Genomic DNA, 72,089 nt, shown 5'->3' on the forward strand with positions numbered 1-72,089 from the left:
TAATTTGTTAATGCAGTTTCAAGCAACAATTTCAAAGTTACCCAATAACCATAATACACCACCTCCAACAAATTTAGATGAACAACTTAATACTACAACCACCTTACTCAATAACACCATTCCGCAACAAACTACTAACCATTCCACAAATTTCACAATGCACGAACATGACTTGGATTCCGGTTCAGATAATACTTCACGTGGAAATTAAGACAGTGACATGGATAATGCTGATGATTCTATAGTCTAAGACCACCTTCAAGGTTAGTCATATAAATCTATATATAATATATTAACATTTAACGAGAAATTGTTGCCTTCATATCTTTAACATTGGTTTGTTATGTCTTGCCTTTGCATCTTTAACATTTAATGTGACACCAAAACTCTTTGACGTTGGTGATCCGGTTTGGGAATGCCAACATTGTCTTGCTTGCATGTGGTATGGTGAAAGAATGGAAAAATCAAGGAATACAACATCCCCTAAATTTCAACATTGTTGTCATGGAGGAAAGTATAAACTACACATGATTGATGACCCCCCACTCTTACTTCAAAAACTCCTTTCAACCCTACAACAGTTGATGAAAAGAATTATCAAGCAAACACAAGGACTTATAATGCGATGTTCTCTTTCACTTCACCTGGTATGAAATTTTACACCAAGCTTACAAATGGAGGTGGTCCCCTAACTCTGCGACTTCACGGACATACCGACTATAGAATAGGGACGATGTTGCCATCGACATGTCAACCACCAAAGTATGCATAGTTGTATATATTCGACACAAACAATGATTTTGATAACCTATGAAATGTTTCATGTATTTATTCTTAATACAAACATTGTACAACATGAAATATAGTATTCCTATGTAGTTGACTGCTTATTCTTTTTGGTTATTATATAGGGACAACATACATATTGACAGAATAATTGTATCAAATTTGAGGTTAATGTTGGATCAAAATAATGTTCATGCAAAAGCTTTTAGGATGACACGTGATCATTTCTCATTTGTATCGACTCATTAGAGGCATACCCAAATTAACTTAAAATCCATAAAGAATGTATCGACCCATACTTAACATGTATCGACCCATGCATGTCTTGTTGTGAAAAATTCATATGTTGGCATGTGATGGCTTATATAATCTAGTCTTACATGTTCTATGATGATGATGATTCATATTTAAGATTGTAAGATCCAAATATACAAAGATCCAAGCTACCTAATTTTGACATCATTCAAAATACATTAAGAGCATATTGCACTCAAAATTATATCAATATTTCACATGTTGTTTTGTTGCATCCAATGCTATCCCATCTCGGTTCTTTTCTTCATGCATGTTTCTCTCTTTTTGTAATGCCCAGACTATTTTTTAGGATTACCGAATGACCCCATAAACCAACACGGGTCTTTTCAGCATGCTTTGTCCTCACTCATACACTTTCCAAGAAACCTCCCATAAGGCCACCCATCCAAACCCACGAGCATTGTTAACGGACAACCAGGGAATAACACTGTGTGAAAATTATTACAACACATAGACTACCGTTAACTACCCAAGGCCCCAATACACCTGCACCTTCTATGTTGGTAGGAAACTCTTCAACCATTGACATAATATCTCAACACAATATGCATAAATGCCCATTTGTTAATCCGCTAGAAATAACTCATCCTTTTCCATGATAAAAGAAATGTCATGAGGACACACTTCATAATTTTTATAGAAGAGTGTCACCTTTCATGGCTAGGGAGACATTGCTAGCATTTGACTCAGTGTTTTTCTTTGACGCTGCCTCATAAGGAAATTTGTACTTTATATGTACAATCTTTCCACATTTCTAACATCTCAAATTCGTTTCATTGTTTTTCTTCATATAAGGCCTTCGTCTAACAACTAATATTGAGTTTGATGAAGTATTACCCTCATCATTCAATCTTCTTTCTTGAGAAATAGTTTTACCAACAACTTTTTCAAAACTCAAAATTTTCTTCCCATATATCAAAGCTTATTTAATATGCTCATAGGAAGATGTAAGAAACTATATGAGTCTCCAACCTTTATCTTCATCATCAATTTTGACTCCAATAGTTTCTAATTCAGAAACAATTCCATTTAGAACACTTAGATAATCACATACTTTCGCATGTTCATCCATATGCAAGCTATGAATATGCTTTTTTAACAACAACCGATTTGATATACCCTTTCCTTGATGTAACCATTCAAGTTTCTCCCAAAGCTCTTTGGCTGATGACGTACCAAGAACATTACAAGAATATTCTTAGCCAAAGACAAGCGGATTGTACTCGAAGCTATCAAATCTAGTTCCTCCCACTTCTCTTTGTCCATTTTGGAAATGTTTTCTTTCAACGCTTTGTGTAATCCTAATTGTATCGAAACATTTTTGACTTGAATTTTACACAAGCCAAAATTGATTCTTCCATCAAATTTCTCTAAGTCAATCTTCATTGCACTTGAAAAAATTGACATTCAGCCAAAATCTTTCATGCAATAAAATAAAATTTTCCCAACTAACACAAAGTATAAAATTTCTTTTTTGATGTGGAAGATCAAACAAAACTGCAACCATAAAGCATACTAAGAAAATTATACCCCATCAAATCAAGGCTCTTGATACCAATTATTGGGAAAAAACAAAGCATAGAGAAAAAAAGGAACACAATAACAACACAAAAGTTTAATTTGAAAATTTTAAAACCAGAGAAAAAACTACGACCGTTGTCAAATGGCAACCAGAGAATAACAATATGTGAAAAATGTTACAATAAAGAGATTTTGACTAATACATCTAGTAACTAAGAACTTGAATATGAAGGTGAGAAAAACACAAGAAAGGAGGGTTGAATTATGTTGGCCTTTTTTTTTATAACTTTTAAGCCTTTTCAGCTTTTGCTTCGGATAACTTTCAAACAGATTCTGAACACTTAGTTTAGAGTCTGACTCATAAAAACTTGGATAGCTTCTGAAGGTCCTTATCAGATTCTGGACCAGAATGTGACTTCGAGTATCAAAGTTGACAGCAGGGGAATATTAATGAGCAAAAGCAAGGAAAGTAATAGCAGAGACAAACAATTATCATGGTTCCTCTCACAACTTTAGATTTGTTTAATCTCATTGTAATTCTAAGGGATTTCCACTATAACCAATCTGATTATAAATGCTCAAGCACCAAGAAGGAAACTTCAAATGCTCAAGCACACAAGCAAAAACTTCCTTTTCTCAAACACACGAGTAAGAGACTTCTTTGCTCAAGCACACAAGCAAGAGACTTTCTTTGCTCAAACACACAAGTGAGAGACTTCAAATGCTCAAGTACTAAAGCAAGAGACTTCTAATCCTATAACAGATTATTAAGAGGTTTAAGTAACAACCATACTTGATATATAATCAGAGGTGTGGACATAATACAACTTAGAAAGACTCCAAGACTTAAGAACTTCTAAAAATACACAATGTTAAGATGTTCTAAGTCTAGCAATTTTGAAAGAGTAACTTCTCTTTGAATGTCAATATTTAGAGTCTTGTGATGTAGTGTATTAGTCTTCAACATCTGGTCCTTCAGCTCCTTATTAAGACAGTAGAAAAAGAAACGTTGGAGACTTTCACCAAAAGGTTGGATAACATTTGTACTTGATTAGACACATCAAGAAAATAACTTTCTGCAAGAGGAATTATCTGTTGAAGCTCAGACATCAAAGTAGAGATTTTTCCTTAAGTCTTCACGTGATCAAAAGGCCTCTAAATTTGTCAGAGTTGCCTTGATTGAAGAGACTTTGCTTGAGAGGTTGACTTTCTTCAAACTTTACTCTTCAGAGGTTGATCACTTCAGAGTCCATTTCTTGGCTTCTGAAGCTTCAAAGTCTAGATCACCAGAGGCTGACATTTTTCAGAGTCTAGATCTTCCATCAGAACCAGAGTCTTCAGAGATATGGTATCCAATTGTTCTTTAAATATTTTGTTATCATCAAAATTCAAGAGATATGATATCAACCAATTTTGTTCCAGCAGAATCATATATATAGCATTTGACTCTCTTTTCCTTCAAAATTAAGCGTTGTGAAACTTCGAAAAACTTGAATTCTATATATAGTCTTGACCTCCCTCGTCCTTCATAAAACTAACCCGTGTGAGACTTTTTCTAACATATATATATTTTCAAACAACCATAACTTACATGAGATAAATTATATTTAGATAATTTAATATTATATATAAAAAAAATTTGTTGGCAAAACTCAAAAACAAAAAACAATGAAATTAATCTCAAATTTTATAATTATATTGAAACCTCTATCGCTTGAAAACCTAACACAATTTTTTCTATTCATAAATTCTTTATACATCTATTATTTAGCGAGTGAAAATAGAAAAAGATTAAAAATTGTATGGTAAAATTAATTATGCTTGAAGAAATATAGTCCCAGATGTGACGTGGAGGATCACAAAAGACATGATTTCCATAAGTTTCATCTCTCTTAAATAAGAGAAGGGAGAAATTATCACTTCATTTTTATAAATTACAACAATAATATTTGCATAAAGACATAATTTAAAATAAACATTTACAACATATATGAAATTAAGAATGTGTGTAAAAATAAAATTGATCATCTACGTTATTTAAAAAAATGAAAGGTGATGAAATCATATCAAGAGTGTGAAAATATAAATTTAAAGAAGAAAAAAGGGCATAATCTTGAAAAAAAAATAGAGGGCATAATATTGAAGGTTGAAAACAAAACTAATTTAATATGACATATTGAGAGTAAAATTCTTCTACGAAAATTCAATTATCCACTATTAAGTTGAATGTGAATGAGCATTTCTTTCTTTTGTATTGATTTTTTTTTATTTTTTAATTGATTGAATGCATAATGTTGATTACAAATTAATATAATGTCAAATTAAAATTTATAGATATAAAATAAAATAGAGTTTATTATGGTTATGTGAGAAGACATTTTTATTTGCAAGAAAATATTCTATTTAAAAAAAGATTTAATAGAATTTCTTAAAATAATATTTTATGTTTATAAATGTGAGATTTTGAATTGAACTTTAGTCTCGACAATGATAGTTTGATATTTCGTCAGGAAGTGTGCATGTTGTAGTCGAAGTCTATTCAAGCTTGTTGTCGAAATATGTTAACTTGTATTCTAAGTTAGTATGTCGAATTGAACATTTGTTTAAGCGTACATTGTTTAAATTATCTTGTTGCTTAAGTTAGCTTAGTAGTCTATAAGTAGACTAGTTCTCTCAGGCTGTTAGGAGATGTTAACTGTTGTTATTCACTTGTAATCTTTAAACCCTTATTGAGGAAGTGAATAGTAAAACAATTTTAACCGATTATGATTCTTCTTCTTCCTTCTTCTTTCTCTTTCGTAAAACATAATAGAGTTTCTTGTGTTTGTTCAAGAAACTCAATCTTTATCTCATATTTTAATTTGTTCTTGACTACATCAATTCACAAAAACTGGTGTGGTGAGCGTGGAGGAGAAGATGCCTTCAACACAATATGATATTGAAAAATTCACTAGTGTGAATGATTTCGGTTTGTGGCGCTTGAAGATGCAAGCACTTCTTGTTCAAAAGGGTTTGTTAGAAGCGTTGAAAGGATCAGAGAAGATGGATGCTGCCCTATCGGAGAAGGAGAAGACGATGATAATCGAAAAATCCCACAATGCAGTTGTATTGGACCTTGGTGATAAGGTTCTCCGACAGGTGTCGAAGGAGAAGACGATAGCGGGTAAATGGGGCAAACTCGAGAGTTTGTATATGACCAAATCATTGGTCAATCGTCTCTACCAGAGGCAAGCTTTATATTCATTCAAGAAGAGTGAAGACAAATTCTTGGCTGAGCAGCTGGGTACGTTCAACAAGTTGATTCTTTATCTTGAGAATATTGAGGTCAAGATTGATGATAAAGATCAAGCGTTATTGTTGTTGTTGTGTGCTTTACCAAAGTCTTATGCTCACTTCAAAGAAACTCTCTTGTATGGAAGAGATTCATTGACCTTTGAAAATGTTCAATCTACCTTATACTCTAAGGACTTGAACGAACGAAAGGAGCATAAACCATCTTCAGTTGGCGAAAGATTGTATGTTAAAGGAAAATTATTGAAGAAATGTGTCAGGTTCGAGAAGAAGAAGGGTAAAGTTCTACAAAATTCTTATGGTGGTAATGCTCATGCTATTAAGTGTTATCATTGTAAGAATTAGGGTCATACAAGAAAAGTATGCCCTAATCGTCTAAATAATCATGGTAGAAAGGATAATGGTAATGCAACCATTGTGCAAAATGGTTATGAATCATCTGATGTCCTAATGGTTTCAAGAAGCAACTCTAACGAGGAGTGAATTATGAATTCAGGTTGTACTTGGCACATGACTCCAAATTTGTGAGCAAATTCTTTACTTTGAATAAATTTTGAATGATAGCAAATTGTGTGATCATCATCCAAATGTTGGCTGTGCATTATTTTACATGATTCATTTGTGTTTTTATCCCATACTATTGTTGCATGACTCTATATAAAGACCCACATTGATACATCTCTTAAAAGAACTCATAAAATCTATTTTGTGTCAGTATGTATCAACACATAATCCTATGCATCGATCCATAAAGTATGTTTTAAACCACAAAACTCTTTTGTTCAGTATGTATCGATCCATTTGAGTCATGTATCGATACATGGACATGCAAAATGCTCTATGGATCGATCCATACGAGCCTTGCATCGATCCATGTTAGTTGAAATGTCCTATGTATCAATACATACGAATTTTGCATCGATCCATGCTTACTTAAATTCTCCAAAAATTCATTAACCTTACAGTATGTATCGATGCATAACTTCATGTATCAATACATAAGTCTGTTTTATGTTCTAACAGCTTCTGTTTTACATATATAAGAAGTATTGTGACAGCAGTGTTGACAAACAAATTCTGAGAGGGAAAAACAGTTGAACACAAGATCAAAGGAGTGTGTAGCAACAATTGTTTTGAGCAGCTAGAAACCTGAAAGAGACTTCATCTTCTTCATCTTCTCAATCACTTTTCTTCAATAACGTCAACACATAATCATTCTTGTTCTTTGGATTAAAGGATCAACGAGATAACGTTCAGTGGTACGATCAAGGATCTAGCTGAGGTTTTCAGTGGAACGATCGAGGATCTAGCTGAGTTGAAGATTGAAGGGGGTTTCAAGGAAAAACCTACAGGTTTGTCCTTCAAGAACTGGAGTGTTCTTGCGGGTTTGTTAGTCACGTTTGTAGAACAGATTCAGCCGCAGCGTTGCGTTTGGAAATCATGGGATTTCGCAAACAGGTCGTGGAACCGGTGAATTGTTTGCAATTTCTTGCAGGAAATCTTGATCGAGCTCAGATCAAGTGGAGGTTTCATACAAGAATAAGTTCTTGGGATTTAGAATTCTGTCTGTGTATTGAAATCTTGTATCAACGAATTCGGCATTATTGATAATTACAGTTCTCAATTTCATTTGAAATTGAGAGGGAGACGTATCCACACGCGAGGACGACGTGGGGAACTTCGTTACCAAATCTCTGCGTATCGTATTCTTTCCTTATCTCCTTTTACGTTTTACAACAGTTTTGCAAATTCAGTTGGTGTTGTGTGGCTGCAATTTTAGTGATACAACAGTGGCAAGAAAACGTCCTTATCTTAACGCTACCACTGTTCATCATTGATCACATACACACCAAGTATTTGTCAAAACTGTCAGCTGAATTTTATTCATTGAAATCAGAATTTAATGATAAGTGCATTCAATTAGATAAGATTCTAGTGTTAATAATTTCTATCATTCTAATTCAAATCCAGCAATAAATTCGCGTGTCCGGCTTTCTAGTAGCGGTTCAGAATAGACGGAAGTCGATTCGGGACTGAAATTTTCCGCCAAGTTTAAAAACTCTGATAAAATTTTAAATCTGTTTATTTTCAAAGAGGTGATCTATTCACCCCTCCTCTCGATCACTAGCCACACCGTCTAACAAGTGGTATCAGAGCGCCGGTTCGCTGGTGCTCTGTGGCTGCCTGTAACAGTATGGATTCTGAACCAAATGGGGCGTATAATAGAGCGCCTATTTTCAACGGTGAAAATTACGGCTACTGGAAAGACTGCATGCGAGTTCATATAAATTTTGTGGATAGGTTAGTATGGGCTGCCATTGAAAATGGTCCTTTTCAAATTACTATGACAAATGCGGCTGGCGCCATAGTTCCTAAACCAGAAGCTGATTGGAATGAGAAAGATGAGAAAAAGTGGTCGTGTGATTGGAGAGCTCGAAACATGCTAATTTCAACACTTGGTGTTGATGAGTATTATCGGGTATCCCATTGCACGACAGCTAAAGAAATGTGGGATGCTTTAGAAGTTGCCCATGAGGGTACTACTGAAGTAAAACAGTCCCGCATTAACACTCTCAATCAAGAGTTTGAGCTCTTTCGCATGAAACAAGGAGAATCTATCTCCGACATGCAAAAGAGATTCACTCATCTCACTAATAGGTTGAATGCACTTGGAAAACCTGTTTCCAATGAAATTGCTACTAATAAAATTCTGCGGTGTCTTAGCAGGGAGTGGCAACCTAAAGTAACAGCAATTAAGGAAGCCAACGATCTAACGAGACTTACAATTATAACTCTGTTTGGAAAGCTGGAAGAACATCAACAAGCATTAGAAAGTCTTGAAAAGTTTGAGAACAAAAGTAAGAAGGAAAAGGAGAAGAAAAGAGACAAAGAGGGAGAGAAGAAGCCAATAGCTCTTGTGGCCTCTAGCTCTAAGTCCTCACGTAAAGAGCAAAATGACAATGATTCAAGTAGTGACAAAGATTCGGATGATGAGGAAATGGGACTGTTTATAAGGAGATATAATAGATTCATTCGAAAGAATGGAGTCAAGCATTCCGACAAAAACCTCATGAAGTTTCGAAGACAATCTACAAATTCGAAACAGGAAGAGAATAAGAAGAGTAGAGGAAGAGGATCTTGTTTTAATTGTGAAAATCTGGACATTATAAAACGGACTGTCCTATGAAGTATAAGGATCAAAGAAAAGCTTCACCAAAAGGGTACAACAAACAAAGAAGAGCTTACATTGCATGGGAAAGTGATAGTGATTCATCAAGCACACAAAGCTCCAGTGATAGTGATGAAATCGCAAATCTGTGCCTTATGGCTCACACCAAAAATCTGTCCTACCACAAGAAGAAAATCAATGACAAAAAGGTAAAACAAGCCTATTATAATAATTTCTCTTCTATGTCTTTTTCTGAACTGAAAATAACTTTTGAAAAACTGCATAACGAAGCTGTAGATGCTTTTAAAAGATTATCTTCCGATAAACAAATTTTTTCATTTTTGGAAGGTAAAGTATACAAAGCTGAAACAGATTTAGAAAGGTTAAAAGCTAGTATTGCAGAAAATTCAAAAGTTATTGACATTGAGGGATGTAGTAAAGTTAGGTATTGTGAAGCTTGTCACATTTGGCAAAAAGAGGTAAACACTCTCAAGGTCAAATTGGAAAAAGCTTTACAACCTAAAGTTACGTATGCCGTTGACTCTAGGTTGTTTAAGAAGTCATTAAATCCACCATATGCAAAATACTCTTTTATTCCAAAGGATTTAATGAACAAGAATAAACAAACACATCATCATGGTTCATGTCATTATTGTTGTCATGCTGGCCATACCATTGAGAAATGCAAGTTTAGGAGATTTCTTGTTCCTAAAGGTATTTATCAATGGGAGCCAAAAGGCAACCATGTTAGCACTTACCCACTTGGACCCAATGAAAATTGGGTACCAACTTCTCTCGTTTGATATTGTAGGATGAGTGCCTTTCTTCCGTGGATAGAAGATGGTTTCTTGACAGCGGTTGCTCAAGGCACATGACCGGTGACATATCGCTTTTCATAGACTTCAAAGCAAAGAAGAAGGGATATGTTACTTATGGAGACAATAACAAAGGAGCTATACTCGGCAAAGGTAGTGTAGGTAATCCCTCTACCACTACTATTTCTAATGTCCATCTAGTAGAGGGACTTAAGCACAATTTGTTAAGCATAAGTCAATTGTGTGACATGGGCTATAAAGTTTCTTTCACAAAAACTTGTTGCATAATTGAACATGTTGAACAGAACGTTGTGTTTAAGGGTGTAAGAGTAAACAATATCTATATGCTTGACCTTTTTGATGTATCTTTAACAAGTACTAAATGTCTAGTTACCTTGAATGATGATTCTTGGCTTTGGCATAGACGTTTAGCGCATGTTAATTTCGATTTGCTTAATAAGGTTGTATCTAAGGATCTAGTAGTCGGTCTTCCAAAAATAAAATTTTCAAAAGACCACCTATGTGACGCGTGCCAAATGGGAAAGCAAACGAGGGTCTCTTTTAAATCAAAAAATATAATTTCAACTTCACGACCCCTTGAGCTTCTCCATATGGATCTCTTTGGACCTTCTAGGACAAAGAGCTTAGGTGGAAATTACTATGGTTTTGTAATTGTTGACGACTATTCTAGATTTACTTGGACTATATTCCTTCATAGCAAAGATGAAACTTTTTCTGCTTTTAAGAATTTTACAAATCTGTCCCAAAACAAAATGAATTCCAAAATAGTTACAATTCGTAGCGATCATGGTGGTGAATTTCAAAACTATCACTTTGATAAGTACTGTGACAAGTATGGTATTGAGCATAACTTTTCAGCTCCTCTAACTCCACAACAAAATGGCATTGTGGAGCGTAAAAATTGTGTTTTAGAGGAGTTGGCAAGAACAATGCTAAATGAGGGTGGATTACCAAAATACTTTTGGGCTGATGCAGTTAGCACAGCTTGTTATGTTTTAAACAGGATCTTAATCCGTCCTATTTTAAATAAAACCCCTTATGAGCTTTTAAAAGGAAGAAAGCCAAACTTGTCACATCTTCACGTGTTCGGTTGTAAATGTTTTGTTTTGAATAATGGTAAGGAAAATATTGGGAAGTTTGATGCAAAAGCGGATGAAGGTATCTTTCTTGGATACTCACTATCAAGTAAAGCATATAGAGTGTATAATAAGCGTTTACTTACTGTTGAAGAATCTGTCCATGTTTCTTTTGATGAGTCTTATCCGAAAAATGTCGGAAAAGGTATTTCTTTTGATGACGCAGGTGTATCTACAGAAGACATACTCAAGGAAGCTGTTAAGGAAACTGATCAGTCCAAAACAGCTGCCCATGAGAAGGAGGAAGATACTAGTCATGAAGAAGATGAGGAAGAAAAGATAACTGAAGTGAATGATCTTCCAACAGCTTGGAAATCCTCAAAAGACCATCCTATTGACAACATCTTGGGAGACATTTCAAAGGGAGTAATGACTCGTTCTAAGATAAGTAATTTTTGTTCTCACTTCGCTTTTGTTTCACAAGTAGAACCTAAAAATGCCAAAGAGGCCTTGATTGATGAATTTTGGCTAATGGCCATGCAAGAAGAGCTTAATCAATTTAAAAGAAATGACGTTTGGGAACTTGTCCCTCGTCCGCGAGATCATCATATCATAGGTACTAAATGGGTTTTTAGAAATAAGCTTGATGAAAACGGAGTGATAACTAGGAATAAGGCACATTTAGTAGCACAAGGATACAACCAAGAGGAGGGCATAGACTATGAGGAAACTTATGCTCCAGTTGCTCGCCTTGAAGCTATACGTCTCTTGCTTGCCTATGCGTGTTCTAATGATTTTAAGCTTTACCAAATGGACGTAAAGAGTGCGTTTCTAAATGGTGTCATAAATGAAGAGGTGTATGTCTCACAACCTCCTGGTTTTGAGAATGCTGAAAATCCAGATTATGTTTACAAATTAAAACGAGCTTTGTATGGTCTTAAACCAGCCCCTCGGGTTTGGTATGAAAGGCTTAGCAAATTTCTAATTGATCATGGATATTCAAGAGGTAAAGTGGATAATACTCTCTTTATTAAACACAAGGGAAAGCACATTCTTTTAGTTCAAGTTTATGTAGACGATATAATTTTTGGTTCAACTAACATACACTTGGTCGAAGAATTTTCTAAGGTTATGCAGGGTGAGTTTGAGATGAGTCTCATGGGGGAGCTGAATTACTTCCTAGGACTGCAAATAAAGCAACTTGATAAGGGTACAGCAGTATGTCAAACAAAATACTGCAGAGAACTACTCAAGCGCTTTGGAATGAATGACTCAAAATCAATTGACACCCTTATGCCTACCAACAGAAATCTAGATAAGGATGAGCATGGTAAGTGTGTAGATGTCAAAAAGTTCAGAGGTATGATTGGATCTCTCTTGTATCTTTCTGCTTCTAGACCCGACATCATGTTTAGTGTTTGTATGTGTGCACGATATCAATCAAATCCTAAGGAATCACACCTAAAAGCTGTTAAGCGCATATTTAGATATCTTCATGGAACACCTAAATATGGGCTTTGGTATTCCAAAGGAAGTGATTGTAGTTTAGTAGGTTACTCCGATTCTGATTTTGCTGGCTGCAAATCAGATAGGAAAAGCACGAGTGGTACATGCCACCTGTTTTCAAACTCCTTGGTAAGTTGGCATAACAAAAAGCAGGTATCTGTGGCTTTGTCAACTGCAGAGGCTGAATACGTTGCAGTCGGTAGTTGTTGCGCTCAGATTTTGTGGCTAAAGCAACAACTACAAGACTTTAACATTCAACTCAAACGTATTCCAATAAAATGTGACAACACTAGTGCCATAAACCTTACTAAAAACCCTGTTTTACACTCACGCACTAAACACATAGAGATTAGACATCACTTTCTTCGCGACCATGTTGAAAAAGAAGACGTTGTATTTGAGCATGTTGATTCTAAAAATCAGCTTGCTGATATATTCACTAAACCTTTGGCAACGGAACCGTTCTTCAACATTCGTCGCGAATTAGGAATCTTAGATCTCTCTCAATTGATGTCTTAAGCATGTTTCTTCTTATTTATATTATGCCTCACCGTGGTTGATGAGATTTGTTTTAGATTACACTTATTCCTCACAAGGTTACACCAACAGAGGTAATATCACTCCTTTCTATATCTCATTTAGAATTATACGATTGTGTATGTTAGAACAAAAGCTTTTGTTTATGTGAATGTCTTTGCTTATATTGTTTGAACATTAAAAATCTGATTTGTGAATCATGCTTGGGCATAATTATCATGACATACTTCATAATGCATATCCATACTGCACCAAAATTCATTAAAATCTGGTTTGGCATCAGTATGTATCGATCCAAACATGTATGCATATGCATCGACACATACTGACTGTTATTTGAATTAAATGCATTTTTTTCTCTCTCTCATGGATCGACACATCAGCCACTCTTATCACATCCTATCTCAAGACTTCATATCAGCAGTACCCATACCTCCCAAAACCAGTGGCTAACCCTAATTTTCCTCATAATCACTCACTCTAAAACCCTAAATTCATTCCACTTTCCCTCAACCTTTCATCACCATGCCTCCATGAACCATTCCAGCTAGAGCAAAGGGAAAAGGCAAAGGAAAGGAACCAGTTGGTACTTCTCAGCAGCCACCAAACATTCCTCCAAATGCCTTAGACTTGCTTCATCCTGCAATTGCTACTGAGTTTGAGGATTCCTTCAAGACAAGGTTAGTTATGAAACCCCATGTCTTTGATAAAACTGATGATATTCATCTGCATCTCAATGACGTGGTTGAACTCCTACATGCACAAACACTTGGGTCATTTTTGTCTACAAAGGATGATTACCATGAGGATTTTATCCGGGCCTTTTATGCTGGCTTACAATCTGGTAGATGTTATATGTTTAGGTGTTCTATTGGTGTCAGAACATATACTTTTGAAGCTACTGATTGGGAAACAGTGTTTCAAATTCCGCCTCCGTCGCTTAATTTCAAGTCATGGCATGACCTGCATTTTGATACTGAATTTAACATGAAGGAGTTTACTCCGTCTATCTTAAAACTAGACAGACCGCTGAGTGAGGATGAACACGTCACGTCTGGTATGATTAAGAAAACTCCGCGTATTCTTCATTGGATTATCTCACACATTCTGCGTCCAGCAAATAGTGGACATTCTCGGTTGGACAGGGCAAGCATACATCTTCTATATATTCTGCAAAATAAGGTTCCCTTGAATTGGGCAAATTACTTTGTGAAGCGTCTATTTTTCGTGCGCAACAGCTCCAAGAATGTTGCTCTTGGTTATGCTTCTCAAATAATGAAAATTCTTAAGTTTTGGAATGTTGCAATCCCTCTAGTTCCTCTCATATCTCCATCTGCTGCTCAAGAGTTTGACTCTTCCACTTTATCTCATATGGGATATCGGTGGGACAAGGACCGTAAATGTTTCTACTTCTTTGAAAGAAAATCCAAAACAAGGATCTATAATTTTGATGTGCCTTCTGAACGAATCCATGTTGTTAAAGACCAACCTGATGAAGAAATGCATGATGCGCATGAAGCAGATGTGCCTCCAGCTGAGGACAATGCTGGTTGGGGTGATTGGGTGCCACGAAGGTGGTCTCCAACCAACTATGTACCTGAACCTACGGCTCCTCCATTCTCCGGTGGTACTTCATCTTCAACACCTACTGCGGACCTCACTCATATGATTCAACAAATGGAACTTGCCAACAAAGAACGTCACGAAGAGGCACGATATTGGCATGTACAACAAAATGAGTGGCATAAGGAGCATCGTGAGTGGCATGATGAGCATACACAGATGTATCATAACCAACACTCTTGGCACCTAGACTTGGTTAAGTGGCACCAAGTTTTCTACAATGAAATATCTGGCTTTATGGACGACTGCCGTGCAAATCCTGGTATTATGGACAGATTTAGATGTATTGAAGTTCAGGACCGGTTTAGGCACTACTCCTTCATGGGCCAAAATCCAGACACAATGCCTCCTCCTCCGCCTCCGCCAAGCTTTAGAGATCCTGATAGAGATGATGAGGAGTCCTGTGGTGGCCACGATCCACATTAACCCATCATCATTTCATTTCACTGCATTTCATCTCATGCTGCTTAAGTTTTTTTTAATTGTTGCACAATATATGGTTTAGCTTATGTAATTCTTAAACTCGTTCTGCTACTTAAATGCTTATCACTTTCTGTTTACTTCTGTTGTTATTGCCCTTATTTGTCATTCTTTGTGAGTGATTCTTTACTTTTAAGCTTCCTTCTTTGTGATTGTTAGCTTTTTTATCAATTTTTTTGCCATGTCTTGCTACCACATGTTGCCTTGATAAACCTGTTTCTTCCTCTTTTTGATGGCGACAAAGGGGGAGAAATGCAGATATGTTGACAGATATGCACAAACTCAGGTGGAGTATCACACATCTTGCCAAAAATTTGCCATCATCAAAAAGGGGGAGTTTGTGAGCAAATTCTTTACTTTGAATAAATTTTGAATGATAGCAAATTGTGTGATCATCATCCAAATGTTGGTTGTGCATTATTTTACATGATTCATTTGTGTTTTTATCCCATACTATTGTTGCATGACTGTACATAAAGACCCACATTGATACATCTCTTAAAAGAACTCATAAAATCTATTTGTGTCAGTATGTATCAACACATAATCCTATGCATCGATCCATAAAGTATGTTGTAAACCACAAAACACTTTTGTTCAGTATGTATCGATCCATACGAGTCATGTATCGATACATGGACAGGCAAAATGCTCTATGGATAGATCCATACGAGCCTTGCATCGATCCATGTTAGTTGAAATGTCCTATGTATAAATACATACGAATTTTGCATCGATCCATGCTTACTTAAATTCTCCAAAAATTCATTAACCTTACAGTATGTATCGATGCATAACTTCATGTATCAATACATAAGTCTGTTTTATGTTCTAACAGCTTCTGTTTTACATATATAAGAAGTATTGTGACAGCAGTGTTGACAAACAAATTCTGAGAGGGAAAAACAGTTGAACACAAGATCAAAGGAGCGTGTAGCAACAATTGTTTTGAGCAGCTAGAAACCTGAAAGAGACTTCATCTTCTTCATCTTCTCAATCACTTTTCTTCAAGAACATCAACACATAATCATTCTTGTTCTTTGGATTAAAGGATCAATGAGATAACGTTCAGTGGTACGATCAAGGATCTAGCTGAGGTTTTCAGTGGAACGATCGAGGATCTAGCTGAGTTGAAGATTGAAGGGGGTTTCGAGGAAAAACCTACTGGTTTGTCCTTCAAGAACTGGAGTGTTCTTGCGGGTTTGTTAGTCACGTTTGCAGAACAGATTCAGCCGCAGCGTTGCGTTTGGAAATCGGGGGATTTCGCAAACAGGTCGTGGAACCGGTGAATTGTTTGCAATTTCTTGCAGGAAATCTTGATCGAGCTCAGATCAAGTGGAGGTTTCATACATGAAGAAGTTCTTGGGATTTAGAATTCTGTCTGTGTATTGAAATCTTGTATCAACGAATTCGGCATTATTGATAATTACAGTTCTCAATTTCATTTGAAATTGAGAGGGAGACGTACCCACACGCGAGGACGACGTGGGGAACTTCCTTACCAAATCTCTGTGTATCGTATTCTTTCCTTATCTCTTTTTACGTTTTACAACAGTTTTGCAAATTCAGTTGGTGTTGTGTGGCTGCAATTTTAGTGATACAACAGTGGCAAGAAAACGTCCTTATCTTAACGCTACCACTGTTCATCATTGATCACATACACACCAAGTGTTTGTCAAAACTGTCAGCTGAATTTTATTCATTGAAATCAGAATTTAATGATAAGTGCATTCAATTAGATAAGATTCTAGTGTTAATAATTTCTGTCATTCTAATTCAAATCCAGCAATAAATTCGCGTGTCCGGCTTTCTAGTAGCGGTTCAGAATAGACGGAAGTCGATTCGGGACTGAAATTTTCCACCAAGTTTAAAAACTCTGATAAAATTTTAAATCCGTTTATTTTCAAAGAGGTGATCTATTCACCCCCCCTCTCGATCACTAGCCACACAGTCTAACAACAAGGACATGTTTGAGGAATTATGTGATCAAGACGATGTATCAATGCTGCTGGGAAACAACAAAGCCTACAAGATTGCAGGAATTGGATATGTGAGATTCAAGCTCCATGATGAGTCAATAAGGCTATTGACTGGTGTCAGGTATGTACCTGGTCTTAAGAGGAATTTGATTTCTCTTGGTGAATTTGACAAGAAAATATACATTTTCAAAGGAGAGCAAAGTATCCTAAGGGTAATAAAGGGGTCGAAGGAAGTCTTGAGAGGCGTGAAGAAACAAGGCTTGTATACCCTTGAGGTCGAGGTTGTAAGTGGTTCAATATATGTGAAATTCTGGTATTAGATATGAGATGTCGAAGGTAATGTCACGACACTAATATCTGAACAATACAATGAGGATAAAAGATAAAGAACAATAATGCAAGAGACACAAGCAATTGTTAACCCAGTCCGGTGCAAACTCACCTACGTCTGGGGGCTACCAAGCCAGGAAGGGAATCCACTAAACAAAATCAGTTCAAAGACTCTCAGTAAACAACTTCAAGTTACAGTCTTTTCACCTAATATCTACCCGTGTGACTTCTACCTAAAAACTCTTAGATATGAGATCCTACTCACTCCCCCTCAATCACAACAGTGATATAAAACAAGAATTACAATGAAAAGAAGACACTCTTCAAAGACACATACTTGATCTTGCTTAAAAGCTTCAATAAAGTAAACACACACTCGTGCTTCAAAGCTTAGAGTGGACAAATTATAACTAAAAAATCAGTCCAATTCAATCATCTATGGATGAATGAATGGCTTACAATACACACCACCACACAAGACTCAAACCCTTATTCTCTCTCAATATTTCGTTCGTTATTTCTTGTGTATAAAACCAGGTTTTCCATGTCCTTTATATAGAAGTGTTTGGCTGGGCTTGGACATTATAAAACCCTAAAACTATTTTCCATTCATATCTTCTCATGACCGCTGATTATATCTCGTTGGAAAATAAGTCAATCTGGTTGTAATTACTGATTGAAGGCGCGTTCAATCAACTCTTCAATCATACATTGATTAGCATTAAAAACGCAATCACACAATACATAACATTCAGACTGAATGTTTTGTATACAGATGTCATGACATCGGGTCTGACATCTCAGTAAAATCCTACATATTCACATTTTAAACATCCTACAGGTACAAGTTATCTTATGTCAAGATAACACTTGTGACAACTTGTGAACACTATAGGTTTTACCAAAATTGCTGCCAACACCTAGAACCAACAAACTCCCCCTTTGGCAAATTTTGGCTAAAACATACATCAGTCCTTTTGTTCACAAGAGTACAAAAAAACATATCAGTAGTTTAGCAGCAGAAGTAATAAACCACATATTTACTAGCTATAATAGCAACTAGTAAACACACATTAAACACATATATGTGCTTCTTCTCCCCCTAAGTCTGTTCAACACAGACATCTCCTTCAACAACACCTGTAACATCCATCACCCCATCTGACATCACCTTCAACATCACCTGTACTACACAAAACATCCTTTTCAACATCATTTGCCATATGTTTATAGCCTAGCTACTTCATAGCACATATTAACTACAGCTCTCCTTTAGCTACTACTTCTCCCCCTTTTTAGTCAAAATAGACCAAAGAGACCAATGAGACAAAATAAATGTCTATTAGTCCAACAGAGAATGTCATATAGAATGTTAAAACATATTGTCATATGTTACACAACCACAAATATACACAGCTACATAAGCTGAGATAAAAAGAATCCAGAGAAATCACAAAGAACCCAAGAAATTACATCAAGGCATCAAAATAAGACTGCCAAAAAAAATCAAACATCAAGGCATCCAGAACAACACATCATCATAACAGGGGGAACAATCTTCGCCAAAACTCAGTCAGAGGAGCTAGCATCTTCATCAGCTTCAGACCCAGAACTGCCACTTGATTTATCTTGAGATTCAGACCTCTCACTTGAGGTGTGGGCATCTGTTTCCTTGGCTTGACCAACATCTTCTCTATCACTTTTCTCTAAGCTATTAATCAGAACCTCTAAAGCTTCTTTCCTAGCTTTAGCCACCCATATCCCAGTCTCCAATTCCTTACAGGTCTCTTTCAGTTCAGCAATCAGACCACCTTGAGAGGCTGGCTTCTTCACAACAAATGTCATGACGATGTCATTGACATTACTGCCTTCAAATAATTTGTAATGAACTGACAGGGGAGGTTTTCTTCTACTAGGGATATCACTTGTGCTCAGAATTCCAGGTTGCTGGCTCAGGATTATCCCACAAATTATTGAGGAAAAAGCTATGGGCAGCTTCACTGCATTTGTAGAGGCATGTTTGACAATTTTGTCAAACATGAATATACCATAATCAAAATTAAGCTTGGTTCCAATAGCAAATATGAGCCTTCCAAGAGCATTTGAGATTGTAGAGATGTGATTTGTTGGTACCCAGTTTGCTGACCCTATCTTGTGCAAGATAGCATATTTCACAGTTAGTTTTCCAGCAGAGATATGCTTCTTGCTTGGCCTCTCCTTGACCTGTCCAGCAGTTATTTCCCTACAGGCCTCATTGTCTGTGGCCTCTAGTTCACCAGCATCTTTTATTCCTCTTCCTAGGAACTTATTAATCACAGTTGGAGAAAACTTCACACACTTTCCTCTAACAAACACCTTACAAAACTCTTTGTTGTTCTTGTCAGCAATGTCCTCAGGGATGTTCACCACAAATTCTTTAACAAGACCTTCAAAACACTGAGATAACCCACTAACCATTTTCATTAATCCAACAGACTTAATCAGGTCCATGACCTCCTTAACCTCCACATCATCCTTTCCCAGTTCTCTTTCCACTTTGCTGCACCATCTTCAAGATGGAAGGAAATGTTATCCAAGTGTACAACAACAACCTTTGCAGGGGATTTTCTAGTAGTTGACTTTTTGACAGGAGAGATGTCAGGGACATCGTCTTCAACATCTTCCTCTGAATCAGAACTTTCTCTTACCTTTCTCTTCTTTACCTCCACTTTACTCCAAGACTTTGAGGGGCCTACAGTAGTACTCTTCTTACCAGTTTTGGCTGTCATCATCTCAGCCACAGACCTACCCTTTCTAGTATTCATCCTCTTTGCAACACTTGGCTTCAAGTGATGAAGCAAGTTGTCATCTTCATCATCTGAGCTTTCTTATTCCAAGTCAATCACCTTCTTAGCAGAGTCATGCTTCTTAGACTGAGAAGCATCTACAGATTTCTTACAAGGCAAGGTTTGCCCTAAAGAGCATAGTCCCTCAGCAACTATATATTTTTCAGACCTAGATGACTCATTATCCTTCTCATTGTGAGGTTCAACCTCAGGAGAGGGGTCCCTTCTCGATAGAGGAGTAGAAACTCCTTTTACTGAGTGTCCTTCATTAAGGATCCTTGTGACAAGATTTCTAATGACACGATCAGTATGATGCATGTGATCCTTAGAGGTAGGGTTATCAGAACTGTTACCTTGAGTATGTCCTACAGTGGAGGATGGACCAGGAGCGTCGCCTGGGATGATTGATAGGGGGAATCACTTCCAAAATGTCTTCATTAAGAAAATCCATGGAGGGTGTTCTAGCTTTGTGCGCATGTTTAGTGTTTTTAGAACCAGAAGATGAAGGATGTTGTGACATCTTGTTGAGCTTGTGGAAGGGTTTATTATGCCCTAGCAGAGAAGGTTGATGAAGTTTGAGGAAGGTGGAAATGTTTGAGCTGAGGTTGCGTGTGAAAATCCTATAGATGGAAGTTCCAATACTAGGTAATGATTTACCATAAATGGGGCACTTTCTTTTAAGTGGGCACACAATATTTTTATTACCTTTTCCACTCCAAATTAATTGCTATAAATTCTCATGGATACAAATCCCTAATTTCCCTCTTAAGCATTCAAATTGATTAGCATCCAAAGCCTTTGTAAATATGTCAGCTAATTGCATTTCAGTAGTAACATGCTCTAGGGCTATGATTTTCTCTTCCACTAGTTCTCTAATAAAGTGATGACGAATATCAATGTGTTTTGTCCTGCTGTGCTGAATAGGATTCTTAGAAATATTTATAGTACTCAGGTTGTCACAGTACAATGTCATGACATCTTGTGTGATATTGTATTCAGTCAGCATCTATTTCATCCAAACCAGTTGAGAACAACTACTTCCAGCTGCTATGTATTCAGCTTCAGCAGTGAAAAGGGACACACAATTTTGTTTCTAACTAAACCATGATATTAAGTTGTTCCCCAAGAAGAAACATCCTCCTGATGTGCTTTTCCTATCATCGACACTTCCAGCCCAATCAACATCACAGTATCCAGTCAGCATAGATCCAAATCCATGAGTATACAGCATTCCATAGTCACTGGTGCCATTGACATATTTCAATATCCTTTTCACTTGGTTTATGTGACTGACTTTTGGTTCAACTTGATATTTAGCACAAACACCTACAACAAAAGAAATGTCAGGTCTGCTTGCTGTGAGATATAGCAGACTTCCTATCATGCTTCTGTAGAGACTTTGATCCACACTAACACCATTTTCATCTTTGGAGACTTTCAGATGTGTAGGAGCAGGTGTCCTTTTATGACTTGCATTATCTATGCCAAACTTCTTAACAATGTTTTTGGCATATTTGCTTTGAGATAGAAAGATAGAATCTTCCATCTGCTTGACTTGTAGCCCAAGAAAATAGGCCAGCTCTCCAACAAGGCTCATTTCAAATTCAGACTGCATTTGTCTAACAAAATGTTCGACCATCTGATCTGACATCCCACAAAACACAATATCATCCACATATATTTGAGCCACCATGAGTTTCCTCCTTCATTCTTAACAAATAGGGTCTTGTCAATGCCTCCCTTCCTGTATCCATTGTTAGTGAGGAACATTGTGAGTCTATCATACCAAGCCCTAGGAGCTTATTTCAAACCATAGAGGGCTTTCCTCAACTTGTACACATGCTTTGGAAGATTTGGATCTGTGAATCCTTTAGGTTGTTCAACATATACTTCCTCATTTAAGTAGCCATTCAAGAAGGCACTTTTTACATCCATTTGGAACAGTTTAGACTTCAGAATACATGCCACTCAAAGCAATAGTCTAATGGATTCAAGGCGAGCTACATGGGCAAATGTTTCATCAAAGTCAACTCCTTCAACTTGAGTATATCCTTGTGCTACTAATCTTGCTTTATTTTTAGTAACCACCCCTTATTCATCAGATTTATTCTTGTACACCTACTTTGTTCCAATGACATTTATTCCTTCAGGTCTTGGGACCAGTTCCCATACTTCATTTCTCTTGAATTGGCCTAACTCTTCCTGCATGGAATTGATCCAGAATTCATCAGTCAAGGCTTCCTTTACATTCCTAGGCTCAATCTTGGACACAAAATAACCATGTGAGATCACTTCCCTTGATCTAGTTGTGACCCCTTTATTTGGGTCTCCTATAATGAGATCTTTAGGATGATCCTTCTGAATTTTGATAGAGGGTCCCTTATTAATTTTGCCAACTTCAGGTTCAGCTTGATTGAGTTCATTCTCATTACTTTTGTCTGAGAAATCAGCTAGGGAATCATTTAGGGATGTCTCAACATCTTCTGTGACATCAGTCTGCTGATCATCAACCACAACATTGATAGATTTCATAATTACTTTTGTTCTGGAATTAAAGACTCTAAATGCTCCACTATTTGTTGAGTAGCCCAGAAATATTCCTTCATCACTCTTGGGATCCAACTTCCTTCTTTGTTCACGATTAGTAAGTATATAACATTTACTACCAAACACATGGAAGTATTTGACTATAGGTCTTCTCCCTTTCCAGACATCATATAAAGTAGTAAGAGTCCCTTTCTTCAAGGTTACTCTGTTGTGAACATAGCAGGCTGTGTTCATAGCTCATCCCAGAAGTGGTAGGGCAATTTCTTAGCATGAATCATAGCTCTGGCTGATTCTTGGAGAGTTTTATTTTTCCTTTCTACCACACCATTTTGCTGAGGAATAATGGGAGATGAGAACTCATGACTAATTCCTTCTGATGCACAGAATCCAACAAATTTTCTGTTCTTAAATTCCTTCCCATGATCACTTCTGATTTTGATAAACTGACTTTCTTTTTCTCTTTGAAGTCTTAGACAAAGATCTTTGAAGACTTCAAATACATCTGATTTTTCTCTTATAAAATTGACCCAGGTGTATCTGGAGAAGTCATCCACCACTACATAAGCATACTTCTTTCCACCAAGACTTCCCACCTGCATGGGTCCCATCAAGTCCATATGGAGAAGTTCCAACACTCTGGAAGTGGTGTCATGTCTGAGCTTCTGATGTGACATCTTTGTCAACTTTCCAATCTGAAACTCCCCACAAACTCTTCCTTCATCAATCTTCAAGTTGGGAATTCCTCTAACAGCTTCAACATATATAATCCTCTTCATTCCTTTAAGATGCAGATGGCCCAATCTTTGATGCCATATTTTCACTTCTTCTTATTTGGCTAGAGTACACATTGATGAATAACTAGTTTCTTGAGAAATCCACATATAGCAGTTGTCCTTAGACCTGACTCCTTTCATGATCACTTCATTTTCTTTATTAGTAATCAGATATTTAATTTTTGTGAAGTTTACAGTTAGACCTTGGTCACATAGTTGACTGATGCTTATTAGGTTTGCAGTCAGTCCCTTAACAAGTAGGACATTGTCAAGGTTATGGACTCCAGGGCAGTTAAGCTTACCAATCCCCTTGATTTAACCCTTTGCTCCATCACCAAAGGTTACATAGCTGGTGGCATGAGGATGAAGGCCAATTAGCAAGTTTTTGTTTCCAGTCATGTGTCTAGAGCACCCACTGTCAAAATACCAGTCTTCTTTGGCTGAAACACTGAAGGAAGTGTGAGCTATCAGGTTTGTAACACCAGTCCTATAAACCCATTGTTTTCTGTTGACAGGTATGTGATGTTTGGGTCTAGGTTGATGATGAGAAGGACTAGGATAGCCATACAACTTATAGCAGAATGGTTTTATATGGCCAACTTTTCCACAGTAATGACATCTCCATCTTTAATGTTTCCCTTTATGTTGTCTTCCTTTATGATATTGTGACATATGATATGACATTTTTGGCTTTCTACTAGTGTGACTACACTCAGGTTTGGATTTTGGTTTGCTACCAGTGTGACTGCACTCAGGTTTGGATTCATTGAACCCAATTCCAGACTTGTCTCCTGCCATTTGTCCAGTCTGGAGAATTTTGTCTAAGGTGTCAGATCCATTGTTTAGCATTCTGACATACTTTGTCATCTCATCCAATTTGGAATTCAAGAACACTGCTTCAGTCTTTAACTTAGAGATGGTTTCCAAGTGTTCTACCTTCTCATTATCCAGTTGTGTTATCACTTTCTTTTGACTTTCAACTTGTTGACACACTTCTTCACTTCTATGACACAACTTTCTGTAGGTAGTGGCTAACTCATCAAAGGTTACTTCATCGTCACTTAAGTCTTCATCAGAGCCCCATCTTCCAGTCAAGGCAGTCACAAGATTTGCAGACTCTTCTGTTTCACGTTCATCAGACCAAGTAGCAGCAAGAGTCTTCTTCTGTTTCTTGAGGTAGGTTCCACATTCAGCTCTAATGTGCCCATACCCATCACATTCATGGCACTGAACTCCTTTTCCTTCTTTGGACTTTTCATCAGATCTTGTTCTTCTTCCAGCATTATTGGACTTACTGATGTCAGATGAGATGTTCTTGACATTAGACTTAGACCTTACATCCATCTTTTTCAGAAGTTTGTTGAACTGGATTCCCAGTAATGCTACATCATTTGCCAGGTCTTCATCAGTATCTTGACCACTTTCTTCCTCTTTCTCTTTAATGTTTGACATGAAGGCTATGATTTTGACTTTCTTTTCAGATCCATCACACATTCCCATCTCAAATGTTTGGAGGGATCCAATTAGCGCATCAACTCTCATATTGGAAATGTCTTGAGACTCTTCTATGGCTGTCACTTTCATGGAAAATCTCTTAGGAAGTGACCTGAGTATTTTCCTCACTAGTTTTTCATCTAACATCTTCTCACCCAGGGCTCCTGAGGCATTAACAATTTCAAGGATATTCATATGAAATTCATGAATATTTTCATCTTTTTTCATCCTTAAATTTTCAAACTTGGTAGTGAGCAGCTGTAATCTAGACATCTTCACTCTAGAGGTGCCTTCATGAGTGGTTTTGAGAATGTTCCAAGCATCTTTAGCCACCTCACAGTTGTTTACCAATCTGAAGATGTTCTTATCTACTCCATTGAATATAACATTCAATGCTTTAGAGTTCCTAAGGGCTAGATCATCCTCCTCCTTGGTCCATTGTTCCTCAGCCTTCTTATCAGTTGTAGCTTATCCTTCCTTAGTAATAACTGGATGTTCCCAGCCTGTTAAAACAGCCTTCCAAGCCTTATTATCCAAAGATTTTAGGAAGGTTACCATTCGAGGTTTCCAGTAGTCATAGTTGGATCCATCCAGAATAGGTGGTTTGTGAACAGAGCCTCCGTCTCTATCCATAATACCAGAAAGTAACGTCCCTAGATCTCACCCAGAACCATAGCAGGATGCCTGCTCTGATACCAATTGAAATTCTGGTATCAGATATGAGATGTCGAAGGTAATGTCACGACACCAATATCTGAACAATACAAACAGGGTAAAAGATAAAGAACAATAATGCAAGAGACACAAGCAATTGTTAACCCAGTTCGGTGCAAACTCACCTACGTCTGGGGGCTACCAAGCCAGGAAGGAAATCCACTAAACAGAATTAGTTCAAAGACTCTCAGTAAACAACTTCAATTTACAGTATTTTCACCTAATATCTACCCGTGTGACTTCTACCTAAGAACTCTTAAATATGAGATCTTACTCACTCCCCCTCAATCACAACAGTGATATAAAACAAGAATTACAATGAAAAGAAAACAGTCTTCAAAGACACATACTTGATCTTGCTTAAAAGCTTCAATCAAGTAAACACACACTCATGCTTCAAAGCTTAGAGTGGACAAATTACAACTCAAAAATCAGTCCAATTCAATCATCTATGGATGAATGAATGACTTACAATACACACCACCACACAAGACTCAAACCCTTATTCTCTCTCAATATTTCGTTCGTTATTTCTTGTGTATAAAACCAGGTTTTCCATGTCCTTTATATAGAAGCGTTTGGCTGGGCTTGGACATCATAAAACCCTAAAACTATTTTCCATTCATATCTTCTCATGACAGCTGATTATATCTCGTTGGAAAATAAGTCAATCTGGTTGTAATTACTGATTGAAGGCGCATCCAATCAACTCTTCAATCATACATATATTAGCATTAAAAATGCAATCACACAATACATAACATTCAGACTGAATGTTTTGTATACAGATGTCATGACATCGGGTCTGACATCTCAGTAAAATCCTGCATATTCACATTTTAAACATCCTGCAGGTACAAGTTATCTTATGTCAAGACAACACTTGTGACAACTTGTGAACACTCTAGGTTTTACCAAAATTGCTGCCAACACCTAGAACCAACAATATGTGGCATCCACCAAACCTGTATCGAAGACTAAGCGAAGGCACAAAAGACTTGGCCATGCCAGTGAAAAAGACCTGTGTGACAACTTGTGAACACTCTAGGTTTTACCAAAATTGCTGCCAACACCTAGAACCAACAATATGCGGCATCCACCAAACCTGTATCGAAGACTAAGCGAAGGCACAAAAGACTTGGCCATGCCAGTGAAAAAGACCTAGTCGAATTGTCAAAACACAATATATTGTGTGGTGGCAAGGTCGAAAAACTAGAGTTTTGTGAACATTGTGTATTTGATAAATGTTGTAGGATGAAGTTTAACAAAGGTAAATAAAGAATACATGAATCCATTGATTACATGCATGCTGCTCTTTGGGGGCCTACAAGGAATGCTTCACACTCAGGTGCAAAGTATTTCCTATCCATAGTTGATGATTATTCCATAAAGTTCTGCGTATTTATTTAGAAAGCTAAGGATGAAACTTTTGAAAATTTCAAACGTTGGAAGACCCTGGTTGAAAACCAAACTGGCAGGAAGGTCAAGAGGTTGAGGACCTATAATGGTCTTGAATTTTGCAATGAGGCTTTTGATAACTATTGAGCTACGTTTGGTATTACAAGGCACATAACTACGACATAAACTCCCCAATAAAGTGGTTTGACGGAAAGGTTCAATCGAACCATTCTGGAAAGGGTTAGATACATGTAGGTTAATGTTGAATTGAAGAAGATGTTCTGGGCCGAGACTGCTGCGACTGTAGCATACCTGATAAATAGGTGTCGTTCGACTGCTTTGTGGATGAAGACACCTAAAGAAGTCTGGTCAAAACATCCACCTAATCTCGACAGACTTAGATTATTTGGCTGCTTAGTCTATGATCACATTAGGCAAAACAAGGTCGAGTTTAGAGCTCTGATATGTATGTTTCTTGGATACCCTAAAGGAGTTAAAGCTTATAGGTTGTGGTGCCTAGAGCCAGGTAACAGAAGGTGTATCACAAGTCACGATTTAGTTTTCAATGAAGCAGAAATGGCGTTCAAGAAAATCGATGACGTTGGTCTAAGTACCAAGATATCTAAAGAAGAGTTAGAACAAGAAGAGATTCTTGTTGAGGTGGAACATATTGATGCTTAATTGCATAACCCAGATAAAGTCGAAGAAGAAGCACAAGTTGTTGTCAAAGATGAGGAGACTGATAAAGACCATGTGCTGGCAAGAGACAAGTCGAGAAGAGTAATCAAGCCACTTCAAAGACTTGGTTATGTAAATCTCAAAGAATTTGCCTTGATTTCTGCAAGTGAGGTCTTTGACGAAGAACCCAGAGGTTACAAGGAAGTTGTGAGGAGTCAAAACAAGACTGAATGGATGAAAGCCATGGATGTTGAGATGAAATCTCTTCATGATAATAACACTTTGGAGCTGGTCGAGAAACATGCAAGGGCCAGGTTAGTCAACTGCAAGTGGGTCTTTAAGGTTAAAGAAGGAATAGAAGAAGTGAAGTCGAAGTGATGTCGAAGCGATTATGGAAAGATTGGATGCTAGGGGGTTCACTCGGAAAGAAGGGGTCGACTTTAATGATGTGTTCTCTCATGTTGTAAAGCATAGATCCATTAGAATATTATTAGCCAAGGTGGCAAAGTTCGACATAGAACTTGAACAGATGGATGTGAAGACAACTTTCCTGTATGGTAATAATCTAGATGAAACAATCCTAATGAGGCAACCTGAAGGGTATGCAGAAAAGGGAAAGGAAGATTATGTGTGCAAGTTAAATATGTCTTTGTATGATCTGAAACAATCTCCTCGACAATGGAATAAGAGATTCGACAAGTTCATGACACACATAGGTTTCACCAAGAGCCAGTTCGACCACTGTGTTTGCTTTAGATTTTGACATGAAAATTCACTTTTTATTTTGTTGCTTTATGTGGATGATATTCTCATAGCAAGAAATAATGTTGAAGATGTTATGAATGTGAAGGTTGAACTCGATAAGGAGTTCGACATGAAAGATCTTGGAGTTGCCTCTAGAATTCTTGTGATTGACATCCAGAGAGATAAAAGTCAGTCGAAATTATGCTTATCTCAAGAGACATACCTGAAGAAGAATCTTGACAAGTTTGATATCTCAAATTCAAAGCCTATTGTAACACCGCCTAATCCTCACTTCAAGTTGAGTTCGACCCAAAGTCCTAGTACTGAAGTCGAAAGAGCCTATATGAATAACATTATATATGCTAGTATAGCAGGTTCTTTGATGTATGTTATGGTCTGTATGAGGCCAGACATAACATACGTAGTGAGCCTTGTAAGCAGGTATATGGTCAATCTTGGGAAGGCACATTGACAAACATTAAAGTGGATTATAAGGTACATAAATTAGTCTCAAAATATAGTACTTATTTATGGTGGATCCTTTGGTGATGATAGCAAAGTCAAAATCGAAGGATTTATCGACTCTGATTATGTACGTTATATGGATTCCAGAAAATCTATTTCTGGATATGTGTTCACTATGTTTGGCACGACAATCAGTTGGAAAGCGACACTTCAGAAGGTTGTTGCCTTATCAACCACTGAAGCGGAATATATTGCCCTCACTGAAGCTGTGAAAGAAGCATTGTGGCTTGAAGGTTTAGCTAAGGAGCTAAAACTTAAAGGTCGAGTTATCACTGGTAAATGTGATAGTCAAAATGCAATACACCAGTCGAAAAATTCATCCTATCATGAGCGAACAAAATACATTGATGTGAGACTGCACTTCGTCAAAGAGATAATCGAGCGTGGAGAAATCCAAGTGCTGAAGGTTTCAACCGATGACAATCTTGCTGATATGATCACAAAGACATTGCTAAGCTGCAAGTTTTTCCACTGTATGTAGTTGATAAAGTTGCATGAAGAAAGCTAATTTGTTCCCTTGATGTTGTAGATTTTGTTATAAGGTGGAGATTTGTAATTTTTTTATCGAACTCTAGTCTCGATAGAAATAACTTGATATTTTGACAGGAGTTGTGCATGCTGTAGTTGAAGTCTGTTTAAGTATGTTGTCGAAATATGTTAACTTGCGCTATTCTAAGTTAGTATGTTGAATTTAACATTTGTTTAAGCCAAAATTATTTAAGTTAACTTAGAAATCTATAAATAGACGGTTCTCTCAAACTGTTGGGAGAAGTTAATTGTTGTTATTCACTTGTAATCTTTAAACTCTTATTGAGAAAATAAATAGTAAATCAGTTTTAACCAATTTTGATTCTTCTTCTTCCTTTTTATTTCTCTTTCCTAAAATTTAATAGAATTTCTTGTATTTATTAAAAAAATATTATTTATCAGATATTTTAATTTGTTATTGACGGGATAAACTCACAAACATTAAGAACTCAAATGATCAAAATTAAATTGAAATGGTTAGTATGCATTATTTCTTCCTCTGAAAATCGGTACAACTACTTAATTGAAATTATATAATACATTCAAATTACTACAATTTTTAGTGTTTGTTATGAGATAAAAAAAACTAGTGACATAACTCCATAGCCATAAATCATAATGATAAACAGATAAATCATTATTCAAATTCCAATTGATACTCTCTCCGACCTTATTTATAACTTCTAAATTTTTTTGGCATGTGAATAAATCTAGATACATTTATTCTAAAAATATTTTTACATTAATTATTTAATATTATTAAGAGAAGAGAATTTAATTGAGAATATAATAGTAATTATATTGTCTCTCACGTGAGATCAAAAAATTTAAATTTACTTAATTATATTGTTTTAATAAACGTGAAATTCGCCGAAGGAATATTACATTATTTAAATAAGTCTTATAATTACCCCAATGAAATTAGTAACACCACATACAACTATGAATAAAAGGAATAGAGATCCTAAGCAGCTCACATGTCTACCTACTAGTATTAACTTGTAGTATGGCAGAGTAGCAGTAAAGACTGTTAAAGCAGAGCAGGCGTGAGAATCTAATGGAATGTAGAAACCCAATTTTAATAAATACGGCTGTTTTTTCTGGTTGTGTTTCCCATTTTCACCCACACCCCTGCAGCAGGTTGGTTGTGCTTTCTGCTTCTCTTTGGGTGCTGGCCTTTTAGTTTTATTTTTCTTTCATAGGAATGGTTTCTTCCAGTGGCGTTCATAGTGCTAAGGTGGTTATTGTTTCATCTCTTTTGATTCTATGTTGCCATTCCTTATGCCTAGTCTTTTATTTTAATTTTTTTTCTCCAAAAAGACAATGCAACTAATGCTTTTTCATTTTTACCCACAGCATCAAATTAACTTTGAAAGGAGAAACAACAAAACACTGGATCTGGTTCCTACAGCTGTGGTTTTCTTGATTAAGGTACAACTAGTTTCAACACTTTTCTCCTCTTTTTTAAATGTTTATGTTGTACTTATTTGTTAATATTTAGTTGATTATAATCCAGAGACTTGTTTTAGATATGTGAGTAAATTGCCTTTTGAGAAAACAAGATTAAAAATGGAGAAAAGAAAAAATCACTTTTTTAAAATGTAAGGAAGGAAAAAACTTTGATTATAAAATATAAGATATAAGTGACAAAAAAAAATGACGAAGAAGATGGCGAAGATCTTCAGATAAAGTTATTAAAAATGCTAGAAAAATTTGTTGAAAGATATTTCTTCCATTAATATCCAAGTTGAATTTGAACTTTGATATGTAATAATTTTATTGTAAAACATTATTGTGATTTGAAAGTTATGAATATTGAATATAGAATGTAATTTTATTTTTCATTAATTCCAATTGAATAAATAAAAACTACTCAAAAGACATGAGACAGAGGTCTTAACTGTTTCTAAAGATTTTGTTAAGAAAATTCCTTCTCCACCTAAAGAACCTGACGAGGAAATTTTGAAATCTGTCCAATAAAAATTATTGTTTTTAATTTTTATATATTATTAATTGTGTTTTAAGTGTATTTCTAATCAATATGATAATTTTTTATTTAAATAATCATATTTTTTAAATAGAATTCTAAAATAAATTATTTTTTAAAATTCATATATCGTATAGTCATACTTAATATTCATATATAATATAATTATAAAATGAAAAATTAAGTTAAAGGTGGTATGAAGAATATTATTAATTGTAAAATATAGTTATATAATTAATATTATATTAAAAATTGAAAGAGTTTGATTATTTAATTTATGACCCTTTTATTTTATAAAAATATAATTCCTTTTGAGATGAAGAGATTATATTACTTAGATCTAACTAAAGTTAAAATTATTTTTTTTAAAATAGAGATGGATGAAAAATATCGAAAGATATGTATTAATTGAATTAAATATGTATAATTTAAAAAAAAAGTATGAAAAAAATAATTATTTTAAAAATTGAGTTAAGAAAACGATTATTTAGAAAAGTTCAATTGAATTTTTTTTGTTTGTTTAAGTTAAATTTAAGCTAAATTGTAAGTTTGTGTTAAAAAATTTAATACACAATGATCCATTTAATTGTTATTCTTTTCATTGTATTAAATAAAAAAACAATAATAAATAACAAATTGAAAAACCAAAGGAAAAGAAAATAATTAAAAATCAATCAATCAAATTCAATATTCAATCGTTCCTCCGTCTTTCTCCGGTTTCTCCACTTCCATTGTCGAACTAGGTCACCCTCTCCCCCAACACCAAACCAAATCCCAATCGATTCAATTGCCCATAAACTGTTTTCTGTTCAATGCTCGCAAACCAATTCAATGCTCACAAAACTTAGTTTTATATCAGTGATTACTTAATCGTTACTATCCTAAATCAATTTCTTTTTCTATCGGTGGCTAGCATCAACCTGAGCATGAGGTAAACCTCACTACGCCAAAAACTGGAATAGACAGCGCACCTTAGAGGGCGCTTTATTACAAAAGCGCACTCTAAAGTGAAGAGAAAAAATAAGGAGCGAACAACTGGAATAGACAGCGCACTTTAGAGGGCGCTTTTGTAACAAAGCGTCCTCTAAAGTGAAGCGAAAAAATAATGAGGAAATGGAGGGACACCAATAGAGGGCGCGTTTATGAAAGCGCCCTCTAAGGGTACCCTTAGAGGGCGCTTTTAAAAAAGGGCTCTCTAAGTCCATGTACATTTCCAGTTTATAAGGCGCTTTTGGAAAGCCTTAGAGAGCGCTTTTAGAAGCGCCCTCTTAGGCCCCCTTTAGAGGGCGCTTTTTTTACACAAGTGCCCTCTAAGGTCCCATTTAGTAAACATTAAAATTATAACATATACTGCATGTCTCTTTATTTTCCCTCGCTATATGCTATTTCATTTACGTAACTGAGTTTTCTCTCTATAGATAAAGGTACAATCATTTGGCCCTTAATTATACGGTATCAATTATGTTTTTTCAATTACCGATACTAACTATCAATCTGTATGTTTTTCTTAGCGATGTTTTAACATCGAAGAAGAAAGAAGAGGTTTTTGTATGAAATTGGCCGGAAAGCTTCTAAGAGGGTTTCAGACATTTTTATCATCCAAGTTCCTTAAGGATGCGGATGGTAATTTTGTGGATGCGGAGCTTCCTAAAAAATATGAAAGTTTGATATCGGCTGAAGAATGGGAAGCTTTCAAATCCAAAAGACAAGACCCGGTTTTTCAAAGAATAAGTGCTACAAATCGGGAAAGAGCATCAAGTCCCGCATATCCGTACCGAAAAGGACGTGTCGGATATGGACGCTTAGAACAATCCATGGTAAGTATTTATAAATTGCGATAACAAATTTGTTCATCATATATTAGTTTTATCTGATCAAATTGTATGACTTAATGTCACTACGCCAAAAAGTGCTTTTGGCAGCACCAAAAAGAAAGCGCTTTTTAAAAAAAGCGCTGTAATAGCTTGAAAAAAAATTCGCCTATGTAAAGAAAGCGCTTTTAAGGTAAAAGCGCTCTTATAGGTCTCCACTTATGAAAGCGCTTTTAAGGTAAAAGCGCTCTTATAGGTCTCAGTCTCACATCTATGAGTTTCACACTTATGAAAGCGCTTTTAAGGTAAAAGCGCTCTTATAGGTCTCATGGGTTTCACACTTATGAAAGCGCTTTTAAGGTAAAAGCGCTCTTATAGGTCTCAGTCTCACATCTATGAGTTTCACACTTATGAAAGCGCTTTTAAGGTAAAAGCGCTCTTATAGGTCTCATGGGTTTCACACTTATGAAAGCGCTTTTAAGGTAAAAACGCTCTTATAGGTCTCAGTCTCACATCTATGAGTTTCACACTTATGAAAGCGCTTTTAAGGTAAAAGCGCTCTTATAGGTCTCATGGGTTTCACACTTATGAAAGCGCTTTTAAGGTAAAAGCGCTCTTATAGGTCTCATGGGTTTCACACTTATGAAAGCGCTTTTGAGGTAAAAGCGCTCTTATAGGTCTCATGGGTTTCAGACTTATGAAAGCGCTTTTAAGGTAAAAGCGCTCTTATAGGTCTCAGTCTCACATCTATGAAAGCGCTTTCATGGTAAAAGCGCTCTCATAGGTCATTTATAAAAATTATAATAAATCTAATATTACAAAATCCCTGACTTTCAGAAATCCCTCTTTCACTCTCTCTCGTTCGAAGCTCTCGCTGCCCTGGAAAACATTCCACAGAGTACCTGGAAATCTCAACGATAAACACTGCAAATTTGAAAGAGACTGCATTCGAAAGAGAAGGATTCAATACCTGGAAATCTCATTGCGTTTTAAGGTTAGGTTTTCGTGTCTTTCTGTTTTGCCCTAGAAGTCAAAGAATAGGTGGTCGATTTTGGTTTGAATGGACTTGCATTGCTACATTATGGGTAATTTATTTGTCAGTATCGATTATTAGAGTTTGTGACTATGTTTGCTTAATATTCTGTAACTTACCGAAAGTTTCATCTTGTTCTGATATAAATGATATTCTGTAACTTGCATCGCCATTGACTTAGAAATAATGTTGGGAGTTCTAATAGAATCAGTGCCTTTTCAACATTTGTTTAAATTTGCTGAAAAAGTAGGAAGGAATGAACTGATATGTTTGCACCATTGTATCCTCATATTCTAACTATTACTGAAATTTCAGAAAGTGATTTTGATGTTAAATGTTGGATACTCAAATGGAATAACTTTGTCTGCTACAGTGATATATGTGATATGGTTTCAAGAACTTAGAGCAATGTCTCATATTTTGGCAATCCTATTACATGTTGGTTTGAATGAACAGTTAAACTTCAAAATGTACATTCATATTTTGGCATAACTTTGTCTGCTACAGTCATATTTTGGCAATCCTATTTAATGTTGTAAAATGATGTTTTAATATTATGTGAATTTTTAAGATGGTCACTGTAGTGTAAAATGAACCCTGATGGACTATATGTGAATTGTTCATGTGCATCATATAAGTTTCTTGAATTGTTTTATACGTTATGACTTATCCTTGATGTTGTTTTATATGTACAGCGCTCATTCCCTGTGTTTCCGTGAGTTTGACCTTCTCGACGTTGCTGTTTTATATGTATAGCCTATGTCATTTTATATTATTCAATATATATATGGATTATTGATTATGGATTTTTATATTTTTCATTTCATTTTTATATTTTTTCTTTATTACAGGTTAAATGGCTAGTGATCAAGAAAACTCACAAGATGCAAATGCTCCTGATGATACTTCAGAAAAAGAAATTACACGAGGCATCACTATTATGAAGAGTATCATTCGTGATAGAGATAAAGCAGTAACATATAATGTAAATTGGAATGCTGATAACCAACTAATTGGGTCTAATGCTGCAAAGTTGGCAAGCTACATTGGTACACTTGTTCGTATGCACATTCCAATCACTGCTACAAGATGGAGTAATAAAGAGTTGGGTAGCGCTAAAGATAAGATTTGGACTGAGATACTGGTACAATATATGATTGTTTATATTTTCTTTATATTGACGATAATGTGTTTAAATTACTTATACTAACACACTCTATTCCAATATTTTTTCGTAGAGGTCTTTTAACATTGAAGATACAACTATCCGAAAAAAGTATATACTTCAATTGGCCGGAAAAAGACACAGAGGGTGGAGAACGTTTTTAACAAACAAGTATCTTAAGGACAAAGAAATTTTTTTTGTTGAATATGATCCGGAATATCCAGTGAAGTATGCGATCTTCATTACAGAAGAAGAATGGGTTGCTTTTGTAGCCCAAAGAAGAGACGAAAATTTCAAGAAAGTGAGTGCCACAAATCGCGAGAGAGCGTCAAATCCCACGTATGCATACAAAAAAGGGCGTTTGGGATATGCACGCTTAGAGGAAAAAATTGTAAGTATACAAAAATGCTACGATCTTATTAATTGTCTCAATGTGTTATAATTGATTATCTTATTATTTGTGTCAATGCGTAGTTAGACGAGACGAAAAGTGACGCAACATCCCTTCCGCCACATGTTTTGTGGAAAGAAGCTCGTGTGGGAAAGGATGGAACTGTTAGGGATGACGTTCAACATATTTATGATGAATGTGTAAGTAGAACATTGTGTCTTTAATTAAATCAAAAGTTTAATAATATATAATTAATTTTTTTATCTCCACTAATAATTTCCGATATGTAAATGAATTTCAGGAGACCCTATCTCAATCGATAAGCACAGCTGAGGACCAGGAGAACAGGAGCGTACTTAGTAGAGCACTAAATGTTCCTGAGTATCCCGGTCGGGTGAGGGGTAAAGGGCATGGTTGTACTCCAACTTCCTTGTATAAGAATCCAAGGAGAAGAAATCCTAGCAATCAAGAAGTGATGGAGACGTTGCAGGCATTACAAGCGCAAGTTCTTCAATTGCAAAAGGATAATGAGAGATATATGTGTATGGAAAAGTGCAGTTCACAGTTGAAAGAAACTAGTGAGAAAGCCAGTATCAATTGTCAAAATAAATTTCCCGAGGTAATTATATATGTTATTTTGAAATTAAAATAGCACATTTATGTTAATTGAAATATATACACATTAAAAGTAACATATTTATTATTGGTTTAGGGCATTTCATCTTGTCAGCTATACTTATCGTCACCGACTTATCGCCTAGTTGGCAAGGGAAAAGTGCACAACACTTCGGGAGATTTACTTCACCATAGACCGCTCCCGGATGGACACCTTAAAGTATCGGTTGATGTTGTATTAGATAAGGATGCGTTGCTACCGATACCTGACATTGTTTCAGAGACAACATTGCTGCGAGATGCAATAGGATCATTTGTTGCATGGCCCTTGGATCTCATTTTCATTGATGATGAGGTATGTTGAATTCAAAAACCACTATGAATCTTTTAGTATTCAAATGTCAATTCTGAACCGTTAAGTTAATTTTTTTTACATGGTAATTTTAGACGCCTACAAAACCCGCATCTAAGGATAAAGGGATTTTGCGGCACAACGAGTCTGTTGCATCACAAAAAGAGGTATATTGAAAGTGTTAATTATATGATCCGAATCAAAAAATGCATGATTTTATAATTTACCTATGTTATATGATTTATAGGTATTTGCTCAAGGGTCACAACAACTGAGCCAGAAAATTGGTAGTCGACAGAAAAACAAAAGGGATCTTCCAGTGACTTATTTGCCAAAAAAAGGTGCTTTTGTGCCTCGATACCAGATATCTCTTGAAACACTTGTTGACTCATCAGATATGGCAACAGCTGGTGCTATTCGCTTACTGGATATGGAGGAAGATATCTTTGGTTATTCATGCACTGAAACAATCGGAAAAGAAGATCTGGAACATATTTTTCGGCATCAAGAATTAGGCGTCGGTGTTATACACACATACATCCGGTAATCCGATCTATATATTATTTAATTACTTGAACAATTTATTTACACATTTCAATAAAAATAGTCTAATGTTTATTATGTTTTTATTGAAGGTTCTTGTATGACAATTTCATGCGCGGGAATGATCAATTGTCAAACAGATTCCGTTTCGTGTCTTCCTCCCTGGTCAACAAAGCATTAATTTGTAGGGAACCGGATTCATGTAGAGAGTACTTAGTCAAGAGATTCATGGCCAGCAGTACAAACAACTTGTATCTTTGGCCGTATAATTCAGGGTTAGATTTTAATTCTAAGTTTATTCTAATCTTTAATTGTTTCTTTTACGTAAAAAATTTCCATATAAACTTTTGTTTTAATTTATAGGTGTCACTGGTTGTTGCTTGCTATTGATCCTTTAAAAGAAGTGGTATATTTTCTGAATTCGATAGATGGTGAATGGACAAATTATCCGGATATGAAGCAATTAGTTGATACGTAAGTGAGACTGTTCTAAATATTCGTGTATATTTATGTGAGATTGTTCTAAATATATGTTTTTATTTTGTTAGATCAATAAAAGTGTTCCGATCTCAAAGACAAGCTCGAGTACCACGTACTAAATCCAGCAACATTACGTGGATAAAAGTGCAGGTACTTTAATTTTCACAATTTTGCTTATAATAGTGATGCTACTTGATAAGAAAAGATAACTATACATTCTTATTTTTTTTTCTATGTAGTGTCCTCTACAGCGCAACGGTATCGATTGCGGATACTTTGTAATGAGGTTTATGAGGGAAATCATTAATATGAATCAAATAGAGATTCCAATCACGGTATGGATTTATAACTTAGGATTTGTTTTAATATTTATCGAATATTTCATATTATTTATTACTTTTAACTAAATCATGCATATTATGTTTTGTTATGTAGTACTTTGATGAATACAAGTGTGCTCATTACACGAGACTGCAGTTGGAACAAATCAAGGAGGAATTGTGTCAATATTTTATTGAGAAAAGATTAATTAGTATATAATGATTTCAAAATAACATGAATACTTTGATGAAGAATGGTTTCTGGTTGGCAAGTGTATAGTTCTTTATATTTTTAACAGATTAGTTATGACTCCAAATAGGCCGTATAACATATTAGTTTTGACTTGTGTATAGTTCTTTATAATTTTAGTGATATCTTTAATTTCATGGATAGATTAATGTGTTCATTCTTGTGTTGGTTTGCTTTAAAAAATTACAAATGCTTGAATTATGACTCCAAATGTGTTCAGTGCCTATCTATCCTTGTGTTGGTTTGCTTGAATTATGACTCCAAATGTGTTCATTCTTGTGTTGGTTTAAAAAATTACAAATGCTTGAATTATGACTCCAAATGCTTGAATTAGAGAGGCTTGATTTACAGGTTTATGGGATTATTCCCAAAAAATATTACAGGTTGAAATGGTAGGCTTAAACTGAAGGCAGCGTTTTGTTATTTTACTAGAGGAAAAGACAGCGCTTTTTACTAAAAAGCGCTGCTAAAGGTTGTCAATAGAGAGCGCTTTTTACTAAAAAGCGCTGCTAAAGGTTGTCAATAGAGAGCGCTTTTTAGTAAAAAGCGCTGCTATAGGTTGTCAATAGAGAGCGCTTTTTACTAAAAAGCGCTGCTATAGGTTGTCAATAGAGAGCGCTTTTTAGTAAAAAGCGCTGCTATAGGTGGTATATAGACAACCTTTAAGAGCGCTTTTTACTCAAAAGCGCTGCTAAAGGTTGTCAATAGAGAGCGCTTTTTAGTAAAAAGCGCTCTTAAAGGTTGTCTATATACCACCTTTAGCAGCGCTTTTTACTAAAAAGCGCTCTCTATTGACAACCTTTAGCAGCGCTTTTTAGTAAACAAAAAGCGCTGCTAAAACCTATAGCAGCGCCACCTACGGCAGCGCTTTTAAGCGCTTTTAAAGGCCAAAAAAAGCGCTCTCATAGGTCTTTTTTGGCGTAGTTTGTGTAGCTGCAGAAGGAGGAAAGTTCAGAAACATCTCTTCCTGCACATGTTTTGTGGAAGGAAGCCCGTGTGAGCAAATCTGGAGTTCCTCAAGAAGAAGTTTTACACGTATACCAGAAATGTGTAAGTATAACATTTTTTCATTAATTGAATAACATTTTTATACACAAATATTTGACAAGTATACGGTATTCATCTGATTTTTCAGAAGGAGCTATCTCAGTCTTTATCTCCCGATGATACTAAGGGCATACTTAGTCGGGCATTAGATGTCCCTGAGTATTCTGGTCGGGTGAGGGGTAAGGGATTTGGAGTCACTCCGACCTCCCTGAGTATTAAAAAAGGAAAGGCTCCTAGTAATCGGGAGCTTCATGCAAGATTGGAAGCCATGCAAGCTGAGCTTGATGCATTGAGGAGAGAAAGAGAGGCTAGCGCCTCAACAGTATACAGAGATGCTTCGGACAAAGACAGTATCAACTGTACCTTTCAGCCGAACATTCTAGAGGTAATTACATATAATTGTCTTAAATTGAACTATTTGCTTAAATTATGTATTTGACATATATACACATTAACGATTTCTTGTTATTATTGGTTTTAGGGCATTTCCCATTGTCAGCTGTATTTGTCGTCACCATACTATCGGATGGTTGGCAAGGGAAAAGTGCATAACGTTAGCGGAGTATTACTCCACACTAGAGAGCTCCCTGCTGGATGTTTGAAGGTATCAGTTGATATTGCAGTTGAGCCGAATGCAGCATTACCATATCCTAGCGATGATTTGGATGCAACAACGGTGCACGAAGCAGTAGGTTCGTTTGTTGCATGGCCGACAAACCTCATATGCATAGGATATGAGGTATGCTTAAAACTTATGTTAACTTTAATGTGTATATTCAAAGTTTAAAATTTATGCTTAAAATTTTACTTACATATTTTCCTTGGTTATGTTAAATAGACTCCCACAAAATCCAAATCAAAAGATAATGCGATTCCACGGCATACCGAGTCCACGGTTTCAAGAAAAGAGGTAATATACAATTATATGACATATATTCATGGAAGTTGTTACATTCTTAATTTGATCTAACTATTTATATGACATGTAGCTTCAAGAAAATGAGGTTAGCAATGCCTCCGCACAACAAAAAAAGGAGGTTAGCAACGCCTCCGCACGGGTAAAAAGTTCTGGTGCTAAGAAGACCGTAGCTAGGAAAAAACCTACCACCAAGTATAGGTCGTGCCTCAGGACATTTCTAGAGATGACCGATATACCGACCGGAGGTGTTCGGACTGTACATATGGAGGTAGGGATTTTCGGCTTTGATTACGACCAAATGATTGGTAATGAAGACTTCATGCAAGTTTTTAGTCATGAAGAAATCGGCGTCACCGTTGTCAATACATATATTAGGTAAATCCGGTCTACTTTGTTTTATTAATTAAACAACTTATGTTAATGATGTTTACTTTATGTTAATCCGGTTTACTTTATGTTTCAAAAGAGGTGTTAATGATGTTTTTATATTAGGTTTTTGTATGACAAATTGATGCGCCCCAATGGTTTGGACGTGTCATTCGGATTCTTAGCACCCGCGACCGTCAACTTAGGTTTAATCTTAAGTAGACCGGATACCGTGACGGAGTACGTTCTTCGGATCCTCATGGACAATAAAGATGCGGAGAAGTTGTTTTCTATACCGTTTAATACCGGGTTAGCATTTCATTCTAAATTCATCTATTATAATTATTTTCCAAGTTACCATCTAACATTTGCATAATCATTACAGTGGACATTGGTTGTTGCTCGCAATCAATCCTATCCGAGAAATTGTGTATTATCTTGACTCGTTAGGAAATGATTGGACAACATACCCGGATATGAAGGTCCTAATTGACACGTAAGTGAGAATTTTCAAAAATTTTCTTAGTTTATGTGAATTGTTCTAATTGCTTCATTTTTATTTTATTAGCGTCCTACAAGCTTTTCGGGCCCAACGAGATATCCAAACCTCAAGGAGGGGCGCCAACTCCATTACATGGATTAAAGTGGCGGTATATTTTTAATTACCACATTTTTTATTATATTAGTGATGACACTTGATAAAACTTAGGATTTATAATCCATATTTTTTTTTCATATGTAGTGTCCTCAACAACGTAATCAAATAGATTGCGGGTATTTCATGTTGAGGTTTATGCGAGATACTCTTGCTTTGGGCCGATTAAAGATTCCCACCGATGTATGTATTTCTAACTTATGAGTTATTTTTATATTTACACATATCTCATATAATTAAATAGTTGGAATTAATTCAAAATATGTTATATTATTATGTAGTACTTTGATGAATTCAAGTGTGCATTTTATACAAAGGATCAAGTGGACGAAATCAAAGAGGAGTGGTGTCAATTCATGATAAAGCTGTGTAATTAATGTGTACATTTGTAGTATATGTTATGACTTGTAAATGTGTACATAAATTTGTATATATTTTGATACATTTAAGGCAAAATTGGTTTGAATTGGTATATATATATATTTGTTAGCCAAAAATTGGTAGAAAAAAGGCCAAAATGGCATATATAAAATGTGATAATTGTCTGTCAAAATCTGGTTGAAAACAGGTAGAAATTCTGGTTTATAAACCTGGAAAAAATGTGGTTTAAAACAAAAGCTTCAAAAATTTTCGTATACCTTAGACAGCGCTTTTGTAAAAAGCGCTGTCTAAGGGGGGGATTAGAAAGCGCTTTAGGCAAAAGCGCTGTCTAAGGGGGGGGCTTAGACATCGCTTTTTGAAAAGCGCTGTCTAAGGTATACCTAAAAAAATTAAAATAGGAGGGTCTTAGAAAGCGCTTTTGGCCAAAGCGCTGTCTAAGGGGGTGGGGCTTAGACAGCGCTTTTCAAAAGCGCTGTCTAAGGTATACCTAAAAAATTTAAAATAAAAGGGTCTTATAAAGCGCTTTTGGCCAAAGCGCTGTCTAAGGGGGGGGGGGGGCTTAGACAGCGCTTTTAAGATTTAAAAAAGCGCTGTCTAAACCTTTAGCAGCGGAGGTTTAGACAGCGTTTTAAAGCGCTGTCTAAGGCTAAAAAAAGCGCTGTCTAAGGTCTTGTTTGTTGTAGTGCTACTGCGATTACTCTCGTCCTCCGTTCATTCTCCCTCCCTCACCGTCGCCGTCGCCTTTTTCTGCTGCTGCGTTCACGTTCACTGAGTTATCTGCGTCCATCGTCGCTGTTCACTTTCTTCTCCATCGTTACCGTCACCTTGAAGGTATTTCTCTCAATAGTTTGTATTTTCAGGTGTTTGATTAGGGCATTTTCTAAACTGAGTTTTACATTTTGTGCATTATGTTGATTAATGTTGTTTTGGGCAAACGAGCACTATATGGTGTTCATGAGCACCTTGTTGAAAATCATTTTTTGTTATTTTTGTGTGTATGGTTTTGATCACTGAATGTTGTATGTTGTATGGTTATGTAAGGTTTTTTATTTCTGATTGAAAACTGATGTCATTTGGAGTGTGTTTGAGCTTGTGCTTGGAAGTTTGATGATTATGGATGCAAGTTTGTTCATGTTCCAAACACCATAAGTTTGCATTGGTCTTTTGTATGCAGTAGGTGTGTGTGAGTTTGTATTCAATAATGATGAAAAAAAGAGAGAGTTTAGATTGTTGTAACATGAGAGAAATGGAAGGTATATGAATGTGTTTTTTGTGTAGCTTCACGAATATGGTCATTGTCTTACTTGGGTCTTATTGAATCATTTCTATATTACAGATAAAATGGCTAGTAACCAAGACGATACCCATGACGCGAGTGGATCACGTAACAATGTTGAAAATGAAATCAAACGAGGATTGACTGTTATGAAGTCAATCATTCGTGCAAGAGACAAGGGTGAAAAATTCGAAGTACATTGGAGTGTTGAAGACCAACTAATTGAGCCTAACGGTTCAATGTTGGCAAGTTACATTGGTTTCCTTGTTCGACAACATATTCCGATTACATGTGATAATTGGAGAAGTCCGGAATTGAAGGTTGGCAAAGAAAAAATATGGTCCGAGATACAGGTACTTACCATATATTGTTATATGTTTTTTTGTTGACTATTTGTTGACCATATATTGTTATAATATTACTTATAATAACACACTCCATGTGTATGTTTTTTAGAGATCCTTTCACATCGATGAAAGCCGGCAAAAATATTGTATTCAATTGACCGGAAAAAGACTCCGAGGATTTCGATCCTTTTTGTCCAACAAATTTCTCAAGGATGAGGAAGGAAAATTTGTTGAAGCAGAACGGCCAATGAAGTATGCGGAGATTATTTCAGCCAAAGAATGGGATAACTTTGTCGCCAAACGAAGAAATGAAAAATTCCATGTAATGTCTATTAATTATGGTATTATACAATTGTTAAGTTACTTGGTTCTGATATGCCTTAAACTTTTTTATCCAGGAAGTAAGCGACAAAAATCGGAAAAGGGCATCAAAACCCGCGTATCCGTACAAAAAAGGGCGTATGGGATATGCACGGTTACAACAAAGAATTGTGAGTATATTCAAATGCTATGAGCTTATACATTGTCACAATATGTTATAATTGATGATCTTATAATCTGATTCAATGTGTAGCTAGCCGAGGAGAAAAGTGACGCAACATCTCTTTCGGAGCCCGTATTGTGGAAGGCTGTTCGGGTTGGGAAGGATGGGGCTGTCGTTGAAGCGGTTCAAAATGTTTATGACGAATGTGTAAGTATATATAACATTATTTCTTTAATTATATCGAAAATTTTGTTAGACATATAATTCATTTTTAATCTCCTCTAATAATATTTCAGGAGACTTTATCCCAAACCTTACCTTCAACCGAGGTCCAGGATTGCAGGAGCCTACTTAGTCGAGTACTAAATGTTCCTGAGTATTCCGGTCGTGTGAGGGGTAAGGGTTTTGGTGTGACTCCGTCGTCATTTTATAAAAAACCAAAAACAAAAAATCCTACCAACAAAGAGGTGATGGAGACCTTGGCGGAGTTAAGGGCACAAGTACTCGAACTGCAAAAGGAGAATGCAAGGTATAGAGAGGAAATGCGCGGTTCCGAGGCAAAAGATACTAGTGACCGAGCTAGTATCAATTGTCAACCGAAATTTTCCGAGGTAATTATATATGTTATTATGAAATTAAAATAACACTTTTTTACTTGACACATATACACGTTAACAATAACATATTTATTATTGGTTTAGGGCATTACACCTTGTCAGCTGTATCTATCGTCACCAACTTATCGCATAGTTGGCAAGGGAAAAGTGCACAACACTTCGGGTGAATTACTTCACCATAATCCCCTCCCGGTGGGATATATGAAAGTTTCGGTTGACCTTGTATTAGATACGGACGCGCTTCTACCATTACCAGACGTTGTTTCAGAGACAACGTTGATGCAAGATGCAGTCGGATCCTTTGTTGGATGGCCGTCAGATCTAATTTTCCCAGATGCCGAGGTATATATGTTCTAAATGATTATGAATATTTAGTATTCACATTTCAATTCAGTTACAATTATGATATTTAATTAATCCTTATTACATGGTAATGTTAGACTCCTACAAGACCCACACATAAAGCTGGTAAAGGGATTTCAAGACGCATCGAGTCGGTTGCATCTCAAAAAGAGGTACAAATATATATACCCATTGAATTATATACGCAACGATTCTGTTGCATCACAAAAAGTCATGATTTAATTTATATGAATTTTTAGGTTCCCGGTCGAATGTTGAAAAAAGCTGGTAAGGATATTCCAACGAAGTCCGGGACAAAAACAAATCCTAAATCTCAAAAAGAGGTACAAATATATATACCCATTGAATTATATACACAACGATTCTGTTGCATCACAAAAAGTCATGATTTAATTTATATGAATTTTTAGGTTCCCGGTCGAATGTTGGACAAAGCTAGTAAGGAAATTCCAACGACGTCCGGGACAAAATCTCAAATTATGATGCGTCTTGAGAAAATGGTGGAAGAGTCAATATTATGCACGGCGCCATCCGTAGTGTAGATATGGATGAAGGTGTTTTCGGAATTGCTCATTCCGAATTAATTGCAAAGGAGGACATGCAACAACTTTTTGAACACGAAGAATTAGGCATCGCTGTTATTCATACATACATATGGTACTCCGATCAATCTATTATTTACTTAGTTGAACAATTTATTTACACATTTCAATGAGTAGTCTAATGTTTATTATGTTTCTATTTAAGGTATATGTATGACACATTGATGCGGGGAACTGAATTGTGTAACCGATTCAATTTTATTGCTGCTTCCCATACGAACACAACGTTTATAACGAAAAATCCAACATCCGTAAAGAATGAACTAGTCGATAGATTCATGGTGGCCGTCGATAATACTACACCCAGTTTGTATTTTTTACCGTTTAATTCTGGCAACGGGTTAGATTTTCTTTCTAATAATTTCATTCTAATCTATGTATATCTTTTACGTAGAAAATTTTCATGCATCTAAATTTTTGTTTTATTTTACAGTGGTCACTAGGTGTTGGTTGCTATGGATCTTTTGAGACTAATGGTGTATTATCTCGATTCGTTACTGGGTGACTGTAAATATCCGAGTATGAAGAAGACGGTTGACGCGTAAGTGAAATTCCCCTAAATATTCGTGTGTATTTGTATATTTAATTATGTCTGTCAGATTGATTTCAATATACGTTTTTATTTTGTTAGGGCAATACTAAAATTTAGATCGAAAAAGAATTATCGTAATAGGAAGGACATTACCTGGGTCAGAGTTCAAGTATATAATAAGTTTCTTATTTTTGCTTATAATAGTGTTTGTTTTTTCTTTATAATAGTGTTTGTAAGAAATTAAATATATATATATATATATATATATATATATATATATATATATATATATATATATATATATATATATATATATATATATATATATATATATATATATATATATATATATATATATATATATTGTTTGTTTTTCTGTGTAGTGTCCTCAGCAAAACAATTCGATCGATTGCGGATTTTTTGTATTGAGATTTATGAGAGATATCATTGCGTTGAATCGTATAGACATCCCAAAAATGGTATGGAATAATAACTTAGGGTTTATTTTAATATTATCAGATATTTCATCTAATTTGTTACTAAATCATGAATATGTTTTATTCTCTTAATTGTAGTACTTTGACGAATACAAATCTTACTCAAGAGCTCATTTGGATGAAATGAAGGATGAATTGTGTCAATTCATTATTGATCATAGAATCATATAGGTTGTAGTTGTTGTACATATATGTATGGAATGTTGTTGTACATGCATGAATATCAATATATTAATGTTGTATATATGGAGGATTAATGTTGTATATAAATAGATTCATGTTGTATATATCAATGGATTAATGGTGTATAACATTGGATTAAAGGATGAAATCAATATGAATTTTACACTTTTGCAGCATTCGAACAGGTTTCCAATTAAATACCCACTATTTTTCAAACAATTTTTTTTAAATAACTAACACTTTAGAAGGCGCTTTCTGTAGGAAGCGCCCTCTAAACACTTTACATTGACAACTTTAGAGGGCGCTTTGTCCAGAAAGCGCCCTCTAAGGTGGCCCTTTATGGACCACTACAGAGGGCGCTTTTTTCTGAAAGCGCACTATAATGTGGCCCTTAAAGGGCCACTTTAGAGAGCGCTTTCTCCAGGAAAACAAAGCGCTGTCTTTACCTATACCATCGCCACTTTAGAGGGCGCTTAAAAGCGCTGTTATAGGCCAAAATAAGCGCCCTCTTTTCCCTTATTTGGCGTAGTGCCTAATTTTATAGTTGATGATTCACATTTACTTATGAAGTGAACAAAATTTGATATGAGTTGGAATTTAACTATTTTTCTTTTGAATTGTGTATTGAAACTGAAGGATATGTTTTGTGATTGTTGCAATGATATTTATTCCATTACAACTACCATGGATTGTTATAAATTTCCTATTATTATTTAAACATCTAAAATCAATGGAATTAATAGCCTCAAACTCTATATGTAAGAAGATGCTCTATGTAAAAAGAAGAAAGTATGTGTGGTTTTCTTTTTCTTTAGTTTTTTCTATAAGAAGGTATGATTTGTTCTCTTTTTCTTTACTTTTTAAAATTAAACTTTTTAAAATAATCAAACTCTTTCAATTTTTAATATAATATTAATTATATAACTATATTTTATAATTAATATTATTCATACCACCTTTAACTTAATTTTTCATTTTATAATTATACTGAAACCATAAATATAAACAAAGTGAAAAATCAAAGGAAAAGAAAATAATTAAAAATCAATCAATCAAATTCAATGTTCAATCGCTCCTCCGTCTCGTTCCGGTTTCTACACCTCCATCGTAGAACTAGACTACCCTCTCCCCCAACACCAACCCAAATCCCAATCGATTCAATCGCTCCCAAACTATTTTCTGTTCAATACTCGCAAACCAATTCAATGCTCGCAAAACCTAGTTTTATATAAGTGATTACTCAATCGTTACTATCCTAAATCAATTTCTTTTTCTATCGGTGGCTATCATTAACCTGAGCATGAGGTAAACCTAGTTTTATAGTTGATGATTCACATTTAGTTATGAAGTGAACAAACTTTGATTTGAGTTGGAATTTGACTATTTGTCTTTTGAATTGTGTATTGAAACTGAAAGGTATGTTTTGTGATATAGGCTAGAAGTTAGACTTCAGTCTCCAAGCTGATAATATTATATGTTTTGTTTCAGACAAAGAGAGGAATATCTTGGTTACCGTGGTTCCAGACATATAAAGTGGAATATCTTGGAATATCTTTTTTTCAGACCTATATATTTATTGTATAGTATATAGGTTCTGAGGTTGTTATAATGATATTTATTTCATTTCAACTACCTTGATTGATTAATGAATTGTTATAAATTTCCTATTATTATTTAAACATCTAAAATCATTGGAATCAATAGTATCAAACTCTCTATGTAAGAAGACGTTCTATGTAAAAAGAAGAAGAAGGTATGAGTGGTTTTCTTTTTCTTTAGTTTTCTCTATAAGAATGTATGGTTTATTCTCTTTTTCTTTACTTTTTAAAATAATCAAACTCTTTCAATTTTTAATATAATATTGATTATATAACTATATTTTACAATTAATATTATTCATACCACGTTTGACTTAATTTTTCATTTTATAATTATACTGAAACCATAAATATAAACAAAGTGAAAAATCAAAGGAAAAGAAAATAATTAAAAATCAATCACTCAAATTCAATGTTCAATCGCTCCTCCGTCTCTCTCTCCGGTTTCTCCACCTCCATCGTCGAACTAGACCACCCTCTCCCCTAACACGAACCCAAATCCCAATCGATTCAATCGCTCCCAAACTGTTTTCTGTTCAATGCTCACAAACCAATTCAATGCTCGCAAACCAATTCAATGCTCGCAAAACCTAGTTTTATATAAGTGATTACTCAATCGTTACTATCCTAAATCAATTTCTTTTTCTATCGGTGACTATCATTAACCTGAGCATGAGGTAAACCTAGTTTTATAGTTGATGATCCACATTTACTTATGAAGTGAACAAAATTTGATCTGAGTTGGAATTTGACTATTTTTCTTTTGAATTGTGTATTGAAACTGAAAGGCATGTTTTGTGATGTAGGCTAGAAGTTAGACTTCACTCTCCAAGCTGATAACATTATATGTTTTGTTGCAGACAAAGAGAGGAATATCTTGGTTACCGTGGTTCCAGACATATAAAGTGGAATATCTTTTTTTCAGACCTATATATTTATTGTATAGTATATAGGTTCTGAGGTTGTTGCAATGATATTTATTTAAACATCTAAAATCAATGGAATCAATAGTCTCAAACTCTCTATGTAAGAAGACGTTCTATGTAAAAAGAAGAAGAAGGTATGGGTGGTTTTCTTTTTCTTTAGTTTTCTCTATAAGAATGTATGATTTATTCTCTTTTTCTTTACTTTTTTAAATAATCAAACTCTTTCAATTTTTAATATAATATTAATTATATAACTATATTTTACAATTAATATTATTCACATCACCTTTAACTTAATTTTTTATTTTATAATTATACTGTAACCATAAATATAAAAAAAGTGAAAAACCAAAGGAAAAGAAAATAATTAAAAACCGATCAATCAAATTCAATGTTCAATCGCTCCTCCGTCTCTCTCCGGTTTTTCCACCTTCATCGTCGAACCATACCACCCTTTCCCCCAACACCAATCCAAATCCTAATCGATTAAATCGCCCCCAAATTATTTTCTTTTCAATGCTCGCAAACCAATTCAATGCTCGCAAAACCTAGTTTTATATCAGTGATTACTCAATCGTTACTATCCTAAATCAATTTCTTTTTCTATCCGTGGCTAGCATTAACCTGAGCATGAGGTAAACCTAATTTTATAGTTGATGATTTACATTTACTTATGAAGTGAACAAAATTTGATCTGAGTTGGAATTTGACTATTTTTCTTTTGAATTGTGTATTGAAACTGAAAGGTATGTTTTGTGATGTATGCTAGAAGTTAGACTTCAGTCCCCAAGCTGATAAAATTATATGTTTTGTTGCAGACAAAGAGAGAAATATATTGATTACCATGGTTGCAGACATATAAAGTGGACTATCTTGGAATATATTTATTTCAGACCTATATATTTATTATATAGTATATAGGTTCTGAGGTTGTTGCAATGATATTTATTTAAACATCTAAAATCAATGGAATCAATAGTCTCAAACTCTATGTAAGAAGACGTTCTATGTAAAAAGAAGAAGAAGGTATGGGTGATTTTCTTTTTCTTTAGTTTTCTCTATAAGAATGTATGATTTATTCTCTTTTTCTTTACTTTTTTAAATAATCAAACTCTTTCAATTTTTAATATAATATTAATTATATAACTATATCTTACAATTAATATTATTCACATCACGTTTAACTTAATTTTTTATTTTATAATTATACTGTAACCATAAATATAAAAAAAGTGAAAAACCAAAGGAAAAGAAAATAATTAAAACCCGATCAATCAAATTCAATGTTCAATCGCTCCTTCGTCTCTCTCCGGTTTTTCCACCTTCATCGTCGAACCATACCACCCTCTCCCCCAACACCAATCCAAATCCTAATCGATTAAATCGCCCCCAAACTATTTTCTTTTCAATGCTCGCAAACCAATTCAATGCTCGCAAAACCTAGTTTTATATCAGTGATTACTCAATCGTTACTATCCTAAATCAATTTCTTTTTCTATCCGTGGCTAGCATTAACCTGAGCATGAGGTAAACCTAATTTTATAGTTGATGATTTACATTTACTTATGAAGTGAACAAAATTTGGTCTGAGTTGGAATTTGACTATTTTTCTTTTGAATTGTGTATTGAAACTGAAAGGTATGTTTTGTGATGTAGGCTAGAAGTTAGACTTGAATCCCCAAGTTGATAAAATTATATGTTTTGTTGCAGACAAAGAGAGAAATATATTGGTTACCGTGGTTGCAGACATATAAAGTGGACTATCTTGGAATATATTTATTTCAGACCTATATATTTATTATATAGTATATAGGTTCTGAGGTTGTTGCAATTATATTTATTTCATTTCAACTACCTTGATTGATTGATGAATTGTTATAAATTTCCTATTATTATTTAAACATCTAAAATCAATGGAATCGATAGTTTCGAACTCTCTATGTAAGAAGACGCTCTATATAAAAACAAGAAAAAGGTATGAATGATTTTCTTTTTCTTTAGTTTTCTTTATAAGAATGTATGATTTGTTCTCTTTTTCTTTACTTTTTTAAATTGAACTTTTTTAAATAATCAAACTCTTTTAATTTTTAATATAATATTAATTATATAACTATACTTTAGAATTAATATTATTCCTACCATCTTAAACTTAATTTTTCTTTTTATAATTATACCGAAATCATAAATATAAACAAAGTGAAAAACCAAAGGAAAAGAAAATAATTAAAAATCAATCAATCAAATTCAATGTTCAATCGCTCCTCCGTCTCTCTCCGGTTTCTCCACCTCCATCGTCGAACTAGACAACCCTCTCCCCCAACACCAACCCAAATCCCAATCGATTCAAATGCTCCCAAACTGTTTTCTGTTCAATACTCGCAAACCAATTCAATGCTCGCAAAACCTAGTTTTATATAAGTGATTACTCAATCGTTACTATCCTAAATCAATTTCTTTTTCTATCGGTGGCTATCATTAACCTGAGCATGAGGTAAACCTAGTTTTATAGTTGATGATTCACATTTACTTATGAAGTGAACAAAATTTGATTTGAGTTGGAATTTGACTATTTTTCTTTTGAATTGTGTATTGAAACTGAAAGGTATGTTTTGTGATATAGGCTAGAAGTTAGACTTCAGTCTCCAAGCTGATAATATTATATGTTTTGTTTCAGACAAAGAGAGGAATATCTTGGTTACTGTGGTTCCAGACATATAAAGTGGAATATCTTGGAATATCTTTTTTTCAGACCTATATATTTATTGTATAGTATATAGGTTCTGAGGTTGTTGTAATGATATTTATTTCATTTCAACTACCTTGATTGATTAATGAATTGTTATAAATTTCCTAGTATTATTTAAACATCTAAAATCGTTGGAATCAATAGTATCAAACTCTCTATGTAAGAAGACGTTCTATGTAAAAAGAAGAAGAAGGTATGAGTGGTTTTCTTTTTCTTTAGTTTTCTCTATAAGAATGTATGATTTATTCTCTTTTTCTTTACTTTTTAAAATAATCAAACTCTTTCAATTTTTAATATAATATTGATTATATAACTATATTTTACAATTAATATTATTCATACCACGTTTAACTTAATTTTTCATTTTATAATTATACTGAAACCATAAATATAAACAAAGTGAAAAATCAAAGGAAAAGAAAATAATTAAAAATCAATCACTCAAATTCAATGTTCAATCGCTCCTCCGTCTCTCTCTCCGGTTTCTCCACCTCCATCGTCGAACTAGACCACCCTCTCCCCTAACACCAACCCAAATCCCAATCCATTCAATCGCTCCCAAACTGTTTTTTGTTCAATGCTCGCAAACCAATTCAATGCTCGCAAACCAATTCAATGCTCGCAAAACCTAGTTTTATATAAGTGATTACTCAATCGTTACTATCCTAAATCAATTTCTTTTTCTATCGGTGACTATCATTAACCTGAGCATGAGGTAAACCTAGTTTTATAGTTGATGATCCACATTTACTTATGAAGTGAACAAAATTTGATCTGAGTTGGAATTTGACTATTTTTCTTTTGAATTGTGTATTGAAACTGAAAGGTATGTTTTGTGATGTAGGCTAGAAGTTAGACTTCAGTCTCCAAGCTGATAACATTATATGTTTTGTTGCAGACAAAGAGAGGAATATCTTGGTTACCGTGGTTCCAGACATATAAAGTGGAATATCTTTTTTTCAGACCTATATATTTATTGTATAGTATATAGGTTCTGAGGTTGTTGCAATGATATTTATTTAAACATCTAAAATCAATGGAATCAATAGTCTCAAACTCTATGTAAGAAGACGTTCTATGTAAAAAGAAGAAGAAGGTATGGGTGATTTTCTTTTTCTTTAGTTTTCTCTATAAGAATGTATGATTTATTCTCTTTTTCTTTACTTTTTTAAATAATCAAACTCTTTCAATTTTTAATATAATATTAATTATATAACTATATCTTACAATTAATATTAGTCACATCACCTTTAACTTAATTTTTTATTTTATAATTATACTGTAACCATAAATATAAAAAAAGTGAAAAACCAAAGGAAAAGAAAATAATTAAAACCCGATCAATCAAATTCAATGTTCAATCGCTCCTCCGTCTCTCTCCGGTTTTTCCACCTTCATCGTCGAACCATACCACCCTCTCCCCCAACACCAATCCAAATCCTAATCGATTAAATCGCCCCCAAACTATTTTCTTTTCAATGCTCGCAAACCAATTCAATGCTCGCAAAACCTAGTTTTATATCAGTGATTACTCAATCGTTACTATCCTAAATCAATTTCTTTTTCTATCCGTGGCTAGCATTAACCTGAGCATGAGTTAAACCTAATTTTATAGTTGATGATTTACATTTACTTATGAAGTGAACAAAATTTGGTCTGAGTTGGAATTTGACTATTTTTCTTTTGAATTGTGTATTGAAACTGAAAGGTATGTTTTGTGATGTAGGCTAGAAGTTAGACTTGAAATCCCAAGTTGATAAAATTATATGTTTTGTTGCAGACAAAGAGAGAAATATATTGGTTACCGTGGTTGCAGACATATAAAGTGGACTATCTTGGAATATATTTATTTCAGACCTATATATTTATTATATAGTATATAGGTTCTGAGGTTGTTGCAATTATATTTATTTCATTTCAACTACCTTGATTGATTGATGAATTGTTATAAATTTCCTATTATTATTTAAACATCTAAAATCAATGGAATCGATAGTTTCGAACTCTCTATGTAAGAAGACGCTCTATATAAAAACAAGAAAAAGGTATGAATGATTTTCTTTTTCTTTAGTTTTCTTTACAAGAATGTATGATTTGTTCTCTTTTTCTTTACTTTTTTAAATTGAACTTTTTTAAATAATCAAACTCTTTTAATTTTTATAATAATATTAATTATATAACTATACTGAAATCATAAATATAAACAAAGTGAAAAACCAAAGGAAAAGAAAATAATTAAAAATCAATCAATCAAATTCAATGTTCAATCGTTCCTCCGTCTCTCTCCGGTTTCTCCACCTCTATCGTCGAACCAGGCCACCCTCTCCGCCAACACCAAACCAAATCCCAATCGATTCAATTGCCCCCAAACTGTTTTCTGTTCAATGCTTGCAAACCAATTCAATGCTTGCAAAACTTAGTTTTATACTAGTGATTACTCAATCGTTATTATCCTAAATCAATTTCTTTTTCTATCGGTGCCTAGCATCAACCTGAGCATGAGGTAAACCTAGTTTTATAGTTGATGATTCACATTTACTTATGAAGTGAAAAAAATTTGATCTGAGTTGGAATTTGACTATTTTTCTTTTGAATTGTGTATTGAAACTGAAAGATATGTTTTGTGATGTAGGCTAGAAGTTAGACTTCAGTCCCTAAGCTGATAACATTAGATGTATTGTTGCAGACAAAGAGAGAAATATCTTGGTTACCGTGGTTGCAAACATATAAAGTGGAATATCTTGGAATATCTTTTTTTCAGACCTATATATTTATTATATAGTATATAGGTTCTGAAGTTGTTGCAATGATATTTATTCCATTTCAACTACCTAGATTGATTGATGAATTATGATAAAATTCCTATTATTATTTAAACATCTAAAATCGATGGAATCAATAACCTCAAACTCTCTTTGTAAGAAGACGCTCTGTGTAAAAAGAAGAAGGTATGAGTGGTTTTCTTTTTCTTTAGTTTTCTCTATAAGAATGTATGATTTGTTCTCTTTTTCTTTACTTTTTTAAATTGAACTTTTTAAAATAATCAAAGTCTTTCAATTTTTAATATAATATTAATTATATAACTATATTTTACAATTAATATTATTCATACCACCTTTAACTTAATTTTTCATTTTATAATTATACTGAAACCATAAATATAAACAAAGTGAAAAATTAAAGGAAAAGAAAATAATTAAAAATCAATCACTCAAATTCAATGTTCAATCGCTCCTACGTCTCTCTCTCCGGTTTCTCTACCTCCATAGTCGAACTAGACCACCTTCTCCCCCAACACCAACCCAAATCCCAATCGATTCAATCGCTCCCAAACTGTTTTCTGTTCAATGCTCGCAAACCAATTCAATGCTCGCAAAACCTAGTTTTATATAAGTGATTACTCAATCGTTATTATCCCAAATCAATTTCTTTTTCTATCGGTGGCTATCATTAACCTGAGCATGAGGTAAACCTAATTTTATAGTTGATAATTCCCATTTACTTATGAAGTGAACAAAATTTGATCTGAGTTGAAATTTGACTATTTTTCTTTTGAATTGTGTATTGAAACTGAAAGGTATGTTTTGTGATGTAGGCTAGAAGTTAGACTTCAGTCTCCAAGCTGATAACATTATATGTTTTGTTGCAGACAAAGAGAGGAATATCTTGGTTACCGTGGTTCCAGACATATAAAGTGGAATATCTTGGAATATCTTTTTTTCAGACCTATATATTTATTGTATAGTATATAGGTTCCGAGTTTGTTGCAATGATATTTATTTAAACATCTAAAATCAATGGAATCAATAGCCTCAAACTCTCTATGTATGAAGACGTTCTATGTAAAAAGAAGAAGAAGGTATGGGTGGTTTTCTTTTTCTGTAGTTTTCTCTATAAGAATGTATGATTTATTCTCTTTTTCTTTACTTTTTTTAATAATCAAACTCTTTTAATTTTTAATATAATATTAATTATATAACTATATTTTACAATTAATATAATTCACACCACCTTTAACTTAATTTTTCATTTTATAATTATACTGTAACCATAAATATAAACAAAGTGAAAAACCGAAGGAAAAGAAAATAATTAAAAACCAATCAATCAAATTCAATGTTTAATCGCTCCTCCGTCTCTCTCCAGTTTCTCCACCTTTATCGTCGAACCAGACCACCCTCTCCCCCAACACCAATCCAAATCCTAATCGATTAAATCGCCCCCAAACTATTTTCTGTTCAATGCTCGTAAACCAATTCAATGCTCGCAAAACCTAGTTTTATATCAGTGATTACTCAATCGTTACTATCCTAAAACAATTTCTTTTTCTATCAGTGGCTAGCATTAACCTGAGCATGAGGTAAACCTAATTTTATAGGTGATGATTCACATTTATTTATGAAGTCAACAAAATTTGATCTGAGTTGGAATTTGACTATTTTTCTTTTGAATTGTGTATTGAAACTGAAAGGTATGTTTTGTGATGTAGGCTAGAAGTTAGACTTCAGTCCCCAAGCTGAGAAAATTATATGTTTTGTTGCAGACAAAGAGAGGAATCTATTGGTTACCGTGGTATCAGACATATAAAGTGGAATATCTTGGAATATCTTTTTTTCAGACCTATATATTTATTATATAGTATATAGGTTATGAGGTTGTTGCAATTATATTTATTTCATTTCAACTACCTTTATTGATTGAAGAATTGTTATAAATTTCCTATTATTATTTAAACATCTAAAATCAAAGGAATCAATAGTTTCCAACTCTCTATCTAAGAAGACGCTCTATATAAAAACAAGAAAAAGTTATGAATGGTTTTCTTTTGTTCTCTTTTTCTTTACTTTTTTAATTTGAACTTTTTTAAATAATCAACCTCTTTTAATTTTTAATATAATATTAATTATATAACTATATTTTACAATTAATATTATTCCTACCATCTTAAACTTAATTTTTCATTTTATAATTATACCGAAACCATAAATATAAATAAAGTGAAAAACCAAAGGAAAAGAAAATAATTAAAAATCAATCAATCAAATTCATAGTTCAATCGTTCCTCCGTCTCTCTCTGGTTTCTCCACCTCCATCGTCGAACCAGGCCACCCTTTCCGCCAACACCAAACCAAATCCCAATCGATTCTATTGCCCCCAAACTGTTTTCTTTTCAATACTCGCAAACCAATTCAATGCTCGCAAAACTTAGTTTTATATCAGTGATTACTCAATCGTTACTTTCCTAAATCAATTTCTTTTTCTATCGGTGGCTAGCATCAACTTGAGCATGAGGTAAACCTAGTTTTATAGTTGATGATTCACATTTACTTATGAAGTGAACAAAATTTGATCTGAGTTGGAATTTGACTATTTTTCTTTTGAATTGTGTATTGAAGCTGAAAGATATGTTTTGTGATGTAGGCTTGAAGTTAGACTTCAGTCCCTAAGCTGATAACATTATATGTTTTGTTGCAGACAAAGAGAGAAATATCTTGGTTACCGTGGTTGCAGACATATAAAGTGGAATATCTTGGAATATCTTTTATTCAGACCTATATATTTATTATATAGTATATAGGTTCTGAGGTTGTTGCAATGATATTTATTCCATTTAAACTACCTAGATTGATTGATGAATTGTTATAAATTTCCTATTATTATTTAAACATCTAAAATCAATGGAATCAATAGCCTCAAACTCTCTATGTAAGAAGACGCTCTATGTAAAAAGAAGAAGGTATGAGTGGTTTTCTTTTTCCTTAGTTTTCTCTATAAGAATGTATGATTTGTTCTCTTTTTAATTACTTTTTTAAATTGAACTTTTTAAAATAATCAAACTCTTTCAATTTTTAATATAATATTAATTATATAACTATATTTTACAATTAATATTATTCATACCACCTTTAACTTAATTTTTCATTTTATAATTATACTGAAACCATAAATATAAACATAGTGAAAAATCACAGGAAAAGAAAATAATTAAAAATCAATCAATCAAATTCAATGTTCAATCGCTCCTCCGTCTCTCTCTCCGGTTTCTCCACCTCCAAAGTCGAACTAGACCACCCTCTCCCCCAACACCAACCCAAATCCCAATCGATTCAATCGCTCCCAAACTGTTTTCTGTTCAATGCTCGCAAACCAATTCAATGCTCGCAAACCAATTCAATGCTCGCAAAACCTAGTTTTATATAAGTGATTACTCAATCGTTACTATCCCAAATCAATTTCTTTTTCTATCGTTGGCTATCATTAACCTGAGCATGAGGTAAACCTAGTTTTATAGTTGATGATTCCCATTTACTTATGAAGTGAACAAAATTTGATCTGAGTTGGAATTTGACTATTTTTCGTTTGAATTGTGTATTGAAACTGAAAGGTATGTTTTGTGATGTAGGCTAGAAGTTAGACTTCAGTCCCCAAGCTGATAAAATTATATGTTTTGTTGCAGAAAAAGAGAGGAATATCTTGGTTACCGTGGTTCCAGACATATGAAGTGGAATATCTTGGAATATCCTTTTTTCAGACCTATATATTTATTGTATAGTATATAGGTTCTGAGGTTGTTGCAATGATATTTATTTCATTTCAACTACCTTGATTGATTGATGAATTGTTATAAATTTCCTATTATTATTTAAACATCTAAAATCAATGGAATCAATAGCCTCAAACTCTCTATGTAAGAAGACGTTCTATGTAAAAAGAAGAAGAAGGTATGGGTGGTTTTCTTTTTCTTTAGTTTTCTCTATAAGAATGTATGATTTATTCTCTTTTTCTTTACTTTTTTAAATAATCAAACTCTTTTAATTTTTAATATAATATTAATTATATAACTATATTTTACAATTAATATTATTCACACCACCTTTAACTTAATTTTTCATTTTATAATTATACTGTAACCAAAAATATAAACAAAGTGAAAAACCAAAGGAAAAGAAAATAATTAAAAACCAATCAATCAAATTTAATGTTCAATTGCTCCTCCGTCTCTCTCTCCGGTTTCTCCACCTTCATCGTCGAACTAGACCACCCTATCCCCAAACACCAATCCAAATCCTAATCGATTAAATCGCCCCCAAACTATTTTCTGTTCAATGGTCGCAAACCAATTCAATGCTCCCAAAACCTAGTTTTATATCAGTGATTAGTCAATCGTTACTATCCTAAATCAATTTCGTTTTCTATCCGTGACTAGCATTAACCTGAGCATGAGGTAAACCTAATTTTATAGTTAATGATTCACATTTACTTATGAAGTGAACAAAATTTGATCTGAGTTGGAATTTGACTATTTTTCGTTTGAATTATGTATTGAAACTGAAAGGTATGTTTTGTGATGTAGGCTAGAAGTTAGACTTCAGTCCCCAAGCTGATAAAATTATATGTTTTGTTGCAAACAAAGAGAGGAATATATTGGTTACCGTGGTTGCAGACATATAAAGTGGAATATCTTGGAATATCTTTTTTTCAGACCTATATATTTATTATATAGTATATAGGTTCTGAGGTTGTTGCAATTATATTTATTTCATTTCAACTACCTTGATTGATTGATGAATTGTTATAAATTTCCTATTATTATTTAAACATCTAAAATCAATGGAATCAATAGCTTCAAATTCTCTATGTAAGAAGACGCTCTATATAAAAACAAGAAAAAGGTATGAGTGGTTTTCTTTTTATTTAGTTTTCTTTATAAGAATGTATGATTTGTTCTCTTTTTCTTTACTTTTTTAATTTGAACTTTTTTAAATAATCAAACTCTTTTAATTTTTAATATAATATTAATTATATAACTATATTTTACAATTAATATTATTCCTACCATAAATATAAATAAAGTGAAAAACCAAAGGAAAAGAAAATAATTAAAAATCAATCAATCAAATTCAATGTTCAATCGATCCTCCGTCTCTCTCCGGTTTCTCCACCTCCATCGTCGAACCATGCCACCCTCTTCGCCAACACCAAACCAAATCCCAATCGATTCAATTGCCCCCAAACTGTATTCTGTTCAATGCTCGCAAACCAATTCAATGCTCGCAAAACTTAGTTTTATATCAGTGATTACTCAATCGCTACTTTCCTAAATCATTTTCTTTTTCTATCGGTGGCTAGCATCAACCTGAGCATGAGGTAAACCTAGTTTTATAGTTGATGATTCACATTTACTTATGAAGTGAACAAAATTTGATCTGAGTTTGAATTTGACTATTTTTCTTTTAAATTGTGTATTGAAACTGAAAGATATGTTTTGTGATGTAGGCTAGAAGTTAGACTTCAGTCCCTAAGCTGATAACATTATATGTTTTGTTGCAGACAAAGAGAGAAATATCTTGGTTACCGTGGTTGCAGACATATAAAGTGGAATATCTTGGAATATGTTTTTTTCAGACCTATATATTTATAATATAGTATATAGGTTCTGAGGTTGTTGCAATGATATTTATTCCATTTCAACTACCTAGATTGATTGATGAATTGTTATAAATTTCCTATTATTATTTAAACATCTAAAATCAATGGAATCAATAGCCTCAAACTCTCTATGTAAGAAGACGCTCTATGTAAAAAGAAGAAGGTATGAGTGGTTTTCTTTTTCTTTAGTTTTCTCTATAAGAATGTATGATTTGTTCTCTTTTTCATTACTTTTTTAAATTGAACTTTTTAAAATAATCAAACTCTATCAATTTTTAATATAATATTAATTATATAACTATATTTTACAATTAATATTATTCATACCACCTTTAACTTAATTTTTCATTTTATAATTATAATGAAACCATAAATATAAACAAAGTGAAAAATCACAGGAAAAGAAAATAATTAAAAATCAATCAATCAAATTCAATGTTCAATCGCTCCTCCGTCTCTCTCTCCGGTTTCTCCACCTCCAAAGTCGAACTAGACCACCCTCTCCCCCAACACCAACCCAAATCCCAATCGATTCAATCGCTCTCAAACTGTTTTTTGTTCAATGCTCGCAAACCAATTCAATGCTCGCAAACCAATTCAATGCTTGCAAAACTTAGTTTTATATAAGTGATTACTCAATCGTTACTATCCCAAATCAATTTCTTTTTCTATCGGTGACTATCATTAACCTGAGCATGAGGTAAACCTAGTTTTATAGTTGATGATTCCCATTTACATATGAAGTGAACAAAATTTGATCTGAGTTGGAATTTGACTATTTTTCTTTTGAATTGTGTATTGAAACTGAAAGGTATGTTTTGTGATGTAGGCTAGAAGTTAGACTTCAGTCCCTAAGCTGATAACATTATATGTTTTGTTGCAGACAAAGAGAGAAATATCTTGGTTACCGTGGTTGCAGACATATAAAGTGGAATATCTTGGAATATCTTTTTTTCAGAACTATATATTTATTATATAGTATATAGGTTCTGAGGTTGTTGCAATGATATTTATTCCATTTCAACTACCTAGATTGATTGATGAATTGTTATAAATTTCCTATTATTATTTAAACATCTAAAATCAATGGAATCAATAGCCTCAAACTCTCTATGTAAGAAGACGCTTTATGTAAAAAGAAGAAGGTATGAGTGGTTTTCTTTTTCTTTAGTTTTCTCTATAAGAATGTATGATTTGTTCTCTTTTTCATTACTTTTTTAAGTTGAACTTTTTAAAATAATCAAACTCTTTCAATTTTTAATATAATATTAATTATATAACTATATTTTACAATTAATATTATTCATACCACCTTTAACTTAATTTTTCATTTTATAATTATACTGAAACCATAAATATAAACAATGTGAAAAATCACAGGAAAAGAAAATAATTAAAAATCAATCAATCAAATTCAATGTTCAATCGCTCCTCCGTCTCTCTCTCTCCGGTTTCTCCACCTCCAAAGTCGAACTAGACCACCCTCTCCCCCAACACCAACCCAAATCCCAATCGATTCAATCGCTCCCAAACTGTTTTCTGTTCAATGCTCGCAAACCAATTCAATGCTCGCAAAACCTAGTTTTATATAAGTGATTACTCAATCGTTACTATCCCAAATCAATTTCCTTTTCTATCGGTGGCTATCATTAACCTGAGCATGAGGTAAACCTAGTTTTATAGTTGATGATTCCCATTTACTTATGAAGTGAACAAAATTTGATCTGAGTTGGAATTTGACTATTTTTCTTTTGAATTGTGTATTGAAACTGAAAGGTATGTTTTGTGATGTAGGCTAGAAGTTAGACTTCAGTCTCCAAGCTGATAACATTATATGTTTTGTTGCAGACAAAGAGAGGAATATCTTGGTTACCGTGGTTCCAGACATATAAAGTGGAATATCTTGGAATATCCTTTTTTCAGACCTATATATTTATTGTATAGTATATAGGTTCTGAGGTTGTTGCAATGATATTTATTTCATTTCAACTACTTGATTGATTGATGAATTGTTATAAATTTCCTATTATTATTTAAACATCTAAAATCAATGGAATCAATAGCCTCAAACTTCCTATGTAAGAAGACGTTCTATGTAAAAAGAAGAAGAAGGTATGGGTGGTTTTCTTTTTCTTTAGTTTTCTCTATAAGAATGTATGATTTATTCTCTTTTTCTTTACTTTTTTAAATAATCAAACTCTTTCAATTTTTAATATAATATTCATTATATAACTATATTTTACAATTAATATTATTCACACCACCTTTAACTTAATTTTTCATTTTATAATTATACTGTAACCATAAATATAAACAAAGTGAAAAACGAAAGGAAAAGAAAATAATTAAAACCAATCAATCAAATTTAATGTTGGATCGCTCCTCCGTCTCTCTCTCCGGTTTCTCCACCTTCATCGTCGAGCCAGACCACCCTATTCCCCAACACCAATCCAAATCCTAATCGATTAAATCGCCCCCAAACTATTTTCTGTTCAATGCTCGCAAACCAATTCAATGCTCACAAAACCTAGTTTTATATCAATGATTAGTCAATCGTTACTATCCTAAATCAATTTCTTTTTCTATCCTTGACTAGCATTAACCTGAGCATGAGGTAAACCTAATTTTATAGTTGATGATTCACATTTACTTATGAAGTGAACAAAATTTGATCTGAGTTGGAATTTGACTATTTTTCGTTTGAATTGTGTATTGAAACTGAAAGGTATGTTTTGTGATGTAGGATAGAAGTTAGACTTCAGTCCCCAAGCTGATAAAATTATATGTTTTGTTGCAGACAAAGAGAGGAATATATTGGTTACCGTGGTTGCAGACATATAAAGTGGAATATCTTGGAATAACTTTTTTTCAGACCTATATATTTATTATATAGAATATAGGTTCTGAGGTTGTTGCAATTATATTTATTTCATTTCAACTACCTTGATTGATTGATGAATTGTTATAAATTTCCTATTATTATTTAAATATCTAAAATCAATGGAATCAATAGCTTCAAATTCTCTATGTAAGAAGACGCTCTATATAAAAACATGAAAAAGGTATGAGTGGTTTTCTTTTTATTTAGTTTTCTTTATAAGAATGTATGATTTGTTCTCTTTTTTTTTCTTTTTTTAAATTGAACTTTTTTAAATAATCAAACTCTTTTAATTTTTAATATAATATTATTTATATAACTATATTTTACAATTAATATTATTCCTACCATCTTAAACTTAATTTTTCATTTTATACTTATACCGAAACCATAAATATAAACAAAGTGAAAAACCAAAGGAAAAGAAAATAATTAAAAATCAATCAATCAAATTCAATGTTCAATCGTTCCTCCGTCTCTCTCAGGTTTCTCCACCTCCATCGTCGAACCAGGCCACCCTCTCCGCCAACACCAAACCAAATCCCAATCGATTCAATTGCCCCAAAACTGTTTTCTGTTCAATGCTCGCAAACCAATTCAATGCTCGTAAAACCTAGTTTTATATCAGTGATTACTCAATCGTTACTATCCTAAATCAATTTCTTTTTCTATCCGTGACTAGCATTAACCTGAGCATGAGGTAAACCTAGTTTTATATTTGATGATTCATATTTACTTATGAAGTGAACAAAATTTGATCTGAATGGGAATATGACTATTTTTCTTTTGAATTGTGTATTGAAACTGAAAGATATGTTTTGTGATGTAGGCTAGAAGTTAGACTTCAGTCCCTAAGCTGATAACATTATATGTTTTGTTGCAGAAAAAGAGAGAAATACCATGGTTACCGTGGTTGCAGACATATAAAGTGGAATATCTTGGAATATCTTTTTTTCATACCTATATATTTATTATATAGTATATAGGTTCTGAGGTTGTTGCAATGATATTTATTCCATTTCAACTACCTAGATTGATTGATGAATTGTTATAAATTTCCTATTATTATTTAAACATCTAAAATCAATGGAATCAATAGCCTCAAACTCTCTATGTAAGAAGACACTCTATGTAAAAAGAAGAACGTATAAGTGGTTTTCTTTTATTTAGTTTTCTCTATAAGAATGTATGATTTGTTCTCTTTTTCTTTACTTTTTTAAATTGAACTTTTTAAAATAATCAAACTCTTTCAATTTTTAATATAATATTAATTATATAACTATATTTTACAATTAATATTATTCATACCACCTTTAACTTAATTTTTCATTTTATAGTTATAATAAAAACCATAAATATAAACAAAGTGAAAAATTAAAGGAAAATAAAATAATTAAAAATCAATCAATCAAATTCAATGTTCAATCTCTCTTCCGTCTCTCTCTCCGGTTTCTCCACCTCCATCATCGAACTAGACCACCCTCTCTCCCAACACCAACCCAAATCCCAATCGATTCAACCGCTCCCAAACTGTTTTCTGTTCAATGCTCGCAAACCAATTCAATGCTCGCAAACCAATTCAATGCTCGCAAAACCTAGTTTTATATAAGTGATTACTCAATCGTTACTATCCTAAATCAATTTCTTTTTCTATCGGTGGCTAGCATTAACCTGAGCATGAGGTAAACCTAGTTTTATAGTTGATGATTCACATTTACTTATGAAGTGAACAAAATTTGATCTGAGTTGGAATTTGACTATTTTTCTTTTGAATTGTATATTGAAACTGAAAGGTATGTTTTGTGATGTAGGCTAGAAGTTAGACTTCAGTCCTCAAGCTGATAAAATTATATGTTTTGTTGCAGACAAAGAGAGGAATATATTGGTTACCATGGTTGCAGACATATAAAGTGGAATATCTTGGAATATCTTTTTTTCAGACCTATATATTTATTATATAATATATAGGTTCTGAGGTTATTGCAATTATATTTATTTCATTTCAACTACCTTGATTGATTGATGAATTGTTATAAATTTCCTATTATTATTTAAACATTTAAAATCAATGGAATCAATAGTTTCAAACTCTCTATGTAAGAAGACGCTCTATTTAAAAACAAGAAAAAGGTATGAATGGTTTTCTTTTGTTCTCTTTTTCTTTACGTTTTTAATTTGAACTTTTTTAAATATTCAAACTCTTTTAATTTTTAATATAATATTAATTATATAACTATATTTTACACTTAATATTATTCCTACCATCTTAAACTTAATTTTTCATTTTATAATTATACCGACACCATAAATATAAATAAAGTGAAAACCCAAAGGAAAAGAAAATAATTAAAAATCAATCAATCAAATTCAATGTTCAATCGTTCCTCCGTCTCTCTCCGGTTTCTCCACCTCCATCGTCGAACCAGGCCACCCTCTCCGCCAACACCAAACCAAATCCCAATCGATTCAATTGCCCCCAAACTGTTTTCTGTTCAATGCTCGCAAACTAATTCAATGCTCGGAAAACTTAATTTTATATCAATGATTACTCAATCGTTACTTTCCTAAATCAATTACTTTTTCTATCGGTGGCTAGCATCAACCTGAGCATGAGGTAAACCTAGTTTTATAGTTGATGATTCACATTTACTTATGAAGTCAACAAAATTTGATTTGAGTTGGAATTTGACTATTTTTCTTTTAAATTGTGTATTGAAACTGAAAGATATGTTTTGTGATGTAGGCTAGAAGTTAGACTTCAGTCCCTAAGCTGATAACATTATATGTTTTGTTGCAGACAAAGAGAGAAATATCTTGGTTACCGTGGTTGCAGACATATAAAGTGGAATATCTTGGAATATCTTTTTTTCAGACCTATATATTTATTATATAGTATATAGGTTCTGAGGTTGTTGCAATGATATTTATTCCATTTCAACTACCTAGATTGATTGATGAATTGTTATAAATTTCCTATTATTATTTAAACATCTAAAATCAATGGAATCAATAGCCTCAAACTCTCTATGTAAGAAGACGCTCTATGTAAAAAGAAGAAGGTATGAGTGGTTTTCTTTTTCTTTAGTTTTCTCTATAAGAATGTATGATTTGTTCTCTTTTTCATTACTTTTTTAAATTGAACTTTTTAAAATAATCAAACTCTTTCAATTTTTAATATAATATTAATTATATAACTATATTTTACAATTAATATTATTCATACCACCTTTAACTTAATTTTTCATTTTATAATTATACTGAAACCATAAATATAAACAAAGTGAAAAATCACAGGAAAAGAAAATAATTAAAAATCAATCAATCAAATTCAATGTTCAATCGCTCCTCCGTCTCTCTCTCCGTTTTCTCCACCTCCAAAGTCGAACTAGACCACCCTCTCCCCCAACACCAACCCAAATCCCAATCGATTCAATCGCTCACAAACTGTTTTCTGTTCAATGCTCGCAAACCAATTCAATGCTCGCAAAACCTAGTTTTATATAAGTGATTACTCAATCGTTACTATCCCAAATCAATTTCTTTTTCTATCGGTGGCTATTGTAACACCCCGATAATAATAAAATAATTATTTAAATTGAGTTAATAATTTATTTATTAATTTAATTAAATAATTGGAAATTTTATTATTATTATTTTTGGATTATTATTATTATTCGGAAAATATATATATTTTGGAAATAAGAGAAAGAATCCCATTTGGTAAAAAGAAAGTTTCACGTGAAAACAGAGAGACGATCGTGAAAGAGGAAAAGGGCAAAGAGACAGAGCAAGGGCTGAAGGTTGAAGAGAGAAAAGCTTGGAGCTCAAAGATTTGCCGGATTAATCAGGTAAGGGGGGTTTATCGTCGATTAATGGGTATTATGGGATAATATGTGATGGGTAGTGATAAGCCGTTATTTGACCCTAATTGGGATTGGTGAATGCTGGAATTACGTTGGTTAAACTGTGTTAAAAACTGAAATTGAATCCGTGATTGTATGTGTCGTGATTTTCCGATAGTGTAGCTTTTTACGGAATCGGAATCGGAGGTCCGGAAGTCCTCCAACGGCGGAAAGTGCGGAGAATTCTGCATTCTGCCTTGTGTTAGCGCAGGAACTGTTGTTTTGTCTGCGTTAACCGGTTAACCCAGGGCGTTAACCGGTTAACACTGTTATAATTTGTGAAAATGTGCTGTTTTGCCTGCGTTAACCGTTAACCCAGGGCGTTAACCGTTAACACTGTTGCGTTTTGCCAGAAAATGTGTTTTGCCTGCGTTAACCGGTTAACCCAGGGCGTTAACCGGTTAACACTATTGCAGAGTGGAAAAATTGGCTTTTTAATGTTGTGTACATAATTGAGAGTTGGCCTATGTTGGCGTATGATGTAATAGGGATTATTTCCCGCTGTTTTGAGCAGTATAGGTATTAGTAGAGCGTGCTAATACTGTGTTTAATTGATTTACATGATAATGATGTGTTGATACATGTGTTGATGATGTATGATGATATGCATATTGCTATGAATGTATATATTATGCATGTATGTGTGAATGGACTGTTGTATGGCTTAGAGTGTGAGCATATGTCCGTTGTGAATTGTTGTTGATGCTGCATTGCTAGATGATTAGCGTGCATAGCATAGCCTTCGGGGCTGTAGCTAATTCCCATGGTGAGGAATTAGTGAGTGAATCATTGTGGATTTGTTGTTGATGTTTGCATGCTAGATGATTAGTGTGCATAGTCTAGCCTTCGGGGCTGTAGCTAATTCCCATGGTGAGGGATTAGTGAGTGAGTCACTAGGTCTCAAATGAGTGGGACTAGTGAGCTTAGTAGCCGTATCTGGAGGGATCGGTGAGCTTGAACTATATGTTCAAGAATAGTCGGTACCGCATGTGTGGAGTCTCATTGCATAATGTATGTATGGCGTATAATATGAATGGATGTATTCCAATATTATACGTGTGTTTGTGTTGTTATGGAGTATGATTTGAGATTATACTTGTGCTGTATATTGATGTTGAGCTGATGTGCTGTTACTGATTGTATGTTGCGATTAGGGTGATTAATGTGTTAAATTACTTAACATAACATTATATTCTATAATGCTTATTATATTGATTGAGGAACTCACCCTTACAACCATTTTTCAGGTAACGAGAAATGAGTTGAGTAGAAGCGAATGCCTGGAGTCTAGTGTAGTCTCCTTAGTGGGTCGTGCTCTGATAGATGTAACATCGGGATGGGATGTTTTATGTTGTTGAATAATTTACATATGAATGTTACATGTTTTACATGATTGAGGAGATCTCTATCTGCTGCGTTTTATGCAAATGTTTATGTTTTGAATAAATAAAAGAGCATGACCGTCATATTGTTGAATATTGTGGAATATTGTGTGTGACACCCTTGAAGGGCATAATTACTCTGATTGTTATATGTTTATTAATTTAATTAAATAATTGGGGTATTTTAGAAGGGTGTTACATTAGTGGTATCAGAGCATAGTCGGTCGAGTCGAGTCGTAATTATTCTGTTTCCCCTGTACGGTATAGGTGTTGTGTAACACTATCAGTACTTATTGTTTTAGTTGTTTGGGTTTTCAGAATAGAGATGGCTGGAAGAGGTAGAGATGATGCTGCAATTGCTGAGGCTCTGGGTATGCTAGCTGGAGTACTTGGAGGGAATCCGAATGTTGTGGGAATGGGAGCTGCTCGTCAACTGAGTGAGTTCCAGAAGAACAATCCTCCAATGTTCAAGGGAGCATACGATCCAGATGGCGCTCAGAAGTGGTTGAAGGAGATAGAGAGAATCTTCCGAGTGACTGAGTGTGCCGATAACCAGAAGGTCAGGTTCGGTACGCATATGCTGTCAGAGGAAGCAGATGATTGGTGGGTTGCTACCCGCACTGAGTTGGAATCTGCTGGGAATGCTAAGATCACTTGGGCTGTGTTCAGAGAGAGATTCCTAAGGAAGTATTTTCCAGAGGATGTCAGAGGAAAGAAAGAGATAGAGTTTTTGGAATTGAAGCAGGGTAACAGGTCTGTTACTGAGTATGTTGCTAAGTTCACAGAGCTGTCAAAGTATTATACTCCCTATAATGAGGCTGCTGGAGAATTTTCGAAATGTGTGAAGTTTGAGAACGGGTTGCGTCCCGAGATCAAACAGGCTATTGGATATCAGCGGATCAGAGTGTTTTCTGACTTGGTTGACTGTTGCAGGATTTTTGAACAGGATTCTAAAGCCAGAGCAGAGAGCTATCAGCAAAGGGTTGATAGGAAAGGCAAGAATCAGAGTGATCGGGGAAAACCGTATGCAGCTGGCAAAGGTTTCCAGAAGCAGAGTGGGATGAAGAGGCCTAGTGGGGGAGACTCTAGTGCCCCTGCTAAGTGTTATAGATGTGGTCGGGCTGGACATCGGGTCCATGAGTGTACCAGTGCTGAGATGAAGTGTTTCAAGTGTGGCAAAGGTGGTCATTTGGCTGCAGAGTGTCGGTTGAAGACTGTAACTTGTTTCAACTGTGGAGAGTTGGGTCATATCAGTCCACAGTGCCCTAAGCCGAAGAAAGAGAATCAGTCGGGAGGAAAAGTCTTTGCTTTATCGGGTTCTGAGACTTCTACAGATGATCGTTTGATCCGAGGTACGTGTTATATTAATGGCTTTCCTCTTGTAGCTATTATTGACACCGGTGCTACTCATTCCTTTATATCTTTGGATTGTGCTGTGAAACTTAAGTTAGAGATATCTGAGATGCTTGGAAGTATGGTGATTGATACTCCTGCGAAGGGTTCAGTGACTACTACTTCAGTTTGTTTGAGTTGTCCTTTGAGTATTTTTGGTAGAGACTTTGGGATAGACCTTGTGTGTCTTCCGTTAGTGCAGATTGATGTTATCTTGGGTATGAACTGGTTGGTGTTCAACCGAGTTTCTATTAATTGTTTTGATAAGACTGTGATATTTCCTGAGATGGAAGAAGGAAAGAGTTTATTTCTATCAGCCAGACAGGTGGATGAGGAAGTAGCAGATGGGGCAGAGTTATTTATGCTGTTAGCGACTTTGGAGGCTAAAGATAAACTGGTGATTGGCGATCTAGCAGTGGTGTGTGATTTTCCTGATGTGTTTCCTGAAGAAGTGAATGAATTGCCGCCAGAACGTGAAGTTGAGTTCTCGATTGATTTGGTACCTGGTACTAGACCGATATCGATGGCTCTGTACCGTATGTCTGCTGTTGAGTTAGCTGAATTGAAGAGTCAGTTGGAAGATCTGTTGGATAAGAAATTTATTCGTCCTAGTGTGTCACCGTGGGGTGCACCAGTGTTGTTGGTTAAGAAGAAAGAAGGTACTATGAGGTTGTGTGTGGACTACAGGCAACTGAATAAAGTGACGATCAAGAATCGGTATCCTTTGCCGAGGATTGATGATTTGATGGATCAGTTGGTTGGTGCGAGTGTGTTCAGCAAATAGATTTGAGATCTGGGTATCATCAGATACGTGTGAAAACTGAGGATATTCAGAAGACTGCTTTCAGAACAAGGTATGGACATTATGAGTATTCTGTAATGCCTTTTGGTGTGACTAATGCGCCTGGAGTATTCATGGAGTATATGAATAGGATTTTCCATCCGTACCTAGACCAGTTTGTTGTGGTGTTTATTGATGACATTTTGGTGTATTCGAAATCTGAAGAAGAGCATGCTGAGCATTTGAGAGTGGTTTTAGAAGTTCTACGAGAAAAGAAGTTATTTGCTAAACTGTCCAAGTGTGAATTTTGGTTAGAAGAGGTTAGTTTTCTTGGTCATGTGATTTCAAGAGGTGGTGTTGCTGTTGATCCTTCTAAGATAGAAGCGGTATCTAAGTGGGAAGCTCCGAAGTCTGTTGCTGAGATTCGAAGTTTTCTTGGACTTGCAGGTTATTATAGGAAGTTCATTGAGGGATTTTCTAAGTTGGCGTTACCGTTGACAATGTTGACTAGAAAGGGGCAAGCGTTTGTTTGGGACTCAAGATGTGAAGAAGGTTTCCAAGAGTTAAAGAGAAGGTTGACTACTGCTCCTATTCTGATATTACCGAGTTCGTCAGAACCATTTGAAGTTTACTGTGATGCTTCATTGTTGGGTTTGGGTGGTGTGTTGATGCAGAATAAGCAGGTTATAGCTTATGCTTCGAGACAGCTGAGGGTTCATGAGAGGAACTATCCGACGCACGATTTAGAGTTGGCAGCTGTGGTATTTGTTCTGAAGTTATGGAGACATTATTGTACGGGTCGAGATTTGAGGTTTTCAGTGACCATAAAAGTTTAAAGTATTTGTTTGATCAGAAAGAGCTGAATATGAGACAGCGGAGATGGTTAGAGTTTCTGAAGGATTACGACTTTGGTTTGAATTACCATCCGGGTAAAGCAAACGTAGTGGCTGATGCACTGAGTCGGAAATCATTGCATATGTCTATGTTAATGGTTAAGGAATTGGATTTGATTGAGCAGTTTAGAGACTTGAGTTTGGTGTGTGAGAGTACTCACAATAGTGTTAAATTGGGAATGTTGAAGTTAACGAGTGGTATTTTGGATGAGATTAGAGAGGGTCAGAAATCCGATATGCTTTTGGTGGATAAGTTGACTTTAGTGAATC

General features: G+C 34.3%; 1 protein-coding gene and 1 long non-coding RNA gene across 4 annotated transcripts; both read left to right on the plus strand.

The window, feature by feature from the left end:
- The first annotated feature begins 30,657 nt into the window (after positions 1-30,657).
- On the plus strand, positions 30,658-38,765 carry LOC127087323 (uncharacterized). 3 transcript variants are annotated; one of them, XM_051028206.1, is made up of 16 exons: positions 30,659-30,912; positions 31,032-31,106; positions 33,174-33,479; positions 34,311-34,467; positions 35,358-35,650; positions 35,745-36,062; positions 36,146-36,262; positions 36,364-36,681; positions 36,775-37,032; positions 37,149-37,196; positions 37,277-37,572; positions 37,665-37,847; positions 37,936-38,046; positions 38,121-38,202; positions 38,292-38,387; positions 38,488-38,765. In XM_051028206.1, exons 5-16 carry the CDS (start codon positions 35,363-35,365, stop codon positions 38,590-38,592), a joined length of 2,220 nt encoding a protein of 739 aa, XP_050884163.1. In that variant the 5' UTR covers positions 30,659-30,912; positions 31,032-31,106; positions 33,174-33,479; positions 34,311-34,467; positions 35,358-35,362; the 3' UTR covers positions 38,593-38,765. The 3 variants fall into 3 exon arrangements, with proteins under 3 accessions (XP_050884164.1, XP_050884163.1, XP_050884162.1); XM_051028205.1 differs by having other exon boundaries at positions 30,662-30,912; positions 37,125-37,196; XM_051028207.1 differs by lacking the exon at positions 37,149-37,196 and having other exon boundaries at positions 30,658-30,912.
- Positions 38,766-41,695: 2,930 nt separating this feature from the next.
- On the plus strand, positions 41,696-42,075 carry LOC127083587 (uncharacterized). Its single transcript, XR_007788473.1, has 2 exons — positions 41,696-41,792; positions 41,891-42,075. It is a non-coding gene; the product is annotated as an uncharacterized LOC127083587 (long non-coding RNA).
- Positions 42,076-72,089: the final 30,014 nt, after the last annotated feature.

The sequence above is a fragment of the Lathyrus oleraceus genome, chromosome 5 (assembly GCF_024323335.1).
Source record: "Lathyrus oleraceus cultivar Zhongwan6 chromosome 5, CAAS_Psat_ZW6_1.0, whole genome shotgun sequence".
Classification (NCBI taxonomy): domain Eukaryota; kingdom Viridiplantae; phylum Streptophyta; class Magnoliopsida; order Fabales; family Fabaceae; genus Lathyrus; species Lathyrus oleraceus.

Excerpts from the sequence above, each read along its gene's own strand:
- LOC127087323 (XM_051028205.1), top strand. The coding sequence starts at position 35,363 with ATGGCTAGTGATCAAGAAAACTCACAAGATGCAAATGCTCCTGATGAT. Across the intron at positions 36,063-36,145 it reads CACGCTTAGAGGAAAAAATT|TTAGACGAGACGAAAAGTGA; the intron begins GTAAGTATACAA and ends GTCAATGCGTAG. Across the intron at positions 37,197-37,276 it reads CTGTTGCATCACAAAAAGAG|GTATTTGCTCAAGGGTCACA; the intron begins GTATATTGAAAG and ends TATGATTTATAG.